Raw genomic sequence first — 62,605 nt, 5'->3', positions numbered from 1 at the left:
CACACACCACAGCTGGAAAACCACAGACAGCTGTAGAGAAACACACCAGAGGCACCGTCCTCACACCTCTCGGTTCTGGAATGACGGGGGGGTAGGGTGGGGAGGGGGGACATTGAGGGACCTCAGAGAACACCACTCACGTCCCAAGGATGGTGGCTCTGAGCACCAAGTCCTCGTTTTAAAGCGGGTGTGGAAATGCTCGCCTGTAATCTCAGCACTGGAGAGGTGAAGGCAGGAGGGTCAGGGGTTCAAAGCTACCTTTGGCAACACAGACAGTTCAAAGTCAGCCTAGGCTATGTGAGACCTTGTCTCAAAAAAAAAAAAAAAAAAAAAAACAACTCATTAACGCTACCTGGGTTTCTCCTCAAGTGGCCACTGTCCCTTGTGGGAATTGTCCTTCCCCTCCGCCCTTCCTTCTTCCTCCACTAACAGGCTGGGTCTCATGCAAAGGGTGGGGATGGACCCTCTTTCACACAGAACAAAGATGGCTGCCCCAAAGGTAAGTGCGCTTCCTGTCTTACCTGTGAGGGATTCTTGGCTGGAGACAGGGTGGACCAGATGACCTCAGGGCCAACATGGGGGGTGTCCAAGGTCTGCAGGTATGTGCAGGATATACCTAATGCAACATTCCCAAAACTGCTATCCTCTAAGCTGCCAGAAATCCTGTGGCAGGTGCTGGGGTTGAGACAGGAAAGAAACGCATGGTTGTTACCCCACCTGGGAAACAAGCTGATCTGATGGAGGAGGCATGGTCTTTCTCTGACCTCAAAGGGGTCAGGGAAGCAAGGGGTCTTCCAGTCAAAGAGAAGAGGCAATGCATCACCTTCTCTGGGCTCCCAGGCACTGGTGGGGGAGATGTAAAATCCTCTGGTCAAAGGGAGGAGGCACAGTCTGGAAGAATTTCCAGGAGGTCATTAGAGGAGACATGACACTACTTCAAATTTCCTAGTCTGATGGGGGAGACACAGGTCCCACTTTGGGAATACTCCAAATCTGATGGGGGAGTGCAAACCCACCCCCACTTTCTATGGAAATTTTCTGATAGAAGAGAGATAATTATTCCCAACTTTGGGGGTTTCCAACTTGATCAGAATGTTCCACTCCAATAATCTACAATTTCTCAGTCTGATGGAGGAGACAGAGGTTCCCACCTGGTAGAGAATCTTAAACCAATGGAATAGTCTTTTCAGCTTTCCCAATCTGATGGAGGAGACACAACCCACATCTCATGAGGGTTTTTTTTTTCCCCATGTGATACAAGATGCATAGCTTCTTCTCTCTTAGAGTCTCCCAATCTGATGGAGGGGTTGTCAGCCCCATTCTCTTGGGTCTGCTGCTCTCACAGAAAAGGCACAGTGTGGGAGGAGACAATACAACCACCTGATGGGGGAGACACAGCTCCGTAGTCTGGGATTTCCAGTCTGATGGGGGAGGCATGGCCCCTAGAGTTTGGAATCGTCCACCGTGATGGAGGAGACATGGCTAGACCCTCCAGGGCCTTCCAGTTTCATAGGAGGGACACCCTGCACCATCATCCAAAGATGAAATCTATACAGGGGAGATGTGCCCCTGGCAAGTACCACTGAGATAGAAAGTCTATGTGATCACCCCAGAACTCACCCCATCCTCTCTGTCTCTGCCCCAGCCCCTCATGGGGGAGCACCATCTATGGGGGAGCTGGTCAAAGGAGAGGGAGGGAGGACTCCACACCACACCCAGTGCAGACCTGGCTGACCAGTGGTGGTGGCTCTCTCCCCAGCTGCAGTTGTAGCCATGATGATTGTGCCTGTACCGACTAAGCCAATGGAGGGCCAGGATGTGACCCTGACCGTCCAGGGCTACCCCAAGGACCTGCTAGTCTATGCCTGGTACCGTGGACCCGCCTCAGAGCCCAACCGACTGCTCAGCCAGCTGCCGTCAGGGAACTGGATCGCCGGCCCAGCGCACACGGGCCGGGAGGTGGGCTTCGCCAATTGCTCACTGCTGGTGCAAAAACTGAACCTCACAGACGCCGGACGCTACACACTCAAGACTGTCACACTGCAGGGCAAGACGGACACACTGGAGGTGGAGCTACAGGTGGCCCGTGAGTGAGGGGCCTGGGGTGGGGGGACTCCCAAAGGTGGCCTTCTTCTCCCTCACATGCTTGCGGGACATGGGCATGTGCTTCTTCCATCTGACCTGAGTGTCCCCATGTGGGCACTTGCCTTGCCTCTCAAATGATGACGTCCTCCAAGGGTAGAGGGGTTTCCCTCAGACTGAGGTCTCCTTGCTCATATAAGGTATATGCCACATGGATATGTAGCCATAAAGAGAGGTGTCGTGTGAGGGTGGGCATCTTTTCTCCTCAGGTGAGTGGAAACTAAGCCACGGGGATCCAGTCTCTTCCACCATACTAGGGAGTGGGTCGGTGAATGCAGGTGTTTTCCTCCCCCATGAGACATGACATGAGGGCAAGGAGGTTCCACCTTCAGACACCGGAGTTCTCCCATCCCAACATGCATGAAATATATTAGGACATAGGCTGCTAGGTGTGTCTCCTCCAACAGACAGAGCTCTCTGTTGGGAACGACCTCTCCTCCATCAAGCTGGGGGCTCCCACAGTAGAGAACCATGTGTCTTTCATCAGACTGAAAACTGTGTCTCCTCCATCAGACTGGGGGCTCCCAGAGTCAGGGACAATGTCTCCTCCATCAGACTGGGAGCTCTCAGAGTCAGAGACAGTGTCTCCTCCATCAGACTGGGAGCTTCCAAAGTCAGGGACTGTGTCTCCTCCATCAGACTGGGAGCACCCAGAGTCAGGAACTGTGCCTCCTCCATCAGACTTGAGGCTTCCAGAGTCAGGACCTATGTCTCCTCTGTCAGACTGAGAACTCTTAGAGTCAGGGACAGTATCTCCTCCATCAGACTGGGGACTCTCAGTGTCAGAGACAGTGTCTCCTCCATCAGACTGAGAGCTCCCAGAGTCAGGGACTGTGTCTCCTTCATCAGACTGGGGGCTCCCAGAGTCAGGGACTGTGTCTCCTCCATCAGACTGAGAGCTCCCACAGTCAGGGACTGTGTCTCCTTCATCAGACTGGGAGTTCCTAGAGTCAGGGACTGTGTCTCCTCCATCAGATTGGGAGCTCTCAGTGTCAGAGACAGTGTCTCCTCCATCAGATTGGGAGCTCTCAGTGTCAAAGACAATGTCTCCTCCATCAGACTGGGAGCTCCCAGAGTCAGGGACTGTGTCTCTTCCATCAGACTGGGAGCTCCCAGAGTCAGGGACTGTGTCTCCTCCATCAGACTGGGAGCTCCCAGAGTCGGGGACTGTCTCTCCTCCATCAGACTGGGAGCTCCCAGAGTCGGGGACTGTCTCTCCTCCATCAGACTGGGAGCTCCCAGAGTCAGGGACTGTGTCTCCTCCATCAGATTGGGGGTCCCCAGTCAGGGCCATGTCTCCTGCATCAGAGACAGGGAGCATGCCCCCTCCATCTGACTAGGAGCTCCCAGCCAGGAACCATGCCCTTATAGTCAAAGGTCATGTCTTCTCCATCAGACTAGGAATTCCCAGAGATCTTTAAGACCATATTACTAGGGTATGTGGGCTGGACAGGTGCTCCCAGATGGAGAATGAGTCTGGAGTCTTGCCTGTTGCATCAGACCAGACACTCAGAAGTCAAATTTTCAGAGCCAGGACCAGTCCGGACCTAGCCACCAGCTGTCTGGGTTCGCACAGGCGCACTCCAGAGCCCGTGCGCCCGGGGATTCCTTTCCAGCCTCCTTTGTCACAGTCCAGCTGGAGGACCAGACCACCTTCATGCAGCACCAGACCCCAGACGTGGCACAGGCTGAGCGGGGCGGGTGGGGGTCCACGGGGAGGTACGGTGGGCGGGGCCACGGGAGGGTCCTCGTGCTGACTGACAACCTCCTTGTGCCCGCCCCGTCCTCCTGCACAGCCCTGGAGTAGCAGCAGCAGCAGCAGCGCTGGCCGCTGAGACCTAAGAGAAACCAGCTCTCGCAGCATCTCCCGCGTCTGCCCCTGAGCCCAGGACCGCTCACCTGGAGCATGGATGCATCCTGCCTCCATCTAGACTTAGCGCCCAGCTGTGGGAGAGCTGCGCCCCCCCCCCCCCCCCCGTCCATAAACGTCCCGATGAACGCACGTCGTTGTCAGCCTCTCCTTCCACCGCCACCAGCCTGGTCAAGTGCAGTTAGTGGCCCCTCGCTTTGATTCCCAGCCTCCAAAGCATGCTTAGGCTGAGCGCAGGCTCACCCGGGGATGCTCGACCCACGCCGCCTCTGCTCCGGGGCAGGGCCTGGCGCCTTTGCACCGATGTGCAGCTCACACGGAGGTCTGTCCTGCTCCCCAGTGGGGCTAAGGACCGGACCTCTCTGGGATACAAACAGCCAGAAAGTGTGGAGTAAGGAAAGACCATCCTCACTCGGTAACGCCTGCCTTCACCCTAGCATAAGGCAGGGCTACTTCCCCTCAAAGAACCGTGGTTTTCAAGGAGCTGTCCAGCACCGTCTGAACCTCATCCTTTAAAAGAAGAATGCACCCGAGGGTGGTGGTGCATGATCCCTAAGGACAGGAGAGATAGAAGGCGGGAGGATCAGGAGCGCAAGGCATAGGCCAGACGACGTAATCAAGTTCAAAATCAGTCTGGCTTACAAGAAATTTTAAAAGGGAGAGACTAAAGAGGGTTGATATTGTAGCTTACATGGATCTAAAATTAGTTGTCTCACACATCTTTTAAAGTGCTCGGCGGTCCATTGTTGCGACTAGAGTGGAGTCCTCACATGGCCGCCAGCCACAGAGCCTTCTATCTTCCTTAGCTTAGGGCTCCCAGTTTCTCAATCATCCCAAGGGAGTAAGGGGGGGGGGGGGGGGCGGTAGTGTCCCTGGTTGCAAGGGAGTCTGGGAAGTGTAGTCTTTCTCTTTGGGTCTGTTGATGCCTCCAAGTGATATCATCATTGGTCAGATAGAATGGTTCCCAGGTGGGAAGCTGGCAGTCTCTACTGTGCTGGACTGAAAATTCTGGGGAGCTGGACAAAATGGCCTCTTTCACCTGCAGCCAGTGGGTAAGAGCCACAGCCAATTGCCAAGTCCCAGAAAGCCAGGGACCACGGGATGCCGGCTGAGGCATAAGGAACTTAATTAGGCCAGCAGGAAGGGTAGAGGGAGAGAGAGAGAGAAAGACCTCTCAAGTTTCTAGGTCAAGCTGGATTCTGTATCTCTTAGTAGAGGGAAGCTCAGGTGTCCCCACGACAAAGCCACACATCCCTCTCGGCATCTCCAGGCGCCATCTCAAGCCAGTACAGTCTCCTTCACTTACAGTCCCTGAAAGAAGCGACAATCACCACGAGATAGCAACAAGTTTCTGTAACCAGGATTTTATGGTGAAGGGCACTTAGCTCTGAGTTCCAAACCCACAAAAGAGTAAAAATGAGAATGATGTGGGTAGTTTTATTTTTTTCATGGCTGAGGAATAAACCTGGGACTTTATGAAGACTAGAAAAGCTCTCTACCACTGAGCCACACCCCTAGGCAGGAGCTCTACCACTGAGCCACATCCCAGCCCCTCACTGGGGGATTCTAGGCAAGGGTTCTACCACTGAGCCATGCCCCAGCCTGTCACTGTGGGATTCTAGGCAGGGGCTCTCCCACTGAGCCACACCCCAGCCCCTCACTGAGGGATTCTAGGCAGGGGCTCTACCACTGAGCCACGCCCCAGCCCCTCACTGAGGGATTCTAGGCAGGAGCTCCACCACTGAGCCACGCCCCAGCCCCTCACTGTGGGATTCTAGGCAGGGGCTCTACCACTGAGCCACGCCCCAGCCCCTCACTGGGGGATTCTAGGCAGGGGCTCTACCACTGAGCTACATCCCCAGCCCCTCCCTGGGGAATTCTAGGCAGGGGCTCTACCACTGAGCCACGCCCCCCAGCCCCTCACTGGGGGATTCTAGGCAGGGGCTCTACCACTGAGCCACGCCCCCAGCCCCTCACTGCTCACTGGGGGGTTCTAAATAGGTGCTGTACCACTGAACCATGCCCCCCAATGCAGCCCACCCTTTCTTGTTTGTTTGTTTTCCTGGAGGGCAGGTTCTTACCATGCAGACCAAGTTAGCATAGAACTTTTCGCCTTGCTGCACTAATCTCCCAAATGTTGGGATTCTGGGTTTATGCCACCTGGACAGGGTCCTTTTGTTCTTTTACCTCATCCGTTCCTCCAACATCTCTTATGCCCAGTTACTGGCAGTTCTGTCTTTCACAGGAAGCCAAGGGTTGGGAGTGCTGTAAACACTGAGCCAGCTTTTGTAGTCCCCATGGCTGCCAGGAAAGGACACAGGTCGTGTTTCCAATTCCCCCCTCAGGGCTGCGTAGGATGATCAAATGGACGGACAAACACTAAATCTCAGCTTGGCTGGGGAAATCGGCTCTTTGCATTTCTTCATCTGTAAAATAGACACCACCATAGTGCTTACCTCCTAAGACTGAATAAGCTATAGATGGACAAGAAGAAACCTGCCCCGAGTGTTGTCAATAACACCCATGACCCGGAACAAGGTGTGTGCCTTTAGCAGCAGGCAGACGGAAAACAAACACGTATGTCTAACATTGAGGTTCTAGCTCCCAATGTTAGAGCCCCTACTTACAATCCCTCAGTGAAGGACAAGGGATGAGGCTCAGTGGTAGAGCCCCTGCCTAGAATCCCCCAGTGAGGGGCTGGGGGTGTGGCTCAGTGGTAGAGCCCCTGCCTAGAATCCCCCAGTGAGGGGCTGGGGGCGTGGCTCAGTGGTAGAGCCCCTGCCTAGAATCCCCCAGTGAGGGGCTGGGGGCGTGGCTCAGTGGTAGAGCCCCTGCCTAGAATCCCCCAGTGAGGGGCTGGGGGTGTGGCTCAGTGGTAGAGCCCCTGCCTAGAATCCCCCAGTGAGGGGCTGGGGGTGTGGCTCAGTGGTAGAGCCCCTGCCTAGAGTCCCCCAGTGAGGGGCTGGGGGCGTGGCTCAGTGGTAGAGCCCCTGCCTAGAATCCCCCAGGGAGGGGGATGCTGAGCCCCTGGATCGCATCCTCAATTGTGGGGAAAAACAACAACAACAATAATATGTGTTTCTGCACTGCACCTTCTCACATGCATAAGTCGGCCTCATTTTGTGTAATACTTAATAGACTTGTCATGAAAACCATTTATTATGCCTTCCAAGAGAAAAATAACCCTAAGCCAGTGTAAGCTCTTGGAACCACAAAATTACTCCCAACCCCTGACAGCATCTGGGACCTGTGATCTGGGTGAAAATTCTGCGTCTCCCTTCCAAGCTTCACTTTGACCCTCTGGAGGTCAAAAGTTCAAGGTTACTCCCAGCTATGCACTGGGATCCAGGCCATAGTGAGGCACAGAGAACCCTGCCTTTTGCCAGGTAGAGTGGCACACAGCTTTAATCCCAGAACATGGGAGGCAGAGGCAGGAGGATCTCTGTGAGTGAGTTTGAGGCTAGCCCAGGTCAGCCAGGGCTACACAGTGAGAGCCTGTCTAAAACAAGGCAAAACAAAGCAACACAAGGAAATGGGTGAGCGGGGTTGGGGGGAGGGAAAGTGAAGGAGGGAAGGAGAGGGGAGAGAGAGGGAGGGAGGGGGAGCAAGAGAGAGAATTTGTCCCAATTTTAGATGAGCATAGAATTGCACAGGGAATCTCAGCCTGAGTCCCCTGCCCTGAAAGGTCACTCCTTCCCCAACCTCAACACCACCACCACTACCACTGAAGCCACCAAGCCCCAGGTGGCACTTGGAGCTCTCAGATTCCACCAGCCCAGGAGCAGAGATGGAAATCACCTCCAAGACATCTCTGCCTCCTTCAGCCCCAACCCCCAATGCCTTTTCTCGAGTAGTTGCCATATGTAGACTTGGCTTAAACAAGGAATGCCCCTGAGACCACACACACAATGGCCCAGTTGCCTGTGGAGCCCATCTAAGAAAAGGAAGGAAGCCTGACCGTCTTCTCTCTTCTCTCTCTCTCTCTCTCTCTCTCTCTCTCTCTCTCTCTCTCTCTCTGCGTCTCTCTGTGTGTGTGTCTCTCTCTCTCTGTCTCTCTCTGTCTCTCGGATAGGGCAAGAAGGACGCCTGGGGTGGGACGGAGATGGCGCCTGTCATCAGGCTGTCATTGCCCACCTCAAGGTATCCTGTCTTTGCATCTCACACAGTGCCCAGAGAGGCAATCCTTACCTCTAGAAGGCTGCAGGGCAGCAACTGCCAATCATTGGTGGGAGCTCTTGGAGCCCCGCCCCCGAGCATGTTTTAGAGGCGGGGCCAGACGCCTTGTCCAGCTCCCCCTCCCTCCCCACCTCAGGAGGCGATCAAAAAACCTCTAGAACAAACAAAACAAAACAACAGCAACAGCAAAAAGCCTCTAGAACTAACGTTTCCTCTCTCTACTATCCACGGCCCTAGGCCGACTTTGAATGTCTGTCGTTTTGTTTCGTGCTTTGAGGGCGGGGTTTTGATACACAGCCCAGGCTAAGCCTCCTCCCTCAGTCTCCCGAAGGCTTGTTACCCCGCTGCACAGAGCTGCAGAGTTCTTCCTTCCTGAGGCATAAAGGGCTCCCCACTCTTCACACTGCACTTCCTTTCATCCCACTCCCTCCTTGATGTCTCAGAACCCCAGAGAAATAAAACCAATTAATAAACACGAGAGTCGGGCTGGCAGGGTGGGCAGCAAGATGGCTTGTGGGTTAAATGCATTTGCTGTCAAGTCTGATGGTCCGAGATCACATGGCTGGATTCCTGTGGTGCAAGGGGAGAACCTACTCACACAAGCTGTACTCTGACTTCTGCCTGCACGCTGTAACACACACACACACACACACACACACACACACACACACCGCAAATAATAAATAAATAAAGAGTTCAAGAATTGAGCTGAGGATATGGCTCAGCTTGCAGAGTGCCTGTCTAGTGTGCACAAAGCCAACACTACATAAACCAGGCAGGGCTGTACGCACCTATTATCCCAGTGGAGGCAGAGAGCAGGAGGTTTCAAGGATGTGCAGGCTAACCTGGGCTACAGAGTGAGACCCTGAGACAAAAGACCCACTCGCTGTTTTGGCTGGCCGTCACGGTGTGCACCTGTAATCCCAGCGCTCCAGAAACAAAGCAGGAGATTCGTAAGTCCAAAGACATCCTTGGCTACAAAGTGAGTTTGAGGCGGGCCTGCGCTACCAAACACACTATCTCCAAAATGCATGAATTAATAGAGTGGCCGAGAGGACTAGAAACCAGTCTTTGTCCACTTGAATGCCCATGGCCAAAGGTGGCCAACTTGGGGCCACTTCGAAGCAAGGAACTGTATGAGTGGTTCAGGGTACCAGAAGTCCAAGACCAAGGGAGGCACTGGTGAAAGAGAGATGACATCATGAGGACTCATGACAGGGCTTCTTGGTGGCCATCTTGCTTTGGTTTCACAAGAGTCTCTTCAGAGACTGAAACTCACTCCGTAGACCAGGCTGGCCTCAAACTCAGCGATCTGTCTGCCTCTGCCTCCGTAGTGCTGGGATTAAAAGCAGGCTCCACCATGCCCAGGAGAGCCCCACTTTTATGACCCCACTTGACCTTAACAATGCTCTTTCGGGCTGTGTCTCTAAGTACAGTTTCTTTAAGGGGTTGGAGCTTTGGCAAACGGGCGGGCGGGGGCGTGAGAAGCACACATCTTCCTCATCTGTATCTCCCGGCTTCAAAGACAGTGACAAACAAACAACTGGTGCTCAACAGGCACTTGATAAACGGCCCAATGAATGAGTGAGTACCTCAGATCTGGCTCTTTTGGCCCTGCAGTCTGCATAGGAGTCAGGTAAAGTTTAGGGGTGTGTTTTGAGAAGGTCAACAGAGTCTCTGACCGCAGCAGTTCAAATAGGAAGCAGAGAATAAGAGAGGCTGTAGACAAGTCATGAAAGTGGTGTTCTGGAAGCTGAGAACAAAGAAACACCACGGTATGGAATTTAGACAGACGATGAGAAGCAGCCTCTCAGCTAAAGATAATCAAAATGTGCATTAGAGGCTGGGGGCGTGGCTCAATGGTGGAGCCCCTGCCTAGAATCCCCCAGTGAGGGGCTGGGGGCGTGGCTCAGTGGTAGAGCCCCTGCCTAGAATCCCCCAGTGAGGGGCTGGGGGCGTGACTCAGTGGTAGAGCCCCTGCCTGGTATTCATGAGACCCTGAGTTCAATCTTCAGCACTGCAGTACAGTGAATAAATTAAAAATAGGGCTGGCAAGATGGCTCAGCTAATAAAGGTATTTGCAGCAGGAGCCAAAGAGTCTGAGTTCAGTCCCTGGAACCTACATGATAAAAGAAGAGAACTAAGTCCTGAAAGTTTTCCTCTGACCTCCACATGGGTGTTTTGGCATACAAAACAGCACACACACACAACAACAACAACAATAGAAATAAATAAAATTAGGTTTGCATGAGTTTCCTGCTGCTGCTGTAACATATGACCACAAACTTGGTAGTTGAAAATAAGTCTCGCTGAGTGTGGTGGCGCACGCCTTTAATCCCAGCACTCGGGAGGCAGAGGCAGAAGGATGTCTGTGAGTTCGAGACTAGCCTGATCTACAAAGTGAGTCCAGGACAGCCAGGACTACAAGAGAAACTCTGTCTCCAAAAAACCAAAAACCAAAAAGAAAAAAAAAGAAAAGAAAGAAAGAAAGAATAAGTCTCCTAACCCTAAACTGAAGGTGTTCTCAGGGCTGCCCTCTGGGGACTCCAAAGAATAGGATCCCTCCTCATCTCATTCCATGCCCCCCCCTCCCCCTCGGGCTGCCAGTGGCCTCCTACCTGTGACCTCTAAGTCAGGCCTAAGGCAGCAAGGAAGTGCACTCCTGACCAAGGGTGCTGCTCCCGCGAAGGCTGGGAGGCAGACAGGTGAGCAAAGCCAGTGGAAAGGAGAGGAACACGGCAGAGGTGGGAGTCGGGGCACATGCCAGCCGCCCGAGGGAGGTGGGATCCGTGGAGAACTCTGGACAGACTCTCTCTTGGGTGCTATCAGCACCCCTCCAGCTGCCTGGGAAAACAGGCCTCACAGCAAGGGACGGGGTGGGGGGGGTGGGGGGGGTGAAAGACAGGAGCATGCCAAGCTTTGGGGCCCAGCAGCTGCCAGACAAAGCAGGAAGGCAGGTAGGGGGGGGGGACCAGAGAGTATACAGTAAGACATTCATGCTTTGGACCCTGAGACCCAGGGTCTGGAGGGAAGTGGGTGACAAGTGCGGGTTGTGGTTTTTCACCCATCTCTGAAGAAGCCTCCTTTTCTCCCAGACTTCCCCTCTCGCCCCACCACCGAGCTGCCTTGTTTGTTTGCCCCCCCAAACCCCGCCCCGCCCCCGACACACACACACCATTCCTTTATGATGGGAAACTCTGGATTTCCCCTAACCCATCGGACCTCTTCCCTCTGCCTAGCCCGACCCTCCCACCTCGGGAAGCCCCGTGCGGCCTCCCAGAATGTCCCAGAAGGACGAGTCTGCTGGTACCCTCTGGTACCCATTCATGAAGCCAGATGCGGATCCGCAAAAGAGGAAGGAGGTCACCCGCAGTCACCCAGCATGTGGCCATCTTGGGACATCAGGACTTCACCTTCTTGCATAGCCCCCGCCCCCCCCTCAACACCCCAAGACACTGTATCTCATGTGAGGAACAAATCTATACGGAGATTGTGCAGAAAGGCGGGTGGGGGCGGGGGTGTCAGACCCACGTCTCTCAAGGAAGGTTTTGCTATAAGCTTAGAGATCAAGGAGACAGATGCACCGAACCTGGTTCTATCCTCTCACTCACGCCGGGGAGACAGCCTGTCCCCCAGACAATCGTGGCCCAGCACAAAGGGGGTGTCCAGGAGGCTGTAGGAGCTGAGAAGAGTCAGGGGAGGGGCTTCCTGGAAGAGGGGGGACAGCCCAAACGTTCCCTAGAGATGGAACAGCATAGACAAAGACCAAGGGGCTAAGGGGACGCCTGAGGTCCTGTAAACACGTCCATTGCTCTCCTGGATTTAAACTGTATGCCTCAGTAACCAGTTCGGCACAATGTATATTCACTCTTTCATTCAATAATAAATAAATAAATAAAACACTTCCCGGAGTGTGGACATGTGTGGAAACAGCGGTGACCACGACCATGGTCCCAACTGGATCGTGACTTTGACCTAAGAGTCAAGGAAAGTTCTGGAAAAAGGAAAACCGTACGTGCCGAAGGAACGAGAAGGGAAGAGGTAGGAAGGGTGTTCCAGGCAGAGGGAACAGCCTCTGCAAAGGCTGGAGGTAGTTTCTCAGAGTGATATGGTTGGCCATCTACCCGTAGTTCCTCTGAGGCTTGGGGTTCATCAGAGAGCCTGTCCCTGTGGTCCCCATCGGTGGCTCCTTCCTAAGGCACAGCGAGTCACAGAATAGTGAACACAGGAGAGAAAACAGTGGGCTGTGCCTCAGAAGTGAGCCTCCTCTATATTCCCCCCCCCATCGCCTCCCCGGGGTGAACACCGTGAAGTCAGCGTTAGAATTTGCATCCAGGCCTCGGGAAATGGATGGGGGGCGGGGTGTCCTTTCCTCTGCTGTGGGTGGTGGACTGGCTAGGAGCAGCCTCCAGGTGGCGCCAGTGAGCCTCCCGCCGAGCCTCTCCCATAGCAAAGGTGGGTAGGGCCTGAACAGGACACTGAGGTCCCCCACCAGGGGCAAAATCATGCTCCCTGACCCCAGTTAGAGGACAGGGAGGGACAGATTCCCGATCGTTTGTCTCCCTACTCAGACTATAGGAAGCCCACCATTACACCAGCCCAGGCCACGCTCCTGTGAAACTGTCTTGGGCTGGGGATGGCTTGGGGTGTTAGGAATGGGCGGGAGCGGGGTGGGGGGATGGGGGATGAGGGGGTGTCTTTTCACGTCCAGGGTAAGAAGGCAGCACGCCTGTTTTATAGAGAGGGAAACTGAGACCCTGGAAAGCGAAGCCCTGCCACTCCACCGAGCTGCAGATGAAGCCGCAGACACCTCTGTGTCCAATTGCCCACCCCCACTTCTCCACCCCCCGTGTCTGCACCTGCCTCCCAGACGCACGCCCTGGGTAACTCCCCTGGCACGAGAATCAGGGGAATTTCTGCCCCGACGGCCTCTGGGCCACTCGCCTGCCCTTCCAGGCGCCAGCCCCAGCCCGGGGTTAAAGTCCATAGCCCTGCCCTGGGTTCCCAACGGATAAGGCTAAGGCGGGAGACGAGCCCCACGTCCTGCGGGGACTCCCCCTGCTACCAGAGGGCTCACACGCCGCTTTGGGAGGCAGTACCCGCTCCAGCTCCAAGAATCCTTTTCCCGTTACTGGCTCTGTGGCCTTGAACCTGGAGCAGCGTCGTCATCCTTTCCCCCTCCTCCAGCCTCAGTTCCCTCCAGCAGGGACGCGCTCCAGGGTGCAGGAAAGTTGAGATTTTGCTGTTGCCGCGGTGAGAGTCCGGAACCAGCTAGGCCATTGTTCCTTGCCTCAGTTTCCACCCCGCTGTGGGGAAGAGAGCTCAGACTCCACCTCCCGTCCACAGAATGTTACCTAGGTTTCTGGTTTCTCTTCTCTCTCTCTCTCTCTCTCTCTCTCTCTCTCTCTCTCTCTCTCTCTCTCTCTCTCTCTTTTTCCTTTCCTTTTTTTTTTTTTTTTTTTTTTTAATTTTTATTTTATTTGCTTTGTTCTGTTTTGTGAGAGTGTCTCACCATGTAACCCTGGCTGGCCTCGAACTCACAGACATGCTCCTGCCTCTGCTTCCTTAGTGCTGGGATGAAAGGCGAATGCCCTGCTGGTCTGTTTTCCTTTGTCTTGTTGCAGACCTGGGGATTGAATTCAAGGCCTCCCACTTGCTTCTCAGGGGCTCTAATATCCAGCCCCTCCTGTTAGTGGATTCTAGAAAAGATCCATACCATCAAACTACACTCCTGCCCACCCAGACCCATACCCGCAATCCCCGGTTCTCAACCTCTGGGTCCTTCCCAATAAGGGGGCGTGTATCAGACATCCTGCCTGTCATATATTTACGTTACGACTTGTAACAGTAGCAAAATTACAGTTATGAAATAGCAGTGAAATCATTTTGTAGGGGAGGTGGTCACCACAGCCATGAGGAACCATATTAAAAGGTTGCAACAAAGCTGGGCACAGTAGTGCACACCTGTAATCCCAGCACTTGGAGAGGCAGAGGCAGGTGCATCTCTGTGAGTTCGAGGCCAGCCTGGTCTACAAAGCGAGTCCAGGGCAGCCAAGGCTACACGGAGAGACCCTGTCTCAAAAACAAAATGAAAAAAAAGTCGCAGCCGAGAGATATTTGGGAGATTGGGGCAGGAAGAGCAGAGATCAAGGCCAGCCAGGGTAAGCTAGTGAGCCTGTCAGTCACAAAATAACCAGTATCGATGACTCAGTGGGTAAAAGTGTTTCCTGTACAAACATTCAGACCCGAGATCCGATCCCCAGCGCCTACAGAGAGGCAAGGCATGCCAGTGTTCGTGTGTAACACCAGTGCTGGCGCAGACGCAGGGGGCACGGATCCCTGGGGCTTATGGGTCAGCCAATCTAGCACAAATGGCTCCAGAGGTTAAAAAGAGTCCCCAAATAGGAGGCAGAAGCCAGGTGTGTTGGCAGAAGCTTATGACCGCAGCACTCTGAAGACAGAGACGGAGGCACAGGGATCTTGGGGAGCTTGAGGCCAGCCTTGTCTACAGAGTGAGCTCCTGGTCAGCTGAAGCTGTGTCCAAAGACACAAGGGGACATGAGAGGACAAAAGGGGTTTCTTTCTTTCTCTTCCCATGACCCTTTACCCTTCCCTTTTTCATCTTCCTCTTCCACCACCCCCCCACCCCCGCCTCAAGACAGGGTTTCTCTGTGTAGTCCTGCCTAGCCTGGAACTCTCTCTGTAGACCAGGCTGGCTTGGAACTCACAGAGTTGTCTTTGCCTCCCAAGTGCTGGGATTAAAGGCATATGCCACTGGCTTCCAGTTTTGTTGTTTGTTGGTTGATTGCTTGGTTTAGTTTGGTTGGTTGGTTTTACTTTATTTTATTATTCAGTTTTTTAGAGACAGAGTTCCGTGCAGTCTGTGCTAGACGCAAACTTACTATGTCACCAAGGGTAGCCTTGAACCTGTGACCTTCCTGCCTCTCTGGTGTTGGCACCTGTGTGCATCATCACACTTTCTTGGGGTGCTTTGGGTCCTGAACTCCATGGTGACAGTGTCTAGGTAAACACAAATCAATGAACTACATTCCTGGCCCTGGTTTTTTTTTTGTTTGTTTTTTGTTGTTGTTTTGCTTTTTTGTTTTTTGGGGTTTTTGTTTTTTGTTTTTTGTTTTTTTGGCTTTCTGGACTCAGAATCATTATGTAGCCAAGGCTAGCCCTGGGTTGCTAGCCACTGTGCCTCCATCACCCAAGTGCTGGGATCACTGCTCTGCCTTACTGTGCCCAGTTCAAGTTCACTTCTTTTTTTTTTTTTTTTTTTTTTTTTGAGACAAGGTTTCTCTGTAGCCCTGGCTGTCCTGGACTCGCTTTGTAGACTGGGCTGGCGTTGAACTCACAGAGATCCACCTGCCTCTGCCTCCCGAGTGCTGGGATTACATGCATACACACCACCACTGCCCGGCTCCTTTTTTTATTAATTTGTTGGAATCACAGGGTCTGGAAGATGGAGCCTCATACAAACATTCTACACTGAGCCACAGTCCCCCTCTCCTCATCAGAACTGTGTGACCTTTCAATACACCAGTAGCTTCTATGAACCTTGGCCAAAGAGAAGCAGAAGGGTGGCGCTGATGCCTCAAATGTCCCTGTAGATCTGTGTAGGACATATGTCTAAACCAAACAGGAGAGCCCTCTGAGCTTTTGGGGTGGAACTGGCTGCAAAGCCCAGAGTAGCTGCTGACCATATCTGCGTGCGTTACTGGGGTGGGGCCTGAGTCCAGCACTGCCGGATCCCCCCTGCTTCCTTTTACTCCTGACACCCCTTTGCTGGCCTGGGAAAGTGAGTAGAGCCTGGGTCTCACAGGGTGACATCAGGTCACAGGTAAGAGTGTTTTTTTATTATTATTGTTCTTGTTGTTTTGTTTCGTTGTTTTTTCAAGACAGGGTTTCTCTGTGTAGCCTTGGCTGTCCTGGACTCGCTTTGTAGACCAGGCTGGCCTTGAACTCACAGCAATCCACCTGCCTCTGCCTCCTGAGTGCTGGGATTAAAGGCGTGCCCCACCACGCCGGGCTCAAGTGTGTTATTTTATAAACCAAGCATGGAAGGACATGCCTCTAACCCTAACACTGAGGGAACAGGTGCATCTCTGTGAGTTCAAGGACAGCCTGGTCTTTAGGGAGTTCCAGGACAGCCAGGGGTCAGCCTGGTCTACAAAGGTAGTGCCAGGGCTGTTATACAGATAAACCCTATCTTAAAAATCAAAACAAAACAAAAGGATTATTGTATGTTGTTGCTTGGGATCTCTTTTTAAAAGATTTATTTATTTATTTATTATTTTATTTTATTATTTGGTTTTTCGAGACAGGGTTTCTCTGTTTAGCCTTGGGTGTTCTGAACTCACTTTGTAGGCCAGGCTGGCCTCGAACTCACAGCAGTCCACCAGCCGCTGACTCCCAAGTGATGGGATTAAAAGCGTGAGCCACCACGCCCAGCTGATTTATTTATTAATTATGTATACAGTGCTCTGCGTGCAGTCCAGAAGAGGGCATCAGATCATAGTATAGATGGCTGTGAGCCACCATGTGGTTGCTGGGAATTAAACTCAGGACCTTTGGAAGAACAGCCAGTGGTCTTAACCTCTGAGCCATATCCCCAGCCTGGAATTTTTTTTAACATTATTTAATAGGTGGAAGAGGATTGCATACACAAGGTGCACTGTGCACATGGATATCAAAAAAATAGCTTGTGGGAGTTCATTCCCTCACTTTTTTGTTTGTTTGTTTGTTTGTTTGAGACAGGGTTTCTCTGTATAGCCTTGGCTGTCCTGAACTCACTTTGTAGACCAGGCTGGCCTCGAACTCACAGTGATCCACCAGCCTCTGCCTCCCAACATTCCCTTCTTACAAGGTGTCAGCTCTGGGAACTGAACTCTGGTCCTTAGCCTTGGTGGCAGGCATCTTTAACCACTGAGCCATGTCACAGGCCTAATTAAGAGCATTTAGGAAAGTTTGTTTAGTGCTGGAGAGATAGCTCAGACTTAAGAGCACTGCCTGCGCAAGGGGCACTCCTTTAATCCCAGCCCTCGGGAGTCCAGGACAACCAGGGCTACACAGAGAGACCCTGTCTCAAAAAAAAAAAAAAAAAAATGTGTGCGCCACCACCACCCAGCATTGTTTGGATTTGTTTTAGGGTCTCTCGTACCTCAAGCTGGCCTCAAAGTACATATGTATCTGAGGGTGGCCTTGAACTCCTGATCCCCCTGCTTTCTGCCTCAAGAGTGCTGGGATTATAGGCTAGCACAGCCACCCCCGGTTTGTAGGGTGCAGGGGGTGGAATACAGGGCTTTGGGTATGCTAGGCAAACACTCAACCCACTGAGCCATGTGAGGTGAGTGGGTGTGAAAGAGTAGGCTATGGGGAGAGGCCACAGCTGAGAGGCCGTGCAGAAGTGTCCTGCGCTGCGCTGCTGACAGAAACTGTGAACCTTCTCTGGCTCTCTCTCTCTCTCTCTGGGCCAGGGCAGCTACGTTGGAATCCATCCATGTGGGCATGGGTGAGGCCAGGAATGGGGAGGACACTGGAAGGAGAGCAGAAGTCAGAGTGGCTAGGGCACAAAAGGAAGGGAGACCAGAAGTCCAGCCTGTGCCCTCAGGTCTCAATTCCCACGCCCACCTAGGAGGCCGGGTCTATGCAGTTCCCTTGTTTCTCAAGCTCAGGATTACCATGAGTCTGACACTCACACGCAGGAAATCTGGATCACGCTGTCCTCAGTGGCGCATCCCTCAAATCACTTTAAGCACTTAGGAGGCAGAGGCAGGTGGATTGTTATAAGTTCAAGGCCAGCCTGGTCTACAAAGGGAATTCAGGACAGCCAAGGCTACACAGAGAAACCTTGTCTCGGAAAAAAAAAAGTGGATTATTCTTTCATTTTTGATTTTCTTTTTCTGTTTTTTCAGTGCTAGGGAAGAAACCAAGGGCATTTGGTACAGTAAACATAATGCTACACCCCAGCCCCTCACTGGGGAATTCTAGGCAGGGGCTCTACCACTGAGCCACACCTCTAGCCCCTCACCGGGGGATTCTAGGCAGAGGCTCTACCACTGAGCCACGCCCCCAGCCCCTCACTGGGGGATTCTAGGCAGGGACTCTACCACTGAGCCACGCCCCCAGCCCCTCACTGGGGGATTCTAGGCAGGGGCTCTACCACTGGGCCACACCCCCAGCCCCTCACTGGGGGATTCTAGGCAGGGGCTCTACCACTGAGCCACGCCCCCAGCCCCTCACTGGGGGATTCTAGGCAGGGGCTTTCCTCATTAAGAGTTTCTAATTTGGAATAGGGTCTTACTGTGTAGCTCAGGCAGGCCATGATTTTTTAATACTCCTGCCTCAGCCTCTGGAGTCTCTGGGCGATAGGCTGGTACCACTGCACCTGGCCATGCTGAATACTGTTATTTTTAAATAAGCTTTAGGTTTGGTTTGGTTTGGTTTGGTTTTTCAAAACAAGGATTCTTTGCATATCCTTGGCTGTCTTGGACTCACTCTGTAGACCAGGCTGGCCTCAAAGTCATGGAGATCCACCTGCCTCTGCCTCCCGAGTGCTGGGATTATAGGCGTGTGCGGCCACCACCACCCAGCTGCATAACACAATCTTTTTTTTTTTTGTAAAGATTTATTTATTGATTATTCTGTATACAGTGCTCTGGCTGCATATACACCAGTACACTGGAAGAGGGCACCAGATCACATTATAGATGGTTGTGAGCCACCATGTGGTTGCTGGGAGTTGAACTCAGGACCTTTGGAAGAGCAGGCTGTGCTCTTAACCACTGAGCCATCTCTCCAGCCTGCATAACACAATCTTAAGACAAAGAATTCTAGAACCCCAGATTTTTAGTTACATAGATTCCAGAATCCTGCATCTCTGTTTTCTTTGAGGTATCAAGGACTAGGCTCAGATAATTAGATAGGGACTCAGAGTAGGAGTACTGTCTCTGCTCTCCACTGCACTGGCTGCTTAGAACGAAACAGGAGGAAGACAAACGAATTCCTGAATGCAGGGATCATAGAAAGCTGTGATTGCACAGACAGACAGTGGTAGAGCCCCTGCCTAGAACCCCCCAGTGAGGGGCTGGGGGCGTGGCTCAGTGGTAGAGCCCCTGCCTAGAATCCCCCCAGTGAGGGGCTGGGGGCGTGGCTCAGTGGTGGAGCCCCTGCCTAGAATCCCCCAGTGAGGGGCTGGGGGTGTGGCTCAGTGGTAGAGCCCCTGCCTAGAATCCCTGCAGTGAGGGGCTGGGGGCGTGGCTCAGTGGTAGAGCCCCTGCCTAGAATCCCCCAGTGAGGGGCTGGGGGTGTGGCTCAGTGGTAGAGCCCCTGCCTAGAATCCCTGCAGTGAGGGGCTGGGGGCGTGGCTCAGTGGTAGAGCCCCTGCGTAGAATCTCCCAGTGAGGGGCTGGGGGTGTGGCTCAGTGGTAGAGCCCCTGCCTAGAATCCCCCCAGTGAGGGGCTGGGGGTGTGGCTCAGTGGTAGAGCCCCTGCCTAGAATCCCACAGTGAGGGGCTGGGGGCGTGGCTCAGTGGTAGAGCCCCTGCCTAGAATCCCACAGTGAGGGGCTGGGGGCGTGGCTCAGTGGTAGAGCCCCTGCCTAGAATCTCCCAGTGAGGGGCTGGGGGTGTGGCTCAGTGGTAGAGCCCCTGCCTAGAATCCCCCCAGTGAGGGGCTGGGGGCGTGGCTCAGTGGTAGAGCCCCTGCCTAGAATCCCCCCAGTGAGGGGCTGGGGGCGTGGCTCAGTGGTAGAGCCCCTGCCTAGAATCCCCCCAGTGAGGGGCTGGGGGCGTGGCTCAGTGGTAGAGCCCCTGCCTAGAATCTCCCAGTGAGGGGCTGGGGGCGTGGCTCAGTGGTAGAGCCCCTGCCTAGAATCTCCCAGTGAGGGGCTGGGGGCGTGGCTCAGTGGTAGAGCATCACTCCTCATTGCCAAGTTTCTCATTGGGTTGGCTTTGCTTTAACTGGCCATACTGGAAAAGGTGTTCAATGTCCTCGGTGATCTAGGAAATGCACCTTACACCTGTGGGAAAATTCTGACACACATGCTTATACACTCATACTGAGATGACTCACAGGTCAGAAGGATCCTGAGCCAGCAAGGATGTGAAGCAATTAGAAGTGTCAGCAGACACTGGAGATCAAAGTAGAGACTGGCTCCACCCCACTGGCAGGTCAGTCAGTAGCTTGAGAGCATGGTGCCCAGCAAGTTCCCAGTAGAGTAACATGGAAGAGTGCCTTGTTGGCGGCCATCTTGCTGGCGCGGTAGGAAATAGTAATGACCTGTGTCCAATGTCCAAGACCCACAGGGTGGAAGAAGAGAGCAACTCCTAAACACTGTCTCCTGACCCTCCACACAAGGACCATAGAGCACACATTCACACACACACACCCACACACACACACAACACACACACAACACACACACAACACACACACACACAATTTTAAAAAGCAGCCTTTTAACAATGTGTAGCTGGCCGGGCGGTGGTGGCGCACGTCTTTAATCCCAGCACTCAGGAGGCAGAGGCAGGTGGATCGCTGTGAGTTCGAGGCCAGCCTGGTCTACAAAGTGAGTCCAGGACAGCCAAGGCTACACAGAGAGACCCTGTCTCTGGGGGAAAAGAATTAAAACTGAAACCAGGCGTGGTGGGGCACGCCTTTAATCCCAGCACTCAGGAGGCAGAGGCAGGTGGATCTCTGTGAGTTTAAGGCCAGCCGGGTTAACATACTGAGTTCCTTGGAGCTTCAAAGTCAGATTGGGTGTTAGTTAGTTAGGTACTTAGTAACTTAGTAGGTACTTAATACAACTAGGTCAGACAAACTGGTCCGTGCCAGCACTTGGGAGACTTCCAAGTTCAAGGCACTTCTGGCCTGGGTAACACTAAGTCTTTGAAAATAAATTAATAAGTAAATACTTAAGGTTGATAGCAGTCAGGCATGTATTCCCAGGTAGTAAAAATACGAAGAAAATCAAGTAAACAACACCTGAAATTTAAAAATGGGTTACCTGCTGGGGGCGGCGGGGTCGGGGGGGAGCCAGGGATGTGGAACAGGGCTGAGGAGCCTCACCAGAATGGGCAACCCTGATTCTTAGATTTTTTTTTGTTGTTGTTGTGAGTCTAGCCTTTAACAGCTGGGGCCATCTCTCTAGCCCGCAACTGTTTGTTCTTATCATATTTTGTGAAGTGGTTATGTTGCATTAAAAAATATTTATTTATTTATTTTAAAGATTTTTTTTTTCCCCCTGAGACAGTTTCTCTGTGTAGCCCTGGCTGACCATGGAACTTACTCTGTAGACCAGACTGGCCTTGAATGCTATTAGATTACCTGCCTCTGCCTCCTGAGTCTGAGTGCTGGATTGAAGGCCTGCACTACCATGCCCAGCTCAATTTCTTTTTCATACAATATACTTCAGTCATATGTTCCCTTCCCAAATTCTCTCAGGTTTTTCCCCACTTCCTACCTACCTACCCAATATTATTCTCTCTCTCTCCCTCTCTCTCTCTCTCTCTCAACAAACAAACAAAAAACCAACAAGTAAAAATATACATCAACAAAACAGAAAACACAGAGTCCATTTGTATGGACCAGCTGCTCCTGGGCGTGGAGCCTGCCTGGAGTGTGCCTGATATACCCACTGACCAGCTTCTGGAGAAAACAGATTTTTCCTACTCTCCCAGCAGGTGGCAATTGTAGGTGGCCTCTTGGTTAGGGGTGGGACCTGGTATCTACTTCCCCTTCTCCATGTGCCGGGGTTTTGTCTGTTTTGAACCCCTGTGGGCTTTGTGTGTGCTATCACAGACCTGTTGTGTCTGGAAGGTGCTATTTCCTCCAAGTCATCCACCGCCTCTGCCTCTTATACTCTTTCTGCCTTCTCTTCAACGTAGATTCCCTGAACCTTGAGCGGGGCCAGATGGAGACATGCCAGTTAGGACCAATTGCTCCCAGGTCTCTCAGTGTGTACACAGTGACCAGTTGTGGGTCTGTCTACTGCAAGAAGCAGCTTCTCTGGTGAGAGTTGAGAGATGCTCTGACCCCAGCCAGGTGTGGGAGGTAAATATGGATTGGGATGTTGTATTTTAATCGGATACAATACTGTATTTCACCTTTTTTCATTTCAGTGCTTAGGAGGTTACACAGGGCTGTTTACAAGCTCCTCATGGGTGGATGCTAAGCATACAGTCTACCACTGAGCCACACCACCCCCAGCCCCTCACTGGGGGATTCTAGGCAGGGGCTCTACCACTGAGCCACGCCCCCAGCTCCTCACTCGAGGATTCTAGGCAGGGGCTCTACCACTGAGCCACACCCCAGCACCTCACTGTGGGATTCTAGGCCGGGGCTCTACCACTGAGCCACGCCCCCAGCCCCTCCCTGGGGGATTCTAGGCAGGGGCTCTACCACTGAGCCACGCCCCCAGCCCCTCACTGGGGGATTCTAGGCAGGGGCTGTATCACTGAGCCACACCCTGAGCCCCTCACTGGGGGATTCTAAGCAGGTGCACTATTGCTGAGCCACACCTCTGGGCAGGATTTTTTTTTCATCTGATTCTTTTACAGTGCCAAATCTCCATTCTCAGCTTTCTAGGATATTGAAGACACAGGGTCTTTGACAATATATATATATATATATATATGCATCTGGCGCCCCTGAAAATGATAATTTGAGATCAGAGACACATTAAAAGATTTAATTTTCCTAGAACTTAAGAAGTTAAGTGACTACATGTGATCACAGCAGGCAGAAGTGATAAGTTCAAGGTTGAGAGACAGACAAAAGCAGAGGCCACCAAGCCATCAGGTACCACCTCCTGCAGGGTGTGACAGCAACCAAATTCATTGTGTTCTGACCTTCTCCAGGCAGCCCAGAGCCAAGCACTGCTCAGGCACTGTGTGTGTATGATCCGCAGCGCCCTACCCAGGGTCTCCTGCGAGGGGTCGGCCTGTGGTAGCTTAGAAGCTGCTGAGCAAACAGCTGCTGCCCACTAGAGACCTGAATCTACAGAGCCACAGCTATGTGGCCACAGCAGCCTGGCCCCGGGGCCTCAGGAATATGTTGGAGGGCAGCACAGACCCCCACAGCTCCGCACTTGGGAAGGAGGGACAATGTGTGTACCTGCCGCACCCCCAGGCGCTAATGAGGAAGAGTTCTGTGTGATCTGTGTGTGTGAGTGTACGTGTATGTCATATGTGTGCAAGTTCCTTCAAAGACCAGAAGAAGGCATCAGATTTCCCCCACTGCCCCCCCACCCCGGAGCTGGAGTTATAGGCAGTTTGTTGTTGTTGTTGTTGGTGGTGGTGGTGGTGGCGGTTGGTTGGCTGGTTTTTTGAGACATGGTTTCTCTGTGTAGCCTTGGCTGTCTGGACTCACTTTACAGACCAGGCTGGTCTCAAACTCACAGAGATCTGCCTGCCTCTGCCCCCCCCCCCAAGCAATGGGATTAAAGGCGTGCGCCGTCACCACCCAGATATAGGCAGTGTTTATGAGCCAGTTAATGTGTGAGCTAGGAATGGAAGTCCTCAGGAAGAGTAGGAAGTGCTCTTAACCAATGAGCCATTCTCTGACTCCTGTTTCTAATTAGTTAATTGTGTATGCGTGTGTGTGTGTATGTGTGTGTGTGCATGCGTGTGTATTTCTGTGTGTATGTGTATATGTGCATTGTGTAAGTGTGTGTGAGTACATAAGTGTGACTCATGCCTCATGAATACGGAAGTCAGAGAACAGTTTATGAGAATCTTCTTTTCTTTTGTTGTTTTTTTTTTTGTTTGTTTGAGACAGGATTTCTCTGTGTAGCCTTGGGTGTCCTAGACTCACTTTGTAGACCAGGCTGGCCTCGAACTCACAACGATCCGCCTGCCTCTGGCATTAAAATCCTGGGATTAAAGGTGCGCGTCACCACGCCCGGCTTGGGGGAGTTTTTTCTCTCCTTCCACTATGTGGGTTTTGAGGATCAAACAAACTCAAGTCTTAGGCGGCATAACAAATGCCCTGAGACATCTTACTGGCCCTATTGCTGGTCTCGAACTGACTATGTGGCCCATGACGGCCTTGAATTCCTGATCCCTCTGCCTCCGCAAGCCAGGTGCTGGGACTAAGACAGGCAGCACCGTGCCTGCTTTATAAGGTACTGAAGACAGAACTCGGGGATTCATGTGTGCTTGCGAGGACCACACTCCGCCCACGGAGTCCCAGCCCTAGCCTCGGAACCTTCTTTCTTGCCCTGTATCCTTCCTGACAGAATGAACCAGAACAGGGGCTTCCCCTTTCACCTTTGTGGTGGATCCTAGAAGCAGGGACCTTCTTAGGGAGCACACCATAGTCCCCAGCCTGGGTCTTCCCTCTGTCAACCCAACCGGACTTTGCTGGGGGTGGGGGGTGGGGTGCACAACCCTGCGTACCCATCACCCACAGGCGCCATGACACATGCTGGTTGCCGATTGTCCCTGAAAGTGCAGAGAGCCGGATTCCTGGGGGTTTCCACTGCCAATCTCACCATGACCTACCCAGGAAGGAGGAGCCACCCCACCTGCCAGACAAACAGGGAGGGGCAGGGCAGGGTGATGCAGAAGAGCAAGGGGCAGACCCAGCTCCACGTGACACCAGAGCCCCGGGATCTTCCCACAGAAGGATGCTGCTGCTCTCGGGGACGCTGAACGGGTGCTGAATCACTGAGTCTTCCGCACATCACGTGTAATCCTCACTGTCATCGTGCCACTATGCGATGACTCAGGGGGGAAACTGAGGCCCAGAGTGATCAGATGTCTAGAAGGCAGAGCCTGGCTTCCAAAGGCCAAGCGGCAGTTTGTGCTTTCTTGGAGTCCAGTAATTTTTGTGGAGACAAAAAAAAAAAAAAAAAAAAAAAGACCAAAGAAATGCCTTTAACATCAGCACTCGGGAGGCAGAGGCAGGCGGATCTCTGTGAGTTCGAGGCCAGCCTGGTTTATAGAGTGAGTCCAGGACAGCTAAGGCTACACAGAGAAATCCTGTCTCGAAAAACCAAAAAATAGAAAAAAATAAAAAGACAAGAAGTGAGGCAGGTTGGGGGAGGGGGAGGAGGCCAGTCATTATGAGGTGTTGAAGCCATTTCTCTCCTCCTTTCTCCACAAGGAACAGCCATGGCCAGAAGTAACGAAGACTGTCCAGAGCTAGCCTAGGTGAACCTTGAAGGGGCCGCCATTAGAGGAGGTTGTCATGGGTATACATTCCAAGAAAGGCCACGGGTCCTTTTGGTTTAGTTTGTTTTTTGTCTTTTGTTTTTGTTTTGTTTTGTTTTTAGAGACAGGGTTCCTCTGTGTAGCCCTGGCTGTCCTGGACTCAACTTTGTAGACCAGGCTGGCCTCGAACTCACAGAGATCCGCCTGCCTGTACCTCTTGAGTGCTGGGACTAAAGGCTTGTGCCACCTTATCTGACCAGTTTGGTTTGTTTTTTGTTTTCTTTTTCCTCGCAGGTTCTTTCTTTAAAAGAGACTGCAATGGCTCCTGTGCTTACTGTTAACAACTGACCATTTGAATATGCCTTCAACACACAGAGGGCGTGATTTCCATTTTCGTTTTCTGTATGTTTATTGTCTGTGGAGTTTTGTTTTTATTTGGGGGCGGGGAGCAGTTCAAGACAGGGTTTCTCTGTATAGCTAGCCTTGGCTGTCCTAGACTTCCTTTGTAGACCAAAGGCCTCAAACTCATAGCAATCTGCCTGCCTCTGCCTCCCAAGAGCAGGAATTAAAGGCCTGTGCCACAATGCCTGGCTTTTTTTAAAGAGCTCTCTCTCTCTCTCTCTCTCTCTCTCTCTCTCTCTCTCTCTCTCTCTCTGTATATATATATATATATATCAAGACAGGGCTTCTTTGTATAGCCTTGGCTGTCTTCTTTTGTAGACTAGGCTGGCCTTGAGCTCAGAGATCCACCTGCCTCTGCTTCCAGAGTGCTGGGATTAAAGGCGTGCACCACTACCCCCCAACTTTGCTTGTTTGTTTGTCTTATGGTGCTAATAATCAAAACCAGGATCTTGCTAAGCATGATGGTTCATCCCTTTACTACCAGAATTCAGGAGGCAAAGACAGGTGAATCTCTGTGAGTTGGAGGCCAGCTTGGTCTATATAGCCAGACCCTGTCTCAAAATGAAGCTGTTGAAAACAACGCAGGGCCTTGCACATGCTCGGCAAGCACTCTACCACCGAGCCACAACCCCAGCCCCTCACTGGGGGATTCTAGGCAGGGGTTCTACCACTAAACCACACCCCAGCCTCTCACTGGGGGATTCTAGGCAGAGGCTCTACCGCTGAGCCACGCCCCCAGCCCCTCACTGGGGGATTCTAGGCAGGGGCTCTACCACTGAGCCATGCCCCCAGCCCCTCACTGGGGCATTCTAGGCAGGGGCTCTACCACTGAGCCACGCCCCCAGCCCCTCACTGGGGGATTCTAGGCAGGGGCTCTACCACTGAGCCACGCCCCCAGCTCCTCACTGGGGGATTCTAGGCAGAGGCTCTACCACTGAGCCACGCCCCCAGCTCCTCACTGGGGGATTCTAGGCAGGGGCTCTACCACTGAGCCACGCCTCCAGCCCCTCTCTGGGAGATTCTAGGCAGAGGCTCTACCGCTGGGCCACGCCCCCACTCCCAATTTTTCACTAGTAGGTTCTAGGAATGTGTTGATGCTGGTTAGCCACATCCCTGGAGCCTTTTTGGGTTTCTGGGGTTTGTTTTCCCTTTTTGAGATGCTTCCCTGTGTAGCTCCTGCCTCTGCCTTCCCTAAAGCTGGGATAACGGGAGCTTCCCACCATGACCTGGCATGTTTTACTGGAATTTATACTCTGCCAGGCTGAGAGGGGCTGAACCCTCTTGACCTTCATAACCATCTGATAAGGGCTACATTTTACCCTGCTTTATAAGTGAGGAAGGCACAGCTCCCAGAGGGCAAGGCGTTTACCCAGGTACTCAGCTGGTAGGTCTGCATTTTTTTGTTTTTTTTTTTAAATTTGTTTCTTTTCTTCTGCTTTTTTTTTTTTTTTTTTTTTTTTCCCAGATATGTTCTTACTATGTGGCCAAAGCTAACCTCAAACTCTTGGCCCTCCTGCCCCAGCCTCCAAGGGATGGAAGAACAGGTGTGCAACCATCATGTGTGGCTCAACCCGATTTAAAAGTGTCTCAATCACCAACGACGAGGCCCCGATGGCCGCGCTCATCACATGGCCCTGTCTGTCAACTCCTGCGTCCTGCTGACCTATACCCAGCCTTCCAAGACATCCCTGCCACCTACCAAGGGGCAGCTGCCAACCACCCCACATTCTGACCCTCCCACCCCGAGCGATGTGGTTGGGAGGGGGTAGGGGCACACAGGGTGTCACTCTCCCAAGCCGTAGAGAGAACCAGATGTTGCAATGCCCTGACTCAGCTCCTGCGTGCAGGCCCAGCGATGAGAGAGAGAGAGAGAGAGAGAGAGAGAGAGAGAGAGAGAGAGAGAGAAGGAAGATTAAGCCTTGGCTGAGCCCCAGATGGGTTGACTCTGCCCAGTGCCAGGCACTCAGGCAGCTGCCAAGGCCCCAGGGGAGGAGCTGAGAGCTCCAGACCTCACTCCAGGAAGCTGGCCTGCCATCACCCCTTGGGGGTAGGGCATTCTAGAAGAAACAGAGCAAGCACTGGACCCAAGGCGGCTATCCCAGTAGAAGGCTGCTGGTCACCCCAGCATCTCAACCAGTGTTTCTCAATCTGAGGGTCGGGACTCCTCGGCAGGGGTGGGGTGCGGGTGTCGGGTGGGGATGGCTTTGAACCACCCCTTTCACAGGGTCGCCTAAGACCATCATGAAACAGCTATTCACACTAGGATTGCATTACGAACCATAACAGTAGCAACACTAGAGTTATAAAGTAGCAATGAAATAAAAATTTTTTTTGTTTGTTTTTTGATACAGGGTTTCTTTTGTTTTTGTTTGTTTTGTTTTGTTGTTGTTGTTGTTGTTGTTTGGAGACAGGGTTTCTCTGTGTAGCCTTGGCCGTCCTGGACTCACTTTGTAGACTAGGCTGGCCTCGAACTCACAGCGATCCTCCTGCCTCTGCCTTCCAAGTGCTGGATTTAAAGGCGTGTGCCACCACGACTGGCCTGCCATGAAATAAATTTCTGGTTGAGTGTCTCCACAACATGAAAAGCTGTACTAAGGGGTCGCAGCATCAGGAAGGTTGCAGCCACAGCTCTAGGCTCTTGCTTTGTTATGTGACTGAAATCTAACGCGATTCCCTCTTACTGCCATGGGCATCTCTGTTCGCCTCCTGGCTGTGCTGTCAGATCTCTGTAGATGCCCCCTAAACCCACAGCCTCACCCTTTCGTGCCTCAGTTTCCCCCATCCAAAGCATTCCTCCCCAAGGAGTAGAGGCAGAGAATTAGGGCCCCTTTCTGGGGCTGATGGCTGCTTGCTCATTCAGGCCAACTGGTTGGAGATGGTCCTGGCGCCACAGACAACCCTTCCTAGATCCTGAGTCCTTTCAGCTCCGTGTGGTGTGAGCTGGGGAATCACCTGCAACTGGAAATCTACAGAGCCTCATGTAGCCCAGGCTAGCCTTGAGCTTCACTATGTAGCCGAGGATGTCCTTGAACTTCTAATCCTTGCTGCCTCCACCTCTAGAGTGTCAGGATTACAGGCCTGTGCCACTTTGACAAGTTATGTGGTTCTGGGATGGAACCCAAATGCATGCTGGGAAGCACTCTACCAGAAGAGCTAGAGGCCAGGTCAAGTAGAAATATTAGCTGAATTTCTTCACAAGGTGTGGCAGCGATAAGTGTGCTGACTCCAGTGGGAACTTGACCAGAATGGTCTAGCCCTTCTGTCTCATTTGTGTACCTAAAAGGTGACAAGAAGGTTCTGGCCACTGGCAAGCTATGTGGCCAGACAGGGCACCGGTAATCCCAGTATTTAGGAGACTGAGGCATAGCTTGGGTCTAGCCTGGACTACATAGAGAGTTCCAACTTCAACGACATAGTGACTCACATCAGAAAAACAACAAAGGAACAGGTGAGATGGCTCAGCTGCCAAGAGCACTGCTGCCCTTTCAGAGGACCGAAGGTCAGTTCCCAGCACCAACATGGCGCCTCACAACCATCGGTAACTCCAGCTCCAGGGACTCAGTCTGGCATCCTCTTCCAACCTCCGTGAGGACCAGGAAAGCAAACGGTGCACAGACAGACACACATGGAGGCAAAGCACTCCTACACATAAGCATAAAATGAACAAAGCTAAAAGCTAAAAATAAATAAATAAGTAAAAGCCCAGTGCAGTGGCTTATACCTGCAGTCCCAGCACTGCAGAGGCTTAGGGGGAAGGAGAGGTTGAGGCCAGCCTGAACTACATAGCAAGACCCTGCCTCAAACAGAGAGACAGATGGAGGAGAAGCCAACAGACTGGGGAGAAAGTGTAGTCAGTAAAATACTTGCCCCACCAAGCGCAGGACCTAAACTCAATCGTGGAAAGAAAAAAAAAAAAAACTTAAAGTTACAAAACACTAGGTAGAGGCCGGGCAGTGGCGGCACATGCCTTTAATCCCAGCACTCGTTTATTTGTTTGTTTGTTTGTTTGTTTTGAGATAGGGTTTCTCTGTTTAGCCCTGGCTATCCTGGAACTTGCTCTGTAGATCAGGCTGGCCTCAAACTCAGAGATCTGCCTGCCTCTCTGCCTTCCGAGCGCTGGTGGCTTGTCCAGCACACACATTTATTTTATTTTATTTATCTGTTTTTTGGTTTTTTCTTTTTCTTTTTCTTTTTTTCTTTTCTTTTCTTTCTTTCTTTCTTTTCTTTTTTTTTTTTTTTTTTTTTTTTTTTTTTTTTTTTTTTTTTGAGACAGGGTTTTTCTCTGTGTAGCCTTGGCTGTCCTAGACTCACTTTGTAGACCAGGCTGGCCTCGAACTCACAGCGATCCACCTGCCTCTGCCTCCCAAGTGCTGGGATTAAAGGCATGCCCGGCCCCACACTTTTTTTTTTTAAAGGGAGGGTAAAGAAAAGAAAAACGTGTTTTTTTGAGTTGGTCCACTTTGCAGATGAGAAGAGCGAGGCTGGGTAAGGTCACTCAGCTCTCGCGAAGGCACAGAGCTAAAGCCTGTGTCCAGGCCTCTGATCCAAGTGGGACAAAGCTCAGAATTTGATGTGGACACGAGGGCCTTCGTTCTGCCTCCTCCTGCGGAAGGGAAATCAAAGCACAAGTCCTCAGCTGTTGGGCCAGGTTCCTTGACCCCACCCTCACCCCCACCCCATCCCAGTCCCTGGGAGAAATTAGGAGGAAGCACCAAGCCAGGAAGAAAGGATCTGAAGAGAGATGGAGACCTCTCTGGCCGAGGGAGAGTGGTTAGACGCCAAGCAGGACTTCCCAGCCCTCATCTGAGAAGTTTTTGGGACTCATCCAGGGGCTGCCCCTGACAGTGAGTGGGGGCCCCCCAAAGCTACAGGGCCCTAGAGGAGAGGCCCTAGTCCTCCCCGGCCTGGGGTTCCAAAAGCCAGGGGGGAAACAAGGGGTGGGGGGAGGCATCCTGGTTCCACATCCTCCGTTCCCGACACTGGAGGGGAGGCTGCTGTGGGAGATGGGACTTTCCTAGGCAGCTGAACATTCTGGGAAATCAGAGACAGCTGCAGGGCGGGGCCCATCCCAGGCCTCCCTCCCTTCCCTCTTCCTCAGTCTCCGGCTGGGCTTGTCTCCGCTGGGTCCCCAGGCACAGCACCTCCTTACAACTACCAAAGAGGTCCTCAAAGTCCTGCGTTAGGCCAGGAAGCCAGCTCAGTGGGGAGCGGTGCTAAATCGCCAAGCCCGCCCGCCTGCCTGTGTTTGATCCCTGGGATCGGACGGTGAAAGGGGGGAACTCACTGTTGCAGGTGGCCCTTTGCCCTTGTGCATGGCATGGGCACACACACAGTAAATTAGTAAGAAAGTGTGAATACAAGATCTAGAAACACGCAGTGTGTGTGGTGGCACACGCCTGTAATCTCAGTGCATGGGGAAGCAGAGGCAGGTGGATCGCTGCAAGTCCAAGGCCAGCCTGGTCTACAAAGAAGTCCAGCAAAGCCAAGGCTACACAGAGAAACCCTGTGTAAACCCACAAGGTCTCCTGCCATTCTTCTTCTTTTAGCCCCTCTGATTTCCTCCTTCAATTGACATCCACTGAAGATCCCTTCCAGATTGATACTCACTTCCTCCCTCAGACTCCCACCTCTTCCCTCAGAATCTCACCTCCTCCCTTGGACTCTCATCTCCTCCCTTGGACTCTCACCTCCTCCCTCAGAACCTCACCTCTTCTGTCAGGCCCTTACCTCCTTCCTCAGACTCTGGTCTCCTCCCTCAGATTCTTGCCTCCTCCCTCAGACTCTCACCTCCTCCCTTAGACTCATCTCCTCCCTTGGGCCCTCATATCCTCCCAGACCCTCACCTCCTTCCTTAGACCCTGTCCTTCTCCCTCAGGCCCTCACCTCTTCCCTCAGACTCTTGCCTCCTCCCTCAGGCCCTTACCTCCTCCCTCAGACTCTCACCTCCTCCCTCAGACTCTCACTTCCTCCTTCAGACTCTCACTTCCTCCCTCAGACTCTCACCTCCTCTCTCAGACTCTCACCTCCTCCCTCAGACTCTCACCTCCTCCCTCAAGCTCTCACCTCCTTCCTTAGGCTCATCTCCTCCCTCAGGCCCTCATATCCTCCCAGACCCTCACCTCCTTCCTTAGACCCTGTCCTTCTCCCTCACAACCTCACCTCCTCCCTCAGAACCTCACCTCCTCCCTCAGGCTCTCATCTCCTCCCTCAGACCCTCAGCTCCTTCCTTAGACCTTCTCCTTCTCCCACAGATCTTCTCCCCAGATCCTCCCATCCCTCCTCCCTCCTCACACAGGGGACCATTAACACCACATCTCCCAGCACCTTCGTGGGCACCTCTGAGCCCGGCACATACACTTTGTGCCACCTGCTTCAGACCCATGAGGGCCAAGCCACCGCCTTGCCTGTCCCAAGGTGGCAGGCAGTGTGAGAGTCACCCCTAAACCCTTTGCCCAGCCTCGGCTTCCCTCTCTGAACAGTGATCAGAGATCCTCACTTTTGTCTTGGGTTTGAGGGAGCCAGAGGAGTGGGCTAGCAGATGCTAAGTCAGCCCTTAGCCTGTCCAAGATGGTTCCTTACTCTCCCCTTACAGCACCCCTCATATGCTGGCAGGCAGGGTGACAAACCGAGTCACGAGAGAGAAGACTGCCTACTCTGAGTTCACCCCGAGGTGAACTGAGGTCGCTGGGGACAGGAACCCAGGGGGCTGGCTCGCCAGGAAAGAGCCCTACCACTGAGCTGCACCACAGCACTATTGCTATGCTATAGACATGACATTTATTTACTTAGTGCATATTTGTGTGTGTGCACATGAGGCGGGACATGCGTGGAGGTCAAAGGGCACGCATGTGGGTTCTGCCTGATAAGCAGTCTTCTCACTGGCCATTTCTTCATTTTGACGACCGTGAAGGCCAGGATGGCCTCAAACTTCCTCTGTAAGTAGCTAAAGCTGGGCTCTGTGCTGGCCTCTTGCCTTCACCTCCATGGATACCCAGTATCCACCTCTAAACCCAGGCTGCATTTTTGTTTTTGACTTATTTTTATTGAGATGGAGTCTCAGGCTAGAGAGATGGCTCAGAGGTTAAGAGCACTGGCTGTTCTTCCAAAGGTCCTGAGTTCAATTCTCAGCAACTACATGGTGGCTCACAAGCATCTATACTGAGTCCCAGTGCTCTCTTCTGGCGTGCAGACACACATAATAAATAGATAAATCAGAGAGAGAGAGAGAGAGAGAGAGAGAGAGAGAGAGAGAGAGAGAGAGAGAGAGGTGAGTCTTCACAAGTTGCCCAGGTTGGCCTTCAACTCACTCTGTAGCCCAGGCTAGCCCAGGTTGGCCTTCAACTCACTCTGTAGCCCAGGCTAGTCACAACTTTTCTATCCTCTTGCCTCAGCTTCTGAGAACCTCCAATTACAGGCAAACAACTCTCCAGGTGACTTGCAGGTAATATTTGAACATGGGTCTGGGCCTCTCCCCTGAGTCACCTTAATGGCACACTGTTAGGGTAGTGGGCAGCTGGAGAGAGACAAAAAGGTGGTAGGAAGTGGTAAGGTCACCTGGCACCTCGAATCCCACAAACCAGGTTAACCATCCACCTGGGTGCGGCCTCAGCCGGCCAAAGTCCCTTCACAGGCTCCAAACCAACTTTCACGGTCCCAGAGAAACAGCACGGAGGGCATAAAGACCAAAAGAGGGACAGAGAAATGAAAATGATGGCGCACACCTGTAATTTCAGCACTCTGGAGGCCAAAGCAGAAGGATTTGCCCCTGGTTGGTAGCCCGCCTGGGGTACAGCGATCCTGCCTAGGGGGAGGAAAAGTCAGGGAACAGGACGCAGGGACAGGTTTGTAGAGACATCCGAACATCCAGAGAGAGAAATAGGGGACCCCGAGAATCCTCTGGGCAGGTTTGCAGCGCAGGGTGCAGTGCCCAGCTCCCCTGCCTCCCTAAGTCTCCAAAGCCGCCCCGCCCCCCTCCGCCTCCCTGTGACTCAGTGACCTGGACTCAACCCCAGTGGCTGCTCCACCTCCAGGGATGTCCGGGAAAGCCCCGAGCTCCGGCCCCGCCCCAGGGCGGACCCGGAGGAGGAGGAGGAGCCTCTGCCCCGCCTCCCCGGCTCCTGAGCTTTTTGAATCCCGGCCCCAACCAGCCCGGCCTGTTCCCCACCCGGCAGCCCCTCCTCGGGGTGGGGAGGGAAGTGGGGAGAGATGAAGGAGTCAACCTGCACCCTCAACCCCCTACCAGTGCCTGGCCTCGAGCCCTAACCGCGGCCTGCTGTCCCAACCTCTTAACCCTCTCTTGGCTACACTGGCGTCTCTCAGGATCTGCCTCCAAATCTGTAACCCTCCCTCTGCGTCTGAGATTCATCGGTGCTGCCTTCTCTGAGGCTTCTGGCTGGGGGCAGGGACCAGGCAAGGAGACACCCTCAAAGCTCTCCTGCACCCCTAAGCCACCCTGTGCCCCGTGAACTGGCAGGCACGAGGAAGGCAGAAGGTGGCTATTTTCTGGGCACCAGCCAAGAACCAGTCCCTGCCCTGGGATGGACTTTTCACTCCCACAAAGAGTCCAAGGCCACCCATCCCATCTCCTCAAGAGACAGACAGGGAGATTCCCAAGTTCAAAGCCAGTCCTGTGCTATAGAGCAAAGGCAAGGCCAGGCCGGGCAGCTTACTCTTAAAAAAACGGAAAGCAAAAAAAGAGAGCTGGGATATAGCTCAGTGTTGGGACGATTGCTTGGTGTGTGCAAGTTCCTAGGCTCCAGTGTTGCAAAAAGGGGGAAAAAAAAAAGGAAACGGTTGGGGGGGGCGGGGGCGGGTGGTAAGTGCATGGCCAAGGTCACCTGAAGAGGAAGTAGGAATCAGGGTTTGAATCCATGCCCTAGCAATCCTGTGGCCTCCAAGAACTGCAGGACAGGTTTGGGACCAAGGAAGATGGCTGAAAGACTCCAAAACACTATAGGAAAGAGGGTACCAGTGCCAGGCACAATCAAAGAGGGGAGGGTGCTCGCAAATACTGACTCTGAGAGATGGAGATTCAGGAAGGGGACCCAGCAGCACGGCTCCCTAGCATGCAGGAGTCCCGTCCACTGCACAGAAAGTTCAAGGCTAGCCTGGGCTACATAACCCCTGGTCTAAGAAAAAGAAAGACCAAGGCACATTACAGTGATGCATTTGTCATTTCGGTACTTGGAAGGGGGGCGGTGAAAACAGGACGACCAGAAGAAGTTCAAGACCACCCTCTGCTACATAGAGAGTTCGAGACTAGCCTCCAAGGAGAGAAGGCGAGAGGAGGAGGGAGGGAGGAGAGAGAGAGAGAGAGAGAGAGAGAGAGAGAGAGAGAGCGAGAGAGAGGAGGAGGAGAGAGAGAGAGAGAGAGAGAGGGAGGAGAGAGAGAGAGAGCGGAGAGAGAGAGAGGAGAGAGAGAGAGAGAGAGAGAGAGAGAGAGAGAGAGAGAGAGAGAGAGAGAGAGAGATATCTCAAGGATTCAGACCCCAGACCAAGCTCCTGTTCAGGGCACACTGAGCAGAGCGGCGGGTGGAGGCCTGGAGCGCCGGCTCCGCCTTCGAGACCCGGGTCCAGGAAACCCCTGGGGCGGACGGGTGGCCCCGGGGGCCCGGGGGCGGGGAGGCGGGAGGCGGGCGCCGCCCCGGCTGACAAAAGTCCCTTCAGTTCAGTCGGCGGCAGGGGAAGTCCCGCAGCCCGGCGAGACTGCCTTCCCGTGCCGAGCTCGCCGCGCGCCCCGGCGTCTCCGGGCCGCCCGATGCCCCGATGCCCCGCGGGGGCCATGGACGAGGGGCCCGTGGACCTGCGCACCCGGCCCAAGGGCGCCCCGGGCGCCGCGCTGCCACTCCGCAAGCGCCCTCTGCGCCCCGCAGCCCCGGAGCCAGCAGCTCCGCGCGCCCCCGCGGGACCCCTGGACGCCCTGCACAGCAGCAGCTGCGACGTCCCGGCTGTCCCTGGGCCCCCCCACGGCGTGGCCAGGCCGGAGGCGCTTTACTACCAGGGTGAGTGGCCTCCCCCGGAGAGGGCCAGGGCCGGGTGTGGGCCACCTGAGGTCAACAGAACACAGGACACAAATAGATGGGGGGTTCCTGGTAACTGGGACTCTAGGATGGAAACTGGTGTCCCAGAGACTGCTAGGAAACAGGTTGTAAAGCCCTGGGGCTCAGCCATGAGGGCGCCAAGGAACTGGAGGTCAGAGGGGTGCCCGAGGGTCAAATGGCCTGGCGGAGGTTGTCAAGAAACAGTGTCCAGTGGCGCAGATATGGGGTCCCATGACATCCCAGAGATGCAGAATCTCAGGCTGGAAGAGACGAGATGTTTGGGGCCTTGGAAACTGGGGTTCTTGTATACAGATATGGGGGGTGGGGTGTAGAAACAGACCAGAGATCTAAGGTGGCTGCTACCTTAAAATCTTGCGAACCGAGATTTCAGGGGGCATAGGGATTGCGAGAAAGGCATTAGGGTTCTAAGCACCTCCTCCCCCCCTCCACCCCCGTTTGTCACAGCTCTAAATGATGACACGCAGAGCCCCAAGGACCCCAACACTGCAGGTGCAGAGGAATCAACAAACAGCGCCTGCATTGTGTGTGTGTTCCCAAGAGTCCCTAGGTCAGGTGGCCCTAGGGGCAGGCTTGGGGCCTGAGGGTTTTAGGAGGGGGAACACAATTAAGGAATTTAGAAACTGAAGGATTGAGGTCTGAGGAGGAGGATTCAGGGACCTCAAAGAGTGAGACTTCAGGAAGGGAACCCCAAGGCTGGCCAGAGAGCAGGAAGCCAGCTTTATATCAAGGAAAGGGGCACCAGCTGCAGTAGCCACCTTACTATCTGCTAGGTACCCCATTCTCGCAACAGCTGCATAACGGGAGGACTTCCTTGGCCTAATGAAAACCCCGTTCTCTGTTTTCCCATTTGCACAATGGTCCTTCCCAACAGTTTTATTTTATTATTTTCATTATTTTTTATTTTTAGGTTTTTCAAGACAGGGTTTCTCTGTGTAGCCCTGGCTGTCCTGGACTCGCTTTGTAGACCAGGCTGGCCTCGAACTCACAGCGTTCCGCCTGCCTCTGCCTCCTGAGTGCTGGGATTAAAGGCATGCACCACCCACGCCCCGGCTCCAACAGTTTTACCTAGAACAGTTCTAGAGCCAAGTTTTCTGACTATCCTGGCTCCCCAGACCCACTGTGTGTTTTACTGTGCACCCAACACCCACAAATTAGCGCCCCAGGAATTCCTTCGGCTACACTCAACAGTGTAATCTTGTAACTGGGGTCCTCCTGCTGGGTGGTGATAGGGCTTTCTCTGTCCTTAAGGGTCCTTTCTGTGGATGGAAGTCAGAGATCAGAGAGAGAGAGAGAGAGAGAGAGAGAGAGAGAGAGAGAGAGAGAGAGAGAGAGAGAGAGAGGAGACACAGAAAGGAATGGGGACAAGGGATGGGGGTGGCTGAGAAGAGGGACATGAAAAACAATGTCTTAAACCAGGCGCTGCGGTGGCGCACGCCTGTAATCCCAGCACTCAAGGAGGCAGAGGCGGGTGGATCTCTGTGAGTTCGAGGCCAGCCTGGTCTACAAATTGAGTCCAGGACAGCCAAGGCTACACAGAGAAACCCTATCTCAAAAACAAAACAACAACAACAACAAGAATGTTGCCTTGGGCCTTGAGGACCAAATTTGAGGAGCGAACAGAACCTGGGACAGCCAAGTATGGATGTGCATGCCTGTAGTCCCAGCATTTGGGAGGCTGAGCCACGAGGATCTCCATGAGTTTGAGGCCAATCGGGGTTACATAGGGACCCAGTGTTTCAAAGGAGGGGTCGAGGTTAAAGAGATGGCTTAGTAGTTAAGGGTACTTGCTGTTCTTGCAGAGGACCCAAGCTGGGTCCCAGCATCCACAGGGCAGCTCAGAATTGCCTATAACTCCAGTTTGGGGAGTGCAATGCCCTCTCCTGGCCTCTGAGTGCATCAGGCAGGCATGTGGAACACACGGAGGCAAACCATCCATACACATTTTAAAAAATTAATACAAATTTTAAAAGTAACAACTAAAAACAGATTCTTGTTTTGTTTTCACAACAGGGTTTTTCTGGGTAACTCTGGCTGGGTAATCCTGGAACTCACTTTGTAGACCAGGCTGGCCTCAAACTCATAGAGATCCACCTGCCTCTGCCTCCCTGAGTGTGTTGGGATTACAGGTGTGTGCCACCATGCTCGGCTTAAAAATAGATCTTTGAAAGAAAGAAATCTTGGCACAGGAGAGATGACTTAGCAATTAAGAGCACTTAACTGAGTTGGGCACAGGTAGCACACACCTGTGACCCCAGGTAGGCAGGGGCAGGCAAATCTCTGCGAGTTCAAGACCAGCCTGGTCTATAAAGTGAGTCCAGGACAGCCAAGGCTACATGAGAAACCCTGTCTCCAGGAAACAAAACAAACCAAAAAGTGTATTTAACTGTGTTGCAGTGGACTCAAGTTCAGATCCAGAACCCAGCTAGGCAGTAGTGGCACACACCTTTAATCCTCACATGTGGGAGGCAGAGGCAGGTGGATCTCTGTGAGTTCGAGGCCAGCCTGGTCTGCAGAGTGAGTTCCAGGACAGCCAAAGCTAAAACAAACAAAACCCAACATCAACAACAACATTAAACAAAACAAAACACAGATCCAGATTCAGGGAGTCTGGCACGCCCTCTACTGTCCTCCATGGGCACACGCACAAATGTGGTGCACATAACATATACTCAGGCGTGCGCGCGTGCGCGCACACACACACACACACACACACACACACACAGAGGCCTGAAGGGTCTGTGGGTGTGGCCAAGGCCTGAAGTGTGCCCTCTCTTTGTCTCTGCTCTATCCAGGACCTTTGATGCCCATTTACTCTACCCCGACTGTGGGCCCCCCCTTTCCGCTACTGAACCTGCCTACGCACCTCTACTCCATGGTGTGCCCCATGGAGCACCCCCTTTCAGCTGACATTGCCATGGCTACCCGTGCAGATGAAGATGGAGACACGTAAGTGACCGGTGGTGGTAGAGGAGGAGCTCAGACCCTCAACACGAGGACATTAGGCTCTGCCTCCATGGCTTGTTGGCACTGAGCAGGACCCTCACCATCACTAAGCCTCAATTTCCTCCTATGGAAAATAGGCACTTAAGAGCACACTCATTGGGGGCCAGGCGTGGTGGCGCACGCCTTTAATTCCAGCACTTCGGGAGGCAGAGGCAGGAGGGTCGCTGTGAGTTCGAGGCCAGCCTGGTCTACAAAGTGAGTCCAGGACAACCAAGGCTACACAGAGAAACCCTGTCTCGAAAAACAAAAACAAAAACAACAAAAAAAAAAGAAAGAAAGAAAAAGAAAAAAAAGAAGAGCACTCATTGGCTAGGACTGTTTTGGGAGAGTGGTAATTGTTTTTATCTTTTTAGTTGTGGGGGTGGGAGACTGAACCCTGTGCTTGCTCTAACAGGAACCCACAGCCCCAACCTCTCAATTTATATCATAATCCAAACATAACAGCTATATATATTTGCTTTCGTTTGTTTTATTATTACTTATGTATATGGGTGTTTTGTCTGTGAGACTGTCTGTGCACCATGTGCATGCCCGGTGCCCGAGGAGGCCACAAGAAGTCATCAGATCCCCTGGAAATGGAGTTACAGATGGTTGTAAGCTCCAATGCGGTCTTCTGGAAGAGCAGCCATCTCTCTAGTCGCCCCCGCCCCACCCTCTCCACCTCACCCCCCCCCCACACTTTTGGATCTCACTATATGGCCCTAACTGGCCTAGAACTCACTCTGTAGGCCAGGCTGGCCTCAAACCCACATAGATAAATACCTCCATCTGCCTCCTGAGTGCTGGGAGTGAACAAAGGTGTGCATCGCCACACCCAGTCTCTGGGAACTGTATTTTATCTGCTGATTTTCTGGAGGTGTCTCACACACACACACATGTGAGATTCGAGTCTGGTCTGTTATATATCAGTAAACATTGGCTGGAGCTCAGTGTGGTAGCCTCCTTTGGGGGCGGCTAAGAGCAGAGGCTGGAGAAAACAAAACAGGGGGTGGGGGATAAGGGGCGGGCGGCGGAGGGGGGGGGGGGGGGGGCGGGGGGGGCGGGTGTGAAGCAGGGAGGCCATAGAGTGCTTGCTTGCCTAGCCCGCAGGAGGCCCAGGTCGCATGCCCAGCCCCACGGAAGCCATTTGAGCGCTGTTCAGCACTGCTTTACTGTGCATTGGGCCAGTTGTGTTTTGGGGGTTGTGTGCGGGCTCACATTCATGAATTTCAGTCGGGATTCACACGGAGAAAAGCTGCGCGGCGGCTCCCTCCCTGACTCCCAACCTTGGATCACTTCTATTCCAGTCCGCGTCATTCTCTCATGGTCAAAGCCCACTGGGCTGATTTCCCAATCCTCTGATTTATCTCTTGGGTATCTGCTAAGCCAGGGGAGGGTTTAGGCCCCGGGCGGGCCCTTATAATGAACGTTAGTGGGATTGACTAGTGCCATTCAATCAACAGTCAATGTGGGTGTGAAGCTCAGCTGGCTGCTTCTCCCTCCTCTGTGACTCAGTTTCCCTCTCTGTAAAAACAGGAGCCATAAGTAGGTACCTTTTTTTGGAGGGGGGGATAAAACGCTTTGTTGTGTTGAGTAAAGGGCATATGTAGTCCAGGCTGGCCCTGCACTGCATAACCTAGGATAACTTGGATCCTGATTCCATCTCCCGAGGCTGAGATTGCAGACCTGTGCCACCATGTCCAGCTGCTGCTGCTGCTTCCTCCTCCTCCTCCTCCTCCTCCTCCTCCTCCTCCTCCTCCTCCTCCTTCTTCTTCTTCTTCTTCTTCTTCTTCTTCTTCTTCTTCTTCTTCTTCTTTGTTTTTTCAAGACAGGGTTTCTCTATGTAGCCTTGGCTGTCCTGGACTCGCGTTGTAGTCCAGGCTGACCTCCAACTCACAGAGATCCACCTGCCTCTGCCTCCTGAGTGCTGGGATTAAAGCGTTTAAATTGAGACAGGGTCTCCACTGTGTAACCCAGGCCAGGTTATAGCTCACCGCAATCCTCCTGCCTCAGTCTTCGCACATGCCTAAGTGAGTGCTAAAGAACCCTCTTGGCTGTTGAGAGGCCTCAGTTTCTGCATGGAAACCAGGCCTGGTCATAGACCTTTCACAACGATGTATACACAAAGTACACAGAACCGGGCTGGGCGAGCAAACAGTAAGCGCTCAATACCTGAGTAGGTAATGTTTGAACAGAGCTGCACTGGGGAGGCTGTAGGCCCTCATGTGAGTTCAAGCCGGAGAAAGTGTCAGAGGTCCTTAAAGGGCTCGATCAACTCTGCTTCCCACCCTGGGGCCAGATGCTGAAGAGGTTTAATTTGTTTCTGTCCTCAGGGCTGAGCTGTCTCCAGTCCCAGCCCCTCCTCCCCCCCCCCCCCCCCAACGCAAACACTTCTGCCTCAGCTGCCGCTGGGGGAAATCCCTACCGCACTACTTGACCGCAGCCCAGCTGCTCTGCCTCCCCCACGTCAGCACCCTGCACTCACTCTCAGCCTGCCCCTCCCGGCGCTCCCTCCGACCTTAACCCCTTCCGCTGGGGCTTACCGGAATGGGCAGCAGGCCCGGCCCCAGCTTGCCTGCGCCAGCCACCAGCCCCACTTCACACAGGCTGGGGGAGGGCAGGGGAGGGCAGGGCAAGGCACCTTAAATCTAGATCCCAGAGAACCAGAAGCCTCTGGTCCAGCCTTGACTTCTTTCAAGAAAGCAAGACTTGGGGTGGGGTGTGGGGGGGGGGAGGCAGCATGATGTGTCTTAAGCTTGTAATACTCCCAGCAAGTTCGGGGTGAGGGTGAGGGGGTATCATTTCCAGCTGGAGGGTAGCCTGGGCTACAGCGTAAGCCCTAAGAGGTCAGGAAAATCTTTCTGCAAGGCAGTGGGGGGAGGGGGGAATTGGGGTATGGGGTTCTTCCATCTTCCAGGGGAGTGGGGAAAGAGATGCATACCAGTAATCGCAGAACTAGGAGTGGCTCCCTGCATTTTAAAAAGAAAAACGAATTTCAAAACAGAATAGCAGGTTAAACTGGAAGTGAGGTGGGGCTCAGGGACTGTGCCCCTCGCTTAGCAGCCCATGCTCCAGAAAACAAGTAAAACCTTACAAACTGAGCCCCAAACCCTCTGTAACAATGTGAAGTTGCCTGCGCCTGAGGGCCTGGAAGCTTGTGTACCCCCTCCCCCGCCCCCCCCCCCGCAATGGGGTAAACAGTGGAATGTTGTATTCCTGTGTCCTCCAAGGGACACGGAAGAGAGAGGGGCCACTTGAGGAACTCGGTTGTTTGGTAGAGTTAATGACAATGTATTTCTGAGGTCCCAAGGAAGACTTTGGTGTGGGTGCCAGGATAGGTGGACCAGGAGCCCGCTGACTGCTGAGCCCTGTGAAGCTGCTTAGGACTTGGAGTTCTGCCTCCCTCCTCCCCCATTGAGAGAGTGGAAGTTAGGGTGCCAGGGGGGTGGCCGGGTAGATCCCCGGCTGGCCAGGCTTCCCTCCCCCGGGAGCAGGAAGCCCAGCCCCGCCCATCAGACCTGTTACTGGAAGTCCGAGGGCTGGGCCGCCCCTCCCGTCCCCACTTCCTCCAGCCCCGCCCCACCCCCTGCAGCCCGCGCGCGTTTATGGGAACTGAAGCCTAGACGGTTTCTCTGAAATCATTCGCTCCCTCTGCCCTCGCTTAACCCCGCCCGCGCCAGGAGGGACCTAGGCAGGCTTGCGAGTCTGCAGAGATGCTGCCGAGGGATATTGAGAAGCCAAACAAGGACGGGACTCAGGTCCCGCCCCCACCCCACCCCGACCCCCACCCCCCACCCTCGGCATTTTCTATTTCGATTTGCTTCCTATCAAAGGGATCCGGATTCAGGGATTCGCCTACTGTAATCTGTCCTGGCCTGTGGCGCTATTGTGGGAAGGAAAGCCGGGCTCAGGCTCAGGCAATTTGCCCTAGGACTTCCTTTGGTTATTCTACTTTGTGTGTGTGTGTGTGTGTGTGTGTGTGTGTGTGTGTGTGTGTGTGTGTGTTGCTGAGAATGGAGCCCAGAGCCTTTTACTTCCTAGACTAGATTCTAAGCAGGTGATCAACCACTGAGCCACGCCCCCAGCCCCTCACTGAGGGATTCTAAGCAGGTGATCAACCACTGAGCCACGCCCCCAGCCCCTCACTGGGGGATTCTAGGCAGGGGCTCTACCACTGAGCCACGCCCCCAGCCCCTCACTGGGGGATTCTAGGCAGGGGCTCTACCACTGAGCCACACCCCCAGCCCCTCACTGGGGGATTCTAGGCAGGGGCTCTACCACTGAGCCACGCCCCCATCCTCTCACTGGGGGATTCTAGGCAGGGGCTCTACCACTGAGCCACGCCCCCAGCCCCTCACTGGGGGATTCTAGGCAGGGGCTCTACCACTGAGCCACACCCCAAGCCCCTCACTGGGGGATTCTAGGCAGGGGCTCTACCACTGAGCCACGCCCCCATCCCCTCACTGGGGGATTCTAGGCAGGGGCTCTACCACTGAGCCACGTACCCAGCACCTCACTGGGGGATTCTAGGCAGGGGCTCTACCACTGAGCCACGCCCCCAGCCCCTCACTGGGGGATTCTAGGCAGGGGCTCTACCACTGAGCCACGCCCCCAGCCCCTCCCTGGGGGATTCTAGGCAGGGGCCCTATCATTCTATTACATCCAAAACCTTTTTTTGTTTTGTTTTGTTGAGGCAGGGTCTCTCTGTGTAGCCCTGACTGTCCTGGAACTCGCTCTGTAGACCAGACTGGCCTCAAACTCAGATCTTACTGCCTCTGCAGGTCCTCTGACCTCCACACATGTGCTATAGCGCATTTGCACTTATACACTCGTGCACACACAATAAATGCATGCATAATGAATGAATGAATGAATGAATAATAAACAAATAAAAGCCAGGTATAGTGGCTCACACCCTTTTATTTCAGTACAGGGCAGAGGCAGGTGGATCTCTGAGTTCAAGGCCAGTCTGGTCTACAGAGTGAGTTCCAGGACAGCCAGGACTACACAGAGAAACCTTGTCTCAGAGGGAACACACGCACACACATGCACCACACTCACAGATATCTAAAATAAGGGCATGCAGTCAGTCTTTTCTGTCCCTTTTCTGTCCCCACACACCAACAGCTGCATAGCTTCTGTCTGACCTCTGCTCTGAACGGCGATTCCAGTCTGGGATCCCCAGGAAGAGAGCAGGTCCTTCGGTGGGGAACACACTAGAGTCTGAGGAGCACTTCAGGCGTCTCACAGGAAATGGTGAGGCTAATGAGGCCTTCCGAGATGGGGGGTGGGGGGGCTGGGGCAGTGACCAGTCTCAAGGCATCAGCTGCTCCCATCTCCTCAGCGTGTGACCTTGAGGGAGCAGCCTTCTCCAGCGGAGATAACTGTCAGGAAATGGAAGGCCTCCTGAGCTGGGGAATGGATCCTTCACTCTCTAAGGACATGCTATACGGTGGCATCCAGCCCCAGACCCGTGGGTCACACATCCCATATGGTTTCTTCCTCCTTGTTTCATTCTTTTGAGACAGGGTCTCAGTCTGTAGCCCTGGCTGGCTTGGAGCTCACTGGGTAGGCCAGGCTGGTCTCAAACTCATGGACATCCTCCTGCCTCTGCCTCCCAAGAGCTGGGATTAAAAATGTAAATCACACCAGGTGTGGTGGCGCACACCTTTGATCCCAGCACTAGGGAGGCAGAGGCAGGCGGATGGCTGTGAGTTCAAGGCCAGCCTGGTCTACAAAGCAAGTCCAGGACAGCCAAGGCTACACAGAGAGAGAGAAAAAAATGTAAATTACCGGGCACACACCTTTTGTCCCAGCACTTGGAGACAGAGGCAGGTGGCCGCAGAGTTTCGAGGCCAGCCTGGTCTACAGCGCAATCAATTTCCAGGGCTGCCAACACTACAGAGAAAAACCTTGTCTGGAAAAACGGAAACAAACAAAAAAGTGTGAACCACCACATCTGTCCTGTTTCTCCATTTAGTCAAAGCCTGTGCTCCCGGGACTGCCCTGGGATTTCTTCAGCTGCAGGCTGAACCTGCTGTGTGGCAGAGACCTGACAATGCAATCGCATGCCTCATGTCACAGATGAGAAAGCTATAGGCTGGGGAAGGCTGCGGAAGTGGTCATGCAGCACCCAGGGTGACCAATGGGATGCATTTCTCATCGCTGAGCACCTGCTGTCAGTCAGGTGCCTCCTAGGCACTGGGCAGGAAAAAGCATCTGGTCCAGTGCCAACAACATCTCTTCCTTTCTCCCTCCGCCTCTTGGTTTTTCTTTTTTTTGAGGGGGGGCAGTTTTCAAGACAAGGTTTCTCTGTGTAGCCTTGACTATCCTGGACTCACTTTGTAGACCAGGCTGGCCTCGAACTCACAGCGATCTGCCTGCCTCTGCCTCCCGAGTGCTGAGATTAAAGGTGCGCGCCACCATGCTCGGCTGATTTTCTTTTCCTTTATGACAGGATTTCACTTTATAACTCAGATTGTCTCTGATCTCACCAAATCAGCCAAGCTGTCCTCAACCTTATGGTAATCCCCCTGTCTCCTGAGTGCCAAGATTTCAGGCGTGAGACATCACAATGGATAGGCCCTATGTGAGTGGGTTTGGGTCTACTACCTGTGTAGCTCAGGGTGGCCTCAAATTGGCAATCCTCCTGCCTCAGCACCCCAAGGTTATGTCATCTTGTCCTGCTCTTCCATTTCCTTTGATAGTATCTCCATGCTCTCCCTTCTCCCTCTGCTCTGGACCCACTGGACTCCATGCTGTGTGCCTGAGACCTACCAGCCACACTTACTTCTGGGGCCTATGCAGAGGTGATTCAGGGTGCCTGTAACAGTTTCCCTAGATATCTGTAGGGCTCTCCACTGCCTCTGCTGAGGCACTATGGCAGACCCACATGCCCTCGCCTCTCTCCCCTTTGCTCCGTTGCTGTCTAGCTTGCAGTCACTTTCTGTCTGAATTCTCCATCATAATGTTGTTTTAGCCAGGCAGGGGTGGCACTCGCCTGCCTGTAATCCAAGCACTCAGGGAGACAGAGGTAGGAGGATCTCTGTGAGCTCTGGAGTCCAGGGCCTCTAAGGCTACACAGAGAAACCCTGTCTTGAAAAACCAAGGGGCGCAGGCTGGGCGGTGGGGGCTCAGGGTGTGGCTCAGTGGTAGAGCCCCTGCCTAGAATCCCCCAGTGAGGGGCTGGGGGCGTGGCTCAGTGGTAGAGCCCCTGCCTAGAATCCCCCAGTGAGGGGTTGGGGGCGTGGCTCAGTGGTAGAGCCCCTGCCTAGAATCCCCCAGTGAGGGGCTGGGGGCGTGGCTCAGTGGTAGAACCCCTGCCTAGAATCCCCTAGAGAAAGGCTGGGTGTATGGCTCAGTGGTAGAGCCCCTACTTAGCCAATAGAAGAGTTTTGTTCCTAGCGTCACTGAAGCCAAACACTGTCCATTTTGGAGGGGTTTGTTTTGTTTTGTTTGGGGTTGGGTTGGGTTTTGTTTTTTGCTTGGTCGGTTACTTTGGTTTTGGTTTTTGTTTTTGTTTTTGTTTTTTTGTTTTTTTGTTTTTTTTTCGGTTTTGGTGGTTTTTTGTTTTTGTTTTTGTTTTCAGACAGGGTTTCTCTGTGTAGCCCTGGCTGTCCTAAAATCACTCTGTAGACCAGGTTGGCCTCAAACTCAGAGATCCGCCTGCCTCTGCCTCCTGAGTGCTGGGATTAAAGGCGTGTGCGCCACCACCGCCCGGCTCCCTGTCCTGTTTTAAAATAATTCACACGGGGCCTGTGATCACGTGAGGATCTTGGAGGTGAAGGGATACTTGAAAATGTTCCTCTGACTATGATGTGAGGGTCTGACAGGGCAGATGGAAGCCACAGAGCCGCCGTCCCCCTCCCTCCCCGCCGCACCCCACGCCCTCCCCCTCCCCGCCCCTCCCTACGCCCCTCCTGATGCCCCTCCCCACGCCCCTCCTGATGCCCCTCCCCATGCCCCTCCTGATGCCCCTCCCCACGCCCCTCCTGATGCCCCTCCCCACGTCCCTCCAGCAACATCCCCCCCCCCTCGCCCATCCCCAAGGCCGTAATGATGCTGAGGGGGGGGCGCTTTCCCGGGGTTGTTAAAAAGTGACTGAAAGCATCCCGTACAGTATCTTCAACAACCTAGCGACCAGCACCTAATCCCAGCAATCACTCCTGTGCCCCTCAGGGCTCTCCACATCGCCGTGGTTCAGAATAACATGGAAATCTTCTACCGGATACTCACCCTTTTCTACCTTGGGCGCCAGGAAGTAGATGTTCACAACAACCTGCGGCAGGTGAGTCGGGCTGGAACCCTGGAACTGGGCCTTTGGGGTTCTAGTTCCTGGGACGTGGGGGGGTGGGAGCTGGGGGGGAGGGGAGGGGGGAGGGGGGTTGTCCCAGAGGAGAGATGCAGGGGGGAGCTGGGAGACTGAAAGCTTGCAGCCAGCCTGGGCTACACAGCAGGTAAAGATGTCTGCCGCCAACCCTGGCAACCTGAGTTTGAAAGCTCACACTACCTTAAGTTGTCCTCTGACCTCCACAAGGGCACCGTGGCAGGCACATACTCATGAATGCACACAAAGTAAATAGATGTTTAAATTAAAGGTACAAAAAAAAAACACAAAAAAAAACACAAAAAAACAGGGGTTGGGGTTTTAGCTCAGTGGTAGAGCAGCGCTTCGCCTAAGTTGGGTTCGGTCCTCAGTTCTGGAAAAAAACAAACAAACAAACAAACAAAAACAAAAAACCATCATGCCAGTGCACTCCTTTTATCCCAGAAGTTGGGAAGTAGAAGCAGAAACATCAGGAATTCGAGGTCATCCGTTCTTTTTGTTTTTTGTTTTTCCAGAAAGGGTTTCTCTGTGTAGCCCTGGCTGTCCTGGACTCGCTCTGTAGACCAGGCTGGCCTCGAACTCACAGTGACCCGCCTGCCTCTGCCTCCCCAGTGCTGGGATTACATAGCAAGTCTGGGGTCAACATGCACTTCTAGATACCCTGCCTCCCAAAATCTCCTCACCCCCAACCAAATAAAACTCTATTGACGTTAAACTTCTAGGTTCTGAGGAAGACACAGCGGTATCCGACTCTTGAATTAGAAGAGATGTCAGATGCTTCTATTCCTAGACTCAGAAAAACAAAAAACAAAAAACAAACAAACAAAAAAAAACCCGAGGTGTCCTTATATCACTATTCCCTAGACCCCGCTCCACCTCGCCGTGATCATCGATATACCAGATATGGTCCGGCTCCTGGTGATAGCTGGTGCTAGCCCCATGGCCCTGGATCGCCATGGCCAGACTGCAGCCCACCTGGCGTGCGAGCACCGCAAGCCCAAGTGCCTGCAGGCTCTGCTGGACAGCGCAGCCTCGGGTTCCGTGGACCTGGAGGCTCGCAATTATGAAGGTGAGTCCCCAAAGGGGACAGGATGAGTCCCCAGCATCCAAGCCCAGGCCGAGACTTGACTGCGGCTTCCCCTCCCTCAGGGCTCACCGCCCTGCACGTGGCCGTGAACACCGGGTGCCAGGAGACGGTACGGCTGCTCCTGGAGCGTGGCGCGGACATCGACGCAGTGGTAAGCTATGGGGGGCGTGGCCTGGAGCGAGGGGGCGGGGAATGTAGCCCAGGAGGCGGAGCTAGCAAAGGTTGCCAGTGCAGCGCGGGGTTCAAGTATCTATGGAGCCGGAGGCTGGACCAAAGGGAAGGAAGCTCAGAGGCTGCACAGAGTGACTGAGACACCTGTCCTCCCACAGGATATCAAGAGCGGCCGCTCCCCACTCATCCACGCGGTGGAAAACAACAACCTGAGCATGGTGCAGCTGCTGCTGCTGGTTCGTACCCATCTTTGGTTCCTCGTGCAGCTGGCGCCTGCCCAGCTGTTACCTCACCCCTGGCTTGGATCCCATTTATCAGTTCAGACCCTGGTTGAGTCCTTCAGCATCTCATTTGCAAATTCAACTTTCTTTCTTTTTCTTCCTTCCTTTTCTTTTTTCTTTCTTTCTTTTGCAACTCGCTTGCTTTGTAGGCCAGGCCAGATCCACCTGCCTCCGCTTCCCAAGTACTGGGTGCCGTCATCACTCCACTTTCTGTCTGTCTTTCTTTTTCTTTCTTTTTTTTTTTTTTGCTGCGCATGAATGTCTTGCCTGCATATAAGTCTGTGCGCCAGGTGCCTTCAGTGTCCCCTGAGGTAAAAACGGGGCATCGGAACCCCTAGAACTGGAGATACAGATGGTTGTGAGCTACCACGTGTGTGGGTGCTGAGAATCAAAGCCTGGTCCTCTGGAAGAGCAGCTAGTGCTCTTCCTCCCTCAAGTTTATTTATTTATTTTTTTTTTTATTTTGTCTTTGTTTTGTTTGTTTTTTTGTTTTTGAAGGGGGTATTTTTGTTTGTTTGGCTGGTTGGCTTTTTATTTGTTTGTTTGATTGATTGATTGATTTTTGAGGCAAGGTCTCACTAGTTAGCCCTGGCTGTCCTGTAACTCACTATGTAGACCAGGCTGGCCTTGAACATATGCCACCATACCTGGCCCCATTAAAAAGAAATTTTAAAAAAATTAGATTTGGAAGCCGGACGGTGGTGGCGCACGCCTTTAATCCCAGCACTCGGGAGGCAGAGGCAGGCGGATCGCTGTGAGTTCGAGGCCAGCCTGGTCTACATAGTGAGTCCAGGACAGCCAAGGCTACACAGAGAAATCCTGCTCCCCCCCCAAAAAAAACAAAAAACAAAACCAAGGCTGGACTAGAACTCCCTTTGTAGCTCAGATTAACCTCAAACCCCTGAGCTTCATGCGTCCACTCTCCGTGTGCTAGGATCACAGGCCTATGTCATCTTTGACCCCAGGCAGGGGTCACCCAGTTGTGATCAGCAGTCCCCTTCCCCTAGCTAACCCTGGGCCAAGTGAGGTCACTGGCTCACTGGGCTCCTGACTCGAATGTTCCCCCCTTGTCTCACAGCACGGCGCCAACGTGAACGCTCAGATGTACTCGGGCAGCTCAGCTCTCCATTCCGCGTCTGGCCGCGGGCTCCTGCCTCTGGTGCGCTTGCTGGTTCGTAGCGGGGCTGACAGCGGCCTCAAAAACTGTAACAATGACACGCCCCTCATGGTGGCGCGCAGCCGCAGGGTGAGTGAGTGAGCGAGTGAGTGCTCGGGTCTGGCTGGGGGGTGCGGGGGGTGGGGGCCTTGGGCAGGCCTGGCGAGGGGCATAAGCTTAGGTTGGGGAGGTAAACGCACTTGCCTGGATGGGAGGCGATTGAGGGGAAATTGAGTCACAAAGCAAAGGAAGTGCCTGCCTGCACATCCTCACCGGGACACCTTGGTGGAGACAGGAGAGAGAAGGAATAAGGTTCGCCATGGCCTTGGGGTGACCCTCGTTTTCCCACAGGTCATTGATATCCTAAGGGGAAAGGCCTCTCGGGCTGCCTCAGGGTCACAGCCTGAGCCATCCCCAGACCAAAGTGCCACCACCTCCCCCGAGAGCACCAGTCATCTCAACTCCAACGGTGAGAGCCTGCCCTGGAGCCTTCAGGACCCCTGGAGCCAGCTCAGCCGCCTTCTCCCCGCCCTAACCCCGCTCTCTCTCCCTCCTCCGCAGGCCTCCAGTCCACTCCAAACTCCTCACCCTCGCTGTCTCCCCCAAAGGATCCTCCTGGCTTCCCCGTGACCCCCCCAAACTTCTTCCTCCCAGCTGCATCCCCACCAGCCTTCCTGTCCTTCCCAGGGGTCCTCCGGGGCCCTGGCCTGCCCGTGACTCCCTCCCCAGCTCCGGGGAGCAGCTGAGACGGATGGGGGGGCAGACCCGGACTCATGAGGAGAGGCCTCCCTGCCCTGTGGGGACCACTCTTCTGGAAACTGTGAGAACCCTGTTCTGCTTCCCCCTCACCCCCACCCTCCACCCCCCAAAATCTTCCGGACCAGGTTTGCACCGAGGCACTGGCACCTACTTCTGAGCACAGATAGTCCCCCAGTCACCCTCCTCCCTCGCCCGGGACTTTCAGCTCCACTTTTTCTCAGGCACCCAGGTTCCCTGTCTGGAATCTACTAGATGTTCGATTCTTTGTTCCATCCCAGAAGTGGAGGAACCAAAGGACAGCCCCTCCTCTGCCATCCTCCACCCCGAGGGACCCGGAGGAACAGAGGGGTCTGGGCGGGCGGGCACTGATCACGATGTAAATTATTAGGTTTGGGTCAGATTTCTTTTGTAATAAACTATTTTTGTACCATATCCCTTGCCGCGCATCTGTGGGCGCCAGGTGTTGCAGAGCCGTGCTCGTGGGTGCCCGCCTGCGCACTTGGGTGACTTTGTGCCATTCTGCTCGGGGGAGGAGCTGAGAGTGGTGGAGAAATGAGTTTACTGGGACATTGGGACATCTTCCCTGGGGATGCTGTAGGCTCCCAGAGTGTTCTCGCTGTGGCTGTTTCTGAGGAACTCTGCAGTTTGTGTGTCACTCTGGGACCTGTCAGCTGACTATGGCGTTTGGGTTTAAAGAAACACACGTGTATATATATATTTTAATGTATGTGATCAGAAACTATATATGACTACACTATATAGTTATATGTTATAGAATATTATAGAATACACAGTTATGTATCCTTACATATTACAACTTTAATATACACATATATAGCTATATAATACATCAATGTAGAGTATACAATCTAATATGTACTGATATTAAAATATGTACTAATATTACGTTGTATATTACATACTAATATGCAATATAACAATACACTAATTATAATATATACTTATGTAATGTGCAATTATATTTGCATATAATTATGTTACGGTTATATATCATATAATATAAAATATATATACTAATGTATCGTATACATGACATATTTTAATATATAAGATTCATAATTATAGCCGGGCGTGGTGGCGCACGCCTTTAATCCCAGCACTCGGGAGGCAGAGGCAGGCGGATCGCTGTGAGTTCGAGGCCAGCCTGGTCTACAAAGTGAGTCCAGGACGGCCAAGGCTACACAGAGAAACCCTGTCTCGAAAAACCAAAAAAAAAAAAAAAAAAAAAAAAAAAGATTCATAATTATGTAAAATATAACATTATATAGTATATGATTAAAAGTATATATTATATAGTTATACGAAGTATGATATAATCCCAGCACTCGGGAGGCCAAGGCAGGCAGATCGCTGTGAGTTCGAGGCCAGCCTGGTTCACAAAGTGAGTCCAGGACAGCCATGGTGACACAGAGAGACCCTTCTCAAAAAAAAGAAAGTTAAAATTAAACTGTGATATGTAAAATATGTAGCATAATAAATATATAGTACATACCATATATTAATATATATACAGTGCGTGTGCACATATGAATGTGGAGGTCAGAGGGCGGCGGCGTGTAGGTGTTAGTTCTGTCTTTCCATCCCGTGGACTCTGGGATTTGAACTCTCGGCCTCAGTCTTGGCAGCAAGTTCCTTTTCCTACAGAACCATGACACTATCTCCAGTCAGCTCCAGTTTTGGTTTGGGGGATTTTTTTTGTTGTTGTCGTTTTCATTTTGTTTTAATTTATTATGTTTTTTTTATTTACATGAGTGTTCTGCCTCCATGTATGTCTGTGTGAGGGTGTCAGATGGCCTGGAACTGGCATTACAGACAGTTGTGAGCTGCCCTGTGGGTTCTGGGAATTGAACCTGGGTCCTTTGGAAGAGCAGCCAGTGCTCTTAACCACTCAGCCATCACTCAGCCCTTAGGTTTTGGTTTTAATTTTATTAAGTTGCTTTTGGGTTTGGTTTGGTTTGGTTTTTTTGTTTTGTTTTTTTTTTTTTCCGAGTCAGGGTTTCTCTGTGTAGCCTTGGCTGTCTGGACTCACTTTGTAGACCAGGCTGGCCTCGAACTCACAGCGATCCGCCTGCCTCTGGCTCCTGAGTGCTGGGATTAAAGGTGTGCGCCACGATGACCGGCAAGCATGACTCTTGATCTTCCACCTCCCAAATCCTGGGATTACAGACTTGCAGACATATGCCAATATACCTGGCTCTGTTTATGTAGACAGTGCTTTGCCTGCATGTACACCTGCGTGCCAGAAGAGGGCACCAGATCACATTATAGATGGTTGTGAGCCACCATGTGGTTGCTGTGAATTGAACTCAGGACCTCTGGAAGAGCAGACAGTGCTCTTAATCTCTGAGCCATCTCTGCAGCCCCTAATTAAATTGTTTCTGTTTTTGTTTTTCGAGACAGGGTTTCTCTATGTTATTAGCCTTGTCCTGGACTCACTTTGTAGACCAGGTTGGCCTCGAACTCACAGCGATCCACCTGCCTCTGCCTCCCAAGTGCTGGGATTAAAGGCATGCGCCACCACCGCCCGGCTTAATTAATTTTTTTTTTTAAATGTACACGTGCCTTCATGCGTTTTTGTGCACCGTGTGAGTTCAGAGAGTGTCAGATCCCCTAAAACTGGAGTTACAGCTAGCTGTGGGCTGCTTGTTAGGGCTGTGGAGACCCAAACCTAGATCCTGTACAAGAGCCGTAAGTGCTCTAAGCCACTGAGGTCTCTCCAGCTCCTCTGCGGTTGTTTGGGGGTGGGGAGTGTTGAGACAAAGTCTAACTGTGAAGTCTAGCCTACACAAATGTAGACCAGGCTGGCCTTGAACTCACAGAGATCCTCTGGCCTCTGCCTCACAAGGGTTGGAATTAGAGACGTGAGGCACCACGCCCCAGTTCTTTATTTATTTATTTTTAATTATATTCTTTTTTAAAAGATTTATTTATTTATTACATACAGTGTTCTGCCTGCAGGCCAGAAGAGGTCGTCAGATCTCATTATAGATGGTTGTGAGCCACCATGTGGTTGCTGGGAATTGAACTCAGGACCTCTGAAAGAGCAGACAAGTGCTCTTAACCACTGAGCCATCTCTCCTGTCTGCCAGTTCTTTATTTTGTTGTGGAGTGGGGAGGGGCCTCACTGTGTAGCCCAGACTGGCCTGAAGTGTCTGTCCCCCTGCCTCGCCCTCCTGAGTGCAGGAGCCTCCACATTTGACCGAGGACCTGGCTATTTGTCAGAATCAGAGAGAGCCAAGGGCTTGTAGATGACTGTGGGTGATGGCGTGCACCCGGCCCCTAGCTGAGTGAAGGGATGTGTTTTTCATGTAGTCAGGCCCCTAGGCCAGTGTTTCTGGCCCTGTGATATACCAGTAGCCATTGGACGTGGCAGATGTGGCTGGTGACTGCAGTTACAATTTTTTTAAAAAGGCACAGACTAGGCACCTTAGAATAAGAAGGTGAGGCTGTTACCCCAGCACTGCAGATACTGACGCCGGAGGATCACAAGCTGAAGGACCAACCTGAGCTACAAGGGGAATCCCAGGCCACCCTGGGCTGCATAATAAGACCTTGTCAAAAAAAAAAAAAAAAAAAAAAAAGCCAAACAACATTTTTAAAAATCCAAAAAAGAGGAAGAGAGAGAGAGAGAGAGAGAGAGAGAGAGAGAGAGAGAGAGAGAGAGAAATGAAAAGACAAGAAACAGAAATGTGTCCTCTACCCTGAAGGGCAGAAGTCTGAAGTCTGTCACAGGGTGGTGCTCCCCTCCAAAGCTCTAGGGAGGGGTCCGTCCTGAAAAGAGGGGGTTGGCGTTGGGCTGCAGTGCAGTGGGAAGATCTGTCCTGTTCCGTGTCCAGCTGTGGGTGGCCCCAGGCAGTACTTGGCTTATGGTTGCACACCTCCAACTGTACTTGTAAGACAGTGGGGTGTGCCACTGTGTGCCCCCCCCACAGAACCTTCCCCCTCCCCCCCCCCCCCCCCGGTCTCTCTCTCCCCTCTCTCTATGTCTCTGTCTGTCTCTCTCTCCTCTGTCTCTCTCTATATCTCTCTCTCCTCTGTCTGTCTCTGTCTCTGTCTCTCTGTCTCTGTCTCTCTCTCTCTCACCCCCACCCCCTGCCACTTCCTTTCCTTGAGATTCTCAGCGTATCTAACAATGGCCTTGATCTCCCTGCCTCCCCCTCCGGGGTTCTGGGACTCCAGGCTGAGAGCTGGCTTTGAGGTGCTCTCTCTGTGGCACCATCTAGTCTTTGAGCTGCGGGGGAAATGAACTGATGAGTTCTGAGATGAGGACAGCAGCTGGGTTTTGTGGGACTGGGAGTTGAGAACAGGGGTCTCTGGGCCTCGGAATAGTTTCTTCTCCACCTGGCAAACTCTAAGATCACAGGTGTGTGCTGCTACAGAGAAAACAACAACAAACAATAGTTTAGCAGGGCTTGGCGGTCCGTGCCTGTATTCTCAGAGCTCTGAAAGCTGAGGGCCAACGACTGTGCCGACCGACGACTGTGCATGTAAGCCAACCTGCGCTACATGGTGAGACTCTGTTATGAGAGACAGGGAGGGCAGGAGGCATGATTCAAAGGGCTAAGAGCCCTGGCTGCCCTTCAAGAAGACCCAGGATCCTTTGCCAGCATCCTCATTGTCATGGATAACACACTACTCTTAACACCCCAGGTCCTGGGGAATCCAGTGCCCTCTTCTGGCCTCTGTGGGCACTGCATGTGTTGCACACAAAGTCACCCAGACAAAACACCCATTAAGCATGAAGTCAAATTAAAAAGGAAGATAGAGGGCCGGTGTGGTGGCGCACGCCTTTAATCCCAGCACTCGGGAGGCAGAGGCAGGCGGATCTCTGTGAGTTCGAGGCCAGCCTGGTCTACAGAGGGAGGCCAGGACAGCCAGGGCTAAACAGAGAAACCCTGTCTCGAAAAACCAAAAAAAAGAAAGAAAGAAATTTTTGTGCGTGTGTGTGTGTGTGTGTGTGTGTGTGTGTGTGTGTGTGTGTGTGTCATGTAACCCAGGCTGGATGTGTAGGTCACAATCACATTGATTCACCTTGGTCCTCTTGCCTCCCTCCAGAGAGCTGAGATAAAAGGTGAGTGACATCACGATGGTCTTCTGTAGGGCCATGAGCCAAACTCGGGTCGCCAGCCTTTCATTCACTGTGCTAGCTCCTGGTCCATCCTCTTTTTCTCCTTTAGAAACAGAACTCGTGGGGTTTACCTCGGTGTGTGCTTCCAAGATAAAGCTCCATTTCCCCTTGTAAAGAGAAATGTCCTTGCTCCCCAAGCCTGATGCCCCGAGTTTGCTCCCTTGGACCCCACACAGGGGAGAGAGAGAACCAGCTCCCATGTGCAGTACACTCTGACCTTTCTACGTGCACAGTGGCGGGCCTGTGCTGCATCCCCACAAATAAGTGTAAAATGAATGAAAGAAAAAAAAAACAACTGCATTTCCCTTCACCTTTAGGTGTTTGTTAGGTGTGATCACGTGACTAAAATTCAGTCCAAAGTGTGAGGTGTACAATGCGTGGGTTGTAGCTTTTAATAAATGTTTTCCTTTATTTATTTATTTTTAACATTTATATTATTACACATGAATAAAATAAACTATGTACAGCAGGAAGAACCATGAGACAATCAGTACTTATATAAATTTACATTTATAGTGATTTGGCTATTTGTATTTGGCAAACTTGAAGTAAACATCTTTCCTATCTTGTTGGGTCTAAATTTCTAAATGAAAATCAGTATCTATCATATCTCATCTCTATTAACTTAAAACATCTATCTTGATCTAAAAACATTTTTTTTTTTTTTTTTGAGACAGGGTTTCTCTGTTTAGCCCTGGCTGTCCTGGACACATACACCATTTCAAAAGAGTATAAATACCAAAGTGTCACCCCTGACCAGAGCTCAGTCTACAAACAGCTCCTCCACTATGGCCACTGTGACTTCAACACCCCAAGCCTCGTTTTTCTTGTTTCTGCCATGAGAGTAGCATCCCCTCTCAGGCACTGTGGCCAGAGTTCAGCACAGCCCTGGCTCTGCAGCCCTGCGTGCTTGCAAGCTCCAGACTGCGGGTGACGAGAAACTGGGGTTCAACGGCTGACCTTACCAAGCTAGTTCCCTAAAACAAAGGATCTGGCTTCTGCACACATGGAAATCCCCTCTCTAGCCTCCCTGACCTTGGGACTGGGCATGTGCCCTTCCATGTCCCCTGGAGATAAACATTGCCAGATGGAGAGAGGGGGTTGGGTCCCAGGTGAGGGTCTCCAGTTTGTCATGGTGTCAGCAGACAGGGCCACATCCAGAGTCATGGCTTAAGGACTTTCCTCAGGGCCACAGGACATTGTTTAAAAATGTCATCTGTGAAGCCGGCATGGTGGCGCATGCCTTTAATCCCAGCACTCAGGATGGAAGAGGCAGGGGGATCGCTGTGAGTTTGAGGCCAGCCTGGTCTACAAAGTGAGTCCAGGGCAACCAAGGCTACATAGAGAAACTCTGTCTCAAAAAACCAAAAAAGAAAAAAAAAAATGTCATTTGTTCTCACTACCCTGTACCCATGACTGCCATTTCCCATGCATTTGGCAGAATTTTAAAGACTTACTTTATTTTTGTTTATATGTACGTGTGGGTGTCTGAGTGTGTGCCACACATGTGCAGGTGGCCAAGGAGCTGTAGGCTTTGGGTGTGTTCGCACACGGTCTCACAAACCCATCCTGCATTCCACAGGTTGAGCCACAAGTGTCGCCGCAGCACACACCTCTGAACCCCGCCTTCAGGAAGCTGAGGCTGGAGGATTCTGCACTCAAGGGTAGCCTGGGCTACAGGGTAAGGCCAGGAAGAAAAGCAGAGAGCAGAAAGGATGAGTAGGGTGGCGATGGCTGGTTGAAGCGGGTTGAAGTGCTTTGCAAATAATAGATAGAAGATAGATAGATAGATAGATAGATAGATAGATAGAAGATAGGAAAAAAGAGAAAAGAAAAGGGAAAGAGGAAACTGAGGCACAGATTTTGTTTTGTTTTTTTATTATGTTGTTCTGTTTTTATGCGGGGCTCAGCAGAAAGTACAGGGATTTTTTTGGTTGGTTGGTTGGTTGGTTGGTTGGTTTTTGCTTTTTCGAGACAGGGTTTCTCTGTGTAGCCTTGGCTGTCCTGGACTCACATTATAGACCAGGCTGGCCTCGAACTCACAGAGATCCGCCTGCCTCTGCCTCCCGAGTGCTGGGATTAAAGGTGTGCGCCACCACTCTGCCCAGCAGTCCAGGCTTTTTAAGGTTCTGTGTTTATAGGATTTCTAAATCAGGGCCAGGGAGATGACTCAGTGGGAAAAGACACTTGTCATGAAGGGCCACTGAGTTCAGAGCCCAGACCCCGGGAAAGCTCTGTCGTCACCGGCACCTGCATCGTGTCATCTACAACACAAGCACAACTTAGAATTTTGTTGTTGTTGTTGTTGTTATTTTGAGACAGGGTTTCTCTGTGTAGCCTTGGCTGTCCTGGACTCACTTTGTAGACCAGGCTGGCCTCGAACTCACAGCGATCCGCCTGCCTCTGCCTCCCGAGTGCTGGGATTAAAGGCATGTGCCATCACGCCCGGTACAATTTAGGATTTTTACAAGGACAAAAAATGTCTAAGTGTGTGAGTGTGTGTGTGTGTGTGTCCATGTGTGAGTGTGTGTGTGTTGCATATGAGTGTGTGTTGTGTGTGTGAGAGTGTGTGGCTCTACTGCTTCAGAAAAAGAGAGAGGGAGCACTAGGCAAGGCATGGTGGTACACACATATCGTGCAAGCATTTTGAAAGCGGAGGCTGGAGGATTAAGAGATCAAGGCCAGCCTTGGCTACATAGAAAGTGTGAGGGTAGCCTGAGCTGCATAAGAGAGGGGGAGCCATGCAGTGGTGGCATACACCTTTAAACACAGCCCCCAGGAGGCAGAGGCAGGTACAGCTCTTTGAGTTCGAGGCCAACCTGGTCAACAGAGTGAGTTCTAGAACAGCCAGAACTAGATAGAAAAATTGTCTCAAATAAATAAATAAAATTAAAATAAAGCCAGGCATGGTGGTGCACGCTTTTAATCCCAGCACTCGGGAGGAAAAGGCAGGTGGATCTCTGTGAGTTGGAGGCCATACTGGTTTACAGAGTGAGTCCAGGACAGCCAAGATAAAGTAGAGAAACCCTGTCTCGAAAAACCAAAAAAAAAAAAAAAAAAAGGCATAAAAATAAGGTGGGGGTCACTATCTTTGGAAATAAAAACTGAGTTGGGTATGTGAGCAAGGGTTTAGGGTGTGATTAAGATTTAGGGATGGGGCCTGGGCCATTCACAGATAGAGGCATGCTGGTGTGGCCTCAGATCCCCAACCAGAGAGGCTCTGCTGGAAGGCTGTTCTCAGTGTGCCCTCTAGTGGTCACAATCAATCCTGGCCCACGTTTAAACTCCAATGGGCACACAATCGAAGTGTGCTGTTCTTTATCCTCTCTGACTTTCTCAGCCCTGCACAGGCACACACCTGTCATCTCAGCACTGCACAGGCACACACCTGTCATCTCAGCACTGCCCAGACCCACACCTGTCATCTCAGCACTGCACAGGCACACACCTGTCATCTCAGCCCAGCACAGGCACACACCTGTCATCTCAGCACTGCACAGGCACACACCTGTCATCTCAGGACTGCACAGGCACACACCTGTCATCTCAGCCCTGCACAGGCACACACCTGTCATCTCAGCACTGCACAGGCACACACATGTCGTCTCAGCACTGCACAGGCACAGACCTGTCATCTCAGCACTGCACAGACACACACCTGTCATCTCAGCCCAGCACAGGCACACACCTGTCATCTCAGCCCAGCACAGGCACACACCTGTCGTCTCAGCACTGCACAGGCACACACCTGTCATCTCAGCACTGCACAGACACACACCTGTCATCTCAGCACTGCACAGGCACACACCTGTTGTCTCAGCCCTGCACAGGCACACACCTGTCGTCTCAGCACTGCACAGGCACACACCTGTCATCTCAGCACTGCACAGGCACACACCTGTCATCTCAGGACTGCACAGGCACACACCTGTCATCTCAGCACTGCACAGGCACACACCTGTCATCTCAGGACTGCACAGGCACACACCTGTCATCTCAGCCCTGCACAGGCACACACCTGTCATCTCAGCACTGCACAGGCACACACCTGTCATCTCAGCCCAGCACAGGCACACACCTGTCATCTCAGCACTGCACAGGCACACACCTGTCATCTCAGCCCTGCACAGGCACACACCTGTCGTCTCAGCACTGCACAGGCACACACCTGTCATCTCAGGACTGCACAGGCACACACCTGTCATCTCAGCACTGCACAGGCACACATCTGTCATCTCAGCCCAGCACAGGCACACACCTGTCATCTCAGCACTGCACAGGCCACACCTGTCATCTCAGCACTGCACAGGTACACACCTGTCATCTCAGCACTGCACAGGCACACACATGTCATCTCAGCACTGCACAGGCACACACATGTCAGTCATCTCAGGACTGAGGAGGCACACATGTGTCTCAGCACTCCCAGAAATGAAAAAGATCGCAGAAAGTATGAGGCCAGCTGGGGCTACATACAGTGAGATCGGCATAAACAAAAGGCTGGAGTGATGGCTGTTCTAGGAAAGGACCTCAATTCAGTTCTCAGCACCCACATGGTGGTTCACAGCCATCTCCAACTCCAGGGGATATACAGGTACTGCACCCAGGTTGTAAACAGACATATATGCAGGCAAAACACGCATACACATAAGACAAAATTATTTTTTTTAAATAACAAAGAAAGAGGTAGCTGGAGAGATAGGCCAGCAATTGAGAGTGCTGACATCTCTTGCAGAGGACTGGGGTTCAGTCACCAAGACCCACAACAGACAGCCCAAAACTACCTGTAACTCCCACTCCAGGGCATCCGACACCCTCCTCTGGCTCCCTCAGACACCTGTACACAGGCGTACATAACCCCACACAGACACTCACATATAAATAATTTAAAATAAAAGCAAAATCTTGATAGAAAGACCTTAAGAAATGATGATATTTTGAAAAGAGAGAAATTTAAACCTGATTCAGACCTTGCAGGATGCTTTCAGTTTTATGCCCCCACTAAGGTTCAGTTTTCATGTTATCTGTTAAATATATTTAGTTATTATTTTCAAGACAGACAGGGTTTCTCTGTGTAGCACTGACCATCCTGGAATTTGCTGTGTAGACCAGGCTGGCCTTGAACTTAGACATCCACCTGTCTCTGCCTCCCCAGTGCTGGGATTAAAGGCATGCCTAGATTTATGTTTTGTTTTGTTAATAACAAATTTGATTTTAATAAAATGTACAAAAGAAAGGCTAGGGGCTGGAGAGATGGCTCAGAGGTTAAGAGTTTTGTCTGCCCTTCTGAACATCCTGAGTTCGGTTCCCAGCAACCGCTTGGTGGCTCACAACCATCTATTAATGAGATCTGGTGCCCTCTTCTGGCCTGCAGGTGTACATGCAGGCAGAATACTGTATACATAATAAATTAAAAAAAAATTTTTTTTTAAAGAAAAAAAGAAAGCCTAGGATGTGCTTTTATTCCAGCACCGAGAAAGCAGAGGCAGGTGGATTTCTGTACCTCTATAGTTTTGAGGCTAGCCTGGTCTACATGGTGAGTTCTGGGCTATAACAGTGAGACCCTCTCTCAAGAGAAAGAAAAGAGAAGGCCCAGAGAGCCAGTCCCTGGGCCCCAGCCCTACAGTCTATCGCAGCGACAGTAGCCATCAGAGAGTACCACACAGGAGCCTGGCAGAACTGTCCTCTGAGAAGCTCCACGCAGCAGTTTATGGAAACAGATGCTGAGACCCACAGCTAAACTTTAGAGGGAGCTCGAGGAGTCTTGTGGAAGAGTTGGGGGAAAGACAGAAGAACTCCACCAGAAGACCAGCAGAGGCAGCTAACCTAGGCCCATGGCTGTAGAAGAGATACACATGTTTTTGTGTTGATCCCAAGTGTGGGGTGGGGAACTGACTTGTGAGAGAGCAGGATGTTTTTCCACTTAGAAGTCGAAGAGCCACTTCGTGAGGGAGCTTGGACCTTGCTAGCTGAAAACATCCCACTAGAGACTCTGAGAGGAGATATATATATACATATATACATATCCAAAACAAGAGATATGAGAGAGAGAGACAGAGAGAGACAGAGACAGAGACAGAGAGGACTTGGGATTGGTTTGGCTGTTCATCAACACTTCAAGCGACGCTCCTAGAGAGAACTGCTCCAGGGAAAGCTCCAAGGCTTTGGGCTCCGGCTGAGGCTCTGGATCTCAGCTGCTGGTTCCGGCAGCCACCTTGGTTGAACTGCGGGTTTGCTGAGGTCCTGCTGACTACGCCAGGAGAATCGTTTCTCGGAACCGATACCCTTAAGGTTTCATTATTGCGTTCTTTAATCTCCCTTTCCCATTGTTTGGGTTAGTCGGGTTGTAAGTGACGTACGCTCTGTTAGCGAGTTCATAATACAGTACAATTGTTAAGAAAGTTGAGCTTACGCATGGGGCCTCACAGAGACCGAAACACCAACCAAAGAGCATGCACGGACGGGACCTAGGCTCCTACACAGATGTAAGCGATGGGCGGCTTCATCTTCCTGCGGGTTCCCTAGCAACTGGAAAGAGGGCTGTCTCTGACTTGGACTCTCTCTGTTGCCTGCATTTGGGCCACTTTCCCCTGGCTGGGCTGCCTTGTCTGGCCTCAGTGGAGGAGGATTTGCTTAGTCCTGATGTGACTTGATGTGCTGGGGTCAGGGGAGGTTTTTCTGAGGAGAAGAGGGTGGGAAATGAGGAAGAGGATGAGAGAGCGGAACAGGAAGGAGAGGAAGTAGGGGCTGTGATCAGGATGTAAAGTAAAAAAAAGTCAATATAATATAATAATAAAAGAAGAAAGGGGAGCCGGGCGGTGGTGGCGCACGCCTTTAATCCCAGCACTCGGGAGGCAGAGGCAGGTGGATCTCTGTGAGTTCGAGGC

General features: G+C 52.4%; 2 protein-coding genes across 2 annotated transcripts in view; both read left to right on the top strand.

Annotated features, from left to right (window-relative positions):
• The window catches only part of Ceacam16 (CEA cell adhesion molecule 16, tectorial membrane component), an 8,171-nt gene extending 6,077 nt beyond the window's left edge, over nucleotides 1–2,094 (top strand). The window contains exon 5 of the mRNA XM_051162013.1: nucleotides 1,760–2,094. Coding sequence (XP_051017970.1) covers nucleotides 1,760–2,094 — 335 coding nt within the window. The remainder of the gene's footprint in view (nucleotides 1–1,759) is intronic.
• A 33,134-nt stretch (nucleotides 2,095–35,228) lies between these two features.
• Nucleotides 35,229–50,659, top strand: Bcl3 (BCL3 transcription coactivator). Its single transcript, XM_051162552.1, has 9 exons — nucleotides 35,229–35,747; nucleotides 38,600–38,753; nucleotides 46,968–47,076; nucleotides 47,980–48,184; nucleotides 48,265–48,353; nucleotides 48,532–48,609; nucleotides 49,733–49,900; nucleotides 50,162–50,279; nucleotides 50,372–50,659. Exons 1-9 carry the CDS (start codon nucleotides 35,504–35,506, stop codon nucleotides 50,554–50,556), a joined length of 1,350 nt encoding a protein of 449 aa, XP_051018509.1. The 5' UTR covers nucleotides 35,229–35,503; the 3' UTR covers nucleotides 50,557–50,659.
• Nucleotides 50,660–62,605: the final 11,946 nt, after the last annotated feature.

Source organism: Acomys russatus, chromosome 19, assembly GCF_903995435.1.
Source record: "Acomys russatus chromosome 19, mAcoRus1.1, whole genome shotgun sequence".
NCBI classification, from domain to species: domain Eukaryota; kingdom Metazoa; phylum Chordata; class Mammalia; order Rodentia; family Muridae; genus Acomys; species Acomys russatus.
This window is presented reverse-complemented; position numbering and strand designations above follow the sequence as displayed.

Bases quoted from the DNA above. Each gene is read 5' to 3' on its own strand.
- Bcl3 (XM_051162552.1), top strand. From the start codon at position 35,504: ATGCCCCGATGCCCCGCGGGGGCCATGGACGAGGGGCCCGTGGACCTG. The intron at 48,610-49,732 runs GTTCGTACCCAT...CTTGTCTCACAG, and splicing joins TGGTGCAGCTGCTGCTGCTG to CACGGCGCCAACGTGAACGC. The intron at 50,280-50,371 runs GTGAGAGCCTGC...CCTCCTCCGCAG, and splicing joins CAGTCATCTCAACTCCAACG to GCCTCCAGTCCACTCCAAAC.